Source organism: Geotrypetes seraphini, chromosome 14 (genome assembly GCF_902459505.1).
Source record: "Geotrypetes seraphini chromosome 14, aGeoSer1.1, whole genome shotgun sequence".
In the NCBI taxonomy this organism is placed as follows: domain Eukaryota; kingdom Metazoa; phylum Chordata; class Amphibia; order Gymnophiona; family Dermophiidae; genus Geotrypetes; species Geotrypetes seraphini.
This window is the reverse complement of record NC_047097.1, coordinates 63,054,783-63,126,871: the sequence shown is the minus strand read 5'-3', so window position 1 is coordinate 63,126,871 and position 72,089 is coordinate 63,054,783. Positions and strand designations below refer to the sequence as shown.

Genomic DNA, 72,089 nt, shown 5'->3' with positions numbered 1-72,089 from the left:
TGTTTGAAGGGGAATTGGCAGAAGACAGACAGGAAAGCGGAAAAGAGAAACTGGAACCAACATAATGGAAAAATAAAATATTCAAACAACACAAGTAGAAAAAAATCATTTTAGTTTGAATTTATTAACTGAAATATGTTAGCTTTGGAAATGTGCATAGTGGATGTCTTTTTATTGTGTTCAGTAGAAAAGGAATGCATTTCTATTTTTATTTCTCCATTGTTGCAGTACATGCCAAGGTTCCTAGTTCGATTTTTGTTTCCATATTTTTATATTTTATTTGTGATCCCTTGTTCTGTATTTGGTGAGGGGCTGTTGCTGTGATTGTAATGGCAAGTGGGGAGATTAGAAGGGAGAGGGGGGGAACTTCTTTATTTTAAGCCCTGAGCCCTAGCCCTAAGTCTTGCTGCAGCTGGTGGGGATTCACAAGCCCTACCAGCTCAGACCTGTTCTTGAAAGCAGCCAAAACCCACTCTACTAAGCTTGGTAGATGGCAGCAACATCCTCGAGCCACTGACAACTAAGCATACATAGGCGGCTGAAGGATTTGCTGTTGCTTCCTTGCCAAGCTTGATTGCAGTTCTTGCTATCTTTGGAGGAAGTATTCACCTGAAAGATCTTGGGAAATCTCATGAGCTAAAGTATTTATATTTTGAGTTGGGCAGTGCTGGGGGAAGGGTGGAGAATGAAGGGAGATAACGACAGAGAGAAAATTTGGGGGCAAATTCTATAAACGGTGTCCCAATTGTAGGCAGCGGTAGGCGTCTTACTGCTGTCCAACAGCCAATTGGGATGCACGTTTTTTTTTTTAAACCTGAGCTAGGCTGCCTAAACTATAGGTATTTGTTGCAGGTGCAGGGAGGTGTCTTAGGCTAGGCTTGGGCAAGGTTTCACCCAGATGTGACATTGGGCGAGCTTAAGCATCCCTAGGTGTCTACCTAGGGCTGCAATATGTGCCTGAAATGTAGGTTATTAAAATGCTGGCCTACATTTCAAATAAACGTGACTGCTTAGCTGACTGCAGCAAGGAAATCAACTTGCTGTGATCAGCTGAGCAGCTGCAGCAGGGAACCCCCCATACCCCACTGCAAGTCGAATGGCAGGAGGGATACACACTCCCTCCTATTGCCCACCCCAACCCCCCTCACGACACTGTCTGCGGCAGGAGGAATGCCCAATCCCATCAGCCACCACCCCTGAACCCCCCACCTGACACTGTCCGCAGCAAGAGTAGGAATCCATCCTGCTGGGGAACTTCATAGGGCAGTTCAGGGGTGGTGACAAGAGGGATTGGGCATCCCTTCTGCCACGGTCGGTGGCGGGTGTGGATTCAGGGGTGGCGGCAGAAGGAATTGAGCATTCCTCCTGCCAGGTAAGTTTGTGGGGAAGAGGGTTTTGGGGGTTCCCTGCTGCCATCACACAGCTGACCATGGCAGGGGAATTCCCTTGCCGTGATCAGCTGATGGAAAGGGATCAGGTATGATTCTCTATCCAGCACCTGTGACATGGGTGCCAGTTAGAGAATCGGGCTGGTTAGGTGGGGTTGGGCGTCTGTCCCTTATGGCAGACGCGATTCTGTATTGGACGTAAATGTGCAATTCTCAGCCGTTTTTAAGCAGCTGCAGAAACCGATGTTCTATACAGAATGTCTCCCTTTGTGCCCACCCATCTTGGGCTCAAGCCCACCTAAAATTAGCTATCTGGCTATGCCACTGACACATACATAATTGTTTCTTATCAGAGTGAATGAAGCTACCAAAAAAAAAAAAAAAAGGTAGGTAATACATACCATATCTTAACTAGCTTGCAGGAGCCATATTCCCTTGATCAGGTCAAAGCTGAACAAGTAAGCGAAGACAAAGATGACTCCTGAATATACAAACGAATCATGTATTATATTACAGTGGTGGTGTGAAGGGCAGGACGGAAGATAATACATTATGGATATTTGGAGAAGATTGGCAAAGATCAGAATTATGTCTTATCAGTTCCAAGACAGTCCATATCTCTGTTAAGTCATTTTATGTTTATTTTTAAAGGCTATCATGATTTGGACCAGAAGGAAAACTGATATTAAATATCAAAGGATGGATGAGAACAATCAGACCTTGGTGACAGAATTCATTCTCCTGGGTCTCACGGATGATCCAGAGCTACAGATTCTCCTCTTCCTGTTGTTTGTAGCGATCTATGTTATCACAGTTCTGGGAAATACTGGAATAATAGCATTAACCATGTTGGATGATAAACTTCAGACCCCCATGTACTTTTTTCTTCGTTACCTGTCTTTGTCCGATCTCTGCTACTCCTCAGTTATCACCCCCAGAATGTTGGTCGCCTTCTTGACCAAAAGGAAATCTATCTCCTTCCAGGGATGCAGAGCACAACTCTTTTTCTTCGTTATGTTTGCAGCCACTGGGACATTCCTCCTCTCAGCGATGGCCTATGACCGCTATGTGGCGATATGTAACCCTTTGCTTTATGCTAGTATCATGAGTCCTGGTGTTTGCTATCAACTGTTGGCTGCTGTATATGCAATGAGCTTATCTATTTCAAGTGTAGTCTTAGGATTTATATGTAGTTTAACATTCTGCGGGAAAAATGTCATCGATCATTTTTATTGCGATGTTCCTCCACTTGTAAATCTCTCCTGCTCCAGTACCTTTATTAGTAAAACTGTCTTCTTTCTTGTAGTTCTCTGTTTTGGCATGAACTCCTTCCTAATAACGTTAGCCTCTTATGTATCCATCTTCTCCACCATCCTGAAGATACGCAGTGCAGATGGGAGACGTAAAGCCTTCTCCACCTGCGCCTCCCACCTCACTGCCGTCTCCTTGTTTTATGGATCTGCCCTTTTTGTGTATATGAGACCAGCTTCTGGCTATTCTGAAAGTCAGAATAAAGTGACTTCTGTCTTCTACACAATTGTCATTCCTATGCTGAACCCACTGATCTACAGCCTCAGGAACAAGGACGTCAAAAGAGCTTTCAGAAAAATAATGGAACGGACAACGGTTAACAACATCTCCTATGTGTTCCATCAATAAATCATATCAACACAATTCGTACATCTATATTTTCAGTGACATCTCCCTCCCTATGGAATGATGTACCTTTACATTTAAGGGAAGAAACAGCCTTGACCCATTATAAATCAAAATTAAAGACATTTTTATTCAAAGACGCCTTTGACAAATAATCTTCCTATTAAGGATGCTGTTTTTTGGATGTCATTTTGAAAATGAGCCCCATATGCTATATTGTTATTGTGTTTGGTTATATGAAACTATTTAAAATATTATTAAACTAATGATTATTTTTCTCCTTTCAATAAAGTACAGCAGAAAAGTTGTCCAAATATGAATGATTACCTACTAAAGTGGAGATAGTTCACCTCACAATAATTTCACAATTATTTATCTAAGTAGTTCAGTTATACAACCAAAGCAGTAATTTTTTATATATATAACTGTAAATCTTATCTGAAAAGTTATTTTTCAAAAAATTAAACCTTCATCTGGTTGTAAATTGCAGCTACTCCAAAATATGGCTGCCAGACGAATCTATCGGTGGAGCAATTTTGAGAGAACTACACTGGCTGCCAATAAAGAAAAGAATTCAGTACAAAATGGTGTGCATTGCCCACAAAGTCATTTATGGAGCTAATTCCAAAGGACTTCTCTCGGACATCATTGTTACAAACTCTTTTCGCAACTGTAGATTGATGCAACGTTTTAAACTGACCTTCCCTTCTCCTCTGCGTGTACTCTGAAAGAAATTACATGAATCCACCTTTGCATTCCAAGGGCACAAAATTTGGAATGGCCTCCCACAGCACCTGCATCAACTGGACACATGCTACGACTTCAGGAAAATGTTGAAGACTCATCTCTTCTCTTCGAACCAATAGCTCAAAAAGTATAGACATTCTACCCGTGGAGGGGCATAATCAAAAAAACTGTCTAAGTCCCTTTTTGGCCTAAGTCCTTAAACGTTCCAAGCAGAAGCGGGGAAAGTGTCCATAACCAAAACAAACGTCCTTGATTTGATTATGGCCTCTACTAAACGCCCAGATTACTACTACGTCTACAAGTACACCCCCACGACGTCTACACTTTTTGGCCATAATGAATCAAAAAAACGCCTAAGCCCCAAACGTCCAACAGAAGGGCTTTTAGGCGAAGGAGGAGCCAGTCCTTCGCCTAAAAGCTGGATTCTGTAACCGGTGTCTGTCAAAAACAACACCGATTACAGAATCCCCCCCACAACGATCCAGGCAGGAAGGTGCCCAAGCCCTCCTGCCATGTCGAACCACGACCCCCCCCCCCCCCCCCACTGACAACATCGGGCAAGAGGGAACCCAAGCCCTCTTGCCCCGTCGAACCGTGACCCCCCCGATGGCATTGGGGCAAGAGGGAGCCCAAGCCCTCTTGCCCCGGCGATCGTGTCCCCTCAACTCGATATGGCCAGGAGGGAGCCCAAGCCCTCCTAACCCCCCTCCGACACAACGGGCCAGGAGAGAGCCCAAGCTCTCCTGGCTCCGGCGACCTCCCCCCCGACTGGATTGGGCCAGGAAGGAGCCCAAGCCCTCCTGGCCCCTGCGACCCCCCCAACTGGATTGGGCCAGGAGGGAGCCCAAGCCCCCCTGGCTCCGGTGACCCCCTACCCCCCACCCCCCACTACAATACAGGCAGGAGGGATCCCAGGCCTTCCTGCCCTCTTGACACAACCCCCCTCCCCCAACGACCGTTCCCCCAGAACCCCCGATCGGCCCCCCCCCCCGCTGACCCGCAACCCCCCCCGGCCGACCCCACAACCCTCCACCCCCCTTCCCCGTACCTTTTATTTAAAAAACCAACTAGGATAATGTGTGCATGAATTCAAATTGTTTCCAATTTGTGCCAGTAATTGATTGTTAGTGTGTAGTTATTGGTGTTACATGGTTTCTTATTCAATTAAATTATACACCCAGATTGGGCATGTGCCCAAATTTGCTCATAAAATTATGAGCCCTATATAGAAAATCTAGGGGTCAAGCCAGGGCAGGATTTAGATGAAAAGAGGCCCTAGGCTATTCCACTTATAAGGCCCTTTCACCTCCCATTTTTAAGTTTGTAAATTACATGACAGATAATAAAATACATCATTACTGTGATATATATCAATATGTTAAATGAAATATGTTGTTATTGGGAATAACCTTTATAAAAAATGTGACACGGATAATAAATAAAAAAAAGTCGAGAACACTTATTTGGACATTTATTCTCAGCACCATATATAGTACTTGTAACAATAACTAATCAAACATAACACACAACATTGCCTCTTCCTATGTCCATAGTGCCCCCAGTGCATCCTTCCTCACCTCACCCCCCCCCCCTCCGATGCCCGCCTGCCTCCCATCCCCCTTCCATTGAACACCCCCATGCCATCCTGCCTGCCTTCCATTAACCCCCCACCACCACCCCCCCTCCGATGCCAGCCTGCCTGCCTCCCATCCCCCTTCCACTGAAAACCCCCCCCCCCCGATGCCAGTCTGGGCCGCCCTGTCCTGACGGATCCACGTTTTGCCTCTCTCCCCACGGGGCTGGGCTTTGCCCAGCTGTTTCCGAACTGACGTCTTTCCCTCCCCGATTCTCCTCCCAGGGCGAGAAAAAGAAAGGGAGAAGCCGAGTCGGCGCCCCGTTGCGGCCGGAGCCGGTTCCGATCCCGAAGTGTAGAATTTCTCCTTATTTTCAGTTCAGTGTTTTAGTGTTCACTGTTTTTAGAATAGTGTAATTTTAATTTTGCTAACAATTTGAATGTAGGCCCCTCTTGATCTTGAGGCCCTAGGCTGAAGCCAAGTTAGCCTAAAGGAAAATCCGGCCCTGGGTCAAGCCCTATGCTGCTTGTGAAACTGGGCAAGTCACCTAATCCTTCATTGCCCCAGGTACATTAGATAGATTGTGAGCCCGCCGAGACAGACAGGGAAAATGCTTGAGTACCTGGATATAAACCACTTAGACAACCCCATTGATAGATGTCTAAATCACTTAAATAAATAAAATATGCATACCACAGAAAAGTGGTATATCGAGAATCTAATAAACATAGATATAAATTGACACATTCTGCTTTTCGTACACATAACAAGGAATAAAACTTCTCAACAGCTGTGTTATTATTTTGCTGTCTTAATGCCAGAACTCACTCTTTCCCAGGGGTCCTTCCATATAATATAAAACCATCTGTACAATCCAAGACCAAGACTCATAGAGACAGACGTGAGCAAAGTGTTGAAACTGCAGGTACGTGAGAAATCTTTGAGATCTGACGGAATGCTAATGGTTTCTTGTTTAGAAGAGCAAAGACTAAGGTAGCTTTTCTGAACATATTTTCTTCTACACCATGAAAAAAAAAAAAAGTATCGATCTGTAAGTAGTTAGATGAATATGAGAAATAGAATTAAAGCACACACAAAATTCAAGGTTGTGATCAAAATGAAATGTAAAAATGGGAGGCTGATTTCGTAAAAGGAGCCCTTAAAGAAGGCAAATCAATATAACCCTTGTAGAACCAAATAAGGTGGATCCAAGAAAAGAAAGGAAAAAAAAAAAACAACACTACAAAGGACTTCCCCCTTTCTAAATGATAAGCATTTTATCCATTATAACCATCATAGCTTCAAATACAATTAAATATTTTCAGATAATTCAACTGGATTCTTAGATAAAACATGAAGTTTGCTAGTAGATTGTGATCTCTTTTTATTTTCAAGAAAACTAGAAAATTTTAATGATTCAGAAAAGACATATTTTGGGGATTGATGCATTACCACACATTTACAAGGAAATCTAACCACAGCTTGATAGCAAGAGACCTAGCCTCATGGGCTGCTACGAAAACCTTTTTCTTTCTATCTTGAGTAGATTTACATAAATCAGGAAAGTCAAATGATTTCTACAGAAGTGTATAAGAATTCTCCCCTCCCCCTTTTACTAAGACAGGGCACTGAGTTCTCCGACGGTGTTACGATGCTCATTGGAATTCTTTGTCCACTGAAGCAGTGTAAAAGCATTTAGCGGCTTAAAAAAAGGAGGGGTCTATCTTTATCCTGTTCAAAAACAACTGAGACCAGCAGGGTAGCTCTATCTGTTACTTCTTCCATTGAAGTCTCTAAAATAGTAGTAACATCTAACCAAGCTCCAGAAGCTTCTACGGGTTGATTTTCTTCTCCCTGCTGTGTCTTCATCATCAAATAATAACACTTAGCTATAGCTGGTAATGCCTCTGAGATCTTCACAACATTTATAAAATATTTCATTAGAGTATCTTCAGGATTTTCATATGGTACTGTAGGAAAATTAACAAATCTTAAATTCAGAAGTGTGATCCTATTTTCAATAGACTCCATTCTTCGATGAGACAGCAGCTGATCCTAAACCATGGAACTTGTCAAATTCATCTGTTGTTCTACACACTGTTGATGAGTCACTACCCTCTGAGTTAGAGAACTAATTTATTCTTCCTGCGGGAAAACATTTGAGTCCAATCTAGTTGAAAATGTACTCACTCAGAACGTTTCGCCTCTGAAGATTTCAAATGCACAAGAGCTTCCCAGACTGAATCCAAGGCCTGACGACCCAGAGCTAGACACTACTTATTTTTATTTCTAATTTGTGATCCCTCATTCTGTATTTGGTGAGGGTCTGTTGGTGTGATTGTAATGACTGGTGAGGAGACCAGAAGAGAGAGTGAGAGGGAGTTTTTGTAAGTGATATTGCTGAAGGGCTGACTGGTAAGATTTGCCTCTTTGCGAATGATACCAAAATCTGCAATATAGTAGACACCCCTGATGGTGTGGAAAACATGAAGGGTCTAGCAAAGCTTGAGGAATGGTCTGAAATTTGGCATCTAAGATTAATGCTAAGAAATGCAAAATTATGCATTTGGGCAGCAGAAACCCAAGGGAACAGAACAGTTTAGGGGGTGAAGAACTTTTGGGCACAAAAGAGGAGGGGGACTTGGGTGTGATAGTATATGATGATTTTAAGGAGGCCAAACCGGTTGAAAATGTGACTGCTAAATCTAGAAGGATGCTTGGGTGCATAGGGAGAAGAATAAACAGTAGGAAAAAGGAGGCATTGATGCCCCTGTATAAGATTCTGGTGAGACTTGATTTATAATATTGTGTACAATTCTGGAGACCACACCTTCAAAAACATACAAAAAGGATGAAGTCGATCCAGAGGAAGGCTTTTAAAATGGTTGATGGTCTACGTCAAAATGGTGTATAGGCACAGACTTTGGAGGAAAGGCAGGAGAGGAGTGATATAATAGAGACATTTAAATGCGTATGTAGCATAAATACACCTGAGGTCAGACTCTTTCAATTGAAAGGAAACTCCAGAGAGAGAGAGGGTAACAGGCAACAGGCTCAGGAGTAATCTAAGGAAATACTACAGAAAGTGTGGTAGATGCATGGAATAGTCTCCCAGTAGAGGTGGCAGAGACAGAGACTGTGTCTGAATTGAAGAAAGCATGGGACAGGCACATGGGAACACTTAGGGAGAGAAGGGGATAGTGGATGCTGTGAATGGGCAGACTGGATGGACCATTTGGCCTTTATCTGCTGCCATATTTCTATGTTTCTATATCAGCAGGGGAGGAGGGTCTTTATTCTCTACCCTGAGCCCTAGAATATCTAACACCAATCCTGACCCTTGCTATAACAGGGATTCCAAAGCCTTACCAGCTCAGACCTCTTTTTGAAGCAGCCAAAATACCCTTCCACTAAGTTTTGCAAATGGCGGCAGCATTCATGAGCCACCATCAGCTAAGCATGCTTGGGGTACCAGCATTAGTGGCTGAAGGATTTTCTGCTGCTGCCTGGGGGATCCTCGTGAACTAAAATACGAGGGATCTTTAAAAAGTTTCTGCACTTTTATTTTTTAAACATTGTTTATTAAATATTTTAAAAGCAAATTACATCACTTTTCCACATAATCACCCTCTTACCACTTCTCCCATCCTAACCATTTCAATGAAAATATGAAAGTGTGGAAACTTTTTGAAGAACCCTAATATTTATATTTTGAGTTGGGAAGGACTGGAGGAAGAGAGGAGATTGGGGGGGGGGGGAGGGAGTGGGGTACAGAGAAAATTTTGTGCCCACACACTGAAAACTGGCTGTCTGGCTCTGCCACTAACACACATACACACTGATCTGCATACTTTTTTCTTAGCAGAGCGAATAAAGATCAGCCCAAAAAATTAGGTGATGCATAACATATCTTGACAATCTTTCAGGAGCCATTGATCAGGTCAAACTGAATAAATGATCGAAGACAAAGTGGAATCATGCATTATGTGCAGTGGTGGTGTGAGGGCAAGATGGGACATAATGCATTATGGGTATTTGGAGAAGATTGGCAAAAATCAGAATTATGTCTTTTCATTGTAGAGGGAGTCCATATTTCTGTTAATTCATTTTATGTTTATTTTTAAGGGCTAACATGACATGGACCAGAGGGGAAACTGATATTAAATACCAAAGGATGGATGAGGACAATCAGACCATGGTGACAGAATTCATTCTCCTGGGTCTCACGGATGATCCAGAGCTACAGATTCTCCTCTTCCTGTTGTTTTTAGCAATCTATGTTATCACAGTTCTGGGAAATACTGGAATCATAGCATTAACCATGTTGGACCATAAACTTCAGACCCCAATGTACTTTTTTCTTCGTTTTCTGTCTTTGTCTGATCTCTGCTACTCCTCGGTTATCACCCCCAGAATGTTGGTCGCCTTCTTGACCAAAAGGAAATCTATCTCCATCCAGGGGTGCAGAGCTCAACTCTTTTTCTTTGCTATGTGTGCATCTTCTGGGACATTCCTCCTGTCAGTGATGGCCTATGACCGCTATGTGGCGATATGTAACCCTTTGCTTTATGTTAGTATCATGAGTCCAGGAGTTTGCTATCAACTGTTGACAGCTGTATATTCAGGGGGTTTATTTATTTCAAGTGTAGTCTTAGGATTTATATGTAGTTTAACATTCTGTGGGAAAAATGTCATCGATCATTTTTATTGTGATGTTCCTCCACTTGTAAATCTCTCCTGCTCCAGTACCTTTATTAGTAAAACAGTTTTTTTTCTTGTTGCTCTCTGTTTTGGCATGAACTCCTTTCTAATAACTTTAGCCTCTTATGTATCCATCTTCTCCACTATCCTGAAGATACGCAGTGCAGATGGGAGACGTAAAGCCTTCTCCACCTGTGCCTCCCACCTCACTGCCGTCTCCTTGTTTTATGGGACTGCCCTTTTTGTGTATATGAGACCGGCTTCTGGCTATTCTGAAAGTCAGAATAAAGTGACTTCTGTCTTCTACACAATTGTCATTCCTATGCTGAACCCACTGATCTACAGCCTCAGGAACAAGGACGTCAAAAGAGCTTTCAGGAAAATAATGGAACGGACAACGGTTAACAACATCTCCTATGTGTTCCATCAATAAATCATATCAACACAATACGTACATCTATATTTTCAGGGACATCCCTATGGAATGCCACACCTTTGCATTTAAGGGAAGAAACAGCCGTGACCCATTATAAATCAAAATTAAAGAACATTTTTTATTCAAAGACACCTTTGAAAAATAATCTTCCTATTAAGGATGCCTTGTGAAGATCCCACATTTTTAACCTGATTTTTTTTTCCCCCTACCTCTTAATTTTTACCTTATTTTTAGCTTTTCTCTTCTATAATGTAATTCCTACCTTTCCCTTATTGTACCTGTTTGTGTGTCTGAGTGTTGTTGAAGTCCTTTGAACATTGTATATGTATAACAAATTTTTAAATAAACTTGGAAACTTAGAAACTTAAAACTAATTTCCATTGATCAGGATATGCCATATTGGGAGTCAATGCAGTTATTTCTCTGAAGATTTACTTACTAATTCAGATTTATTGATCACCATCTTTGAAAACATACAAAAATTAATTTATTGCTTACTTTAGGTTGTGACACCAAAATGTCATTTTAGATAGATGAGATTGGAATTAAGACATCCACTATAGGACATACTCAGTTTACTCTGTATTTTATCAAGCACTTTGCTTATTATATTATTTAAAAGCTTTATATACATTGCCCCAGGTACATAAGATAGATTGTGAGCCCACCGGGACAGATAGGGAACAATGCTTGAGTATCTGAAAAAATTCATGAGAACCGTTCTGAGCTCCCCTAGGAGAATGGTATAGAAAATTGAAATTGAAAATTGAATATACATTCTTCATGGGTGGCACCCAATCAAAAAGGTATATAAATAAAACAGAAATAAGCAAGTTCTCTCCTTTTTTCCTTATGTTTCTTGTTAGTATTAACATAAATATTGTCTATATATGTTCTTTTTATGTATCACTTTTTGAAAGTAAATCGCTTAGAAATTATATAAATTTTTAATAAAACTTGGAACTTGGAAACTTGAATTACAATCCCTCCCCCCCCCCCCTTTTTACAAAGCTGCAGTTGCAGCTACTGTGTGGCAAAAGTCCCCCCATACTTTAAATCTCTGTGGGCTTTGTGGCAGTTTCTGCAGTGGCAGCTGTTAGTGTGGTTTTGTAAAGCGGGGCTGGGGGGAGGGAATAAAGAATTGTATGGGGTCAAAAATAACAACAGTGAGAGGTTGATGAAAGTCAGTTCACCTCTACCACGGGTTCGTGAAAGAGGGCCTCAAGCTTCGCCTGGATGTAAACATTAGGATTCTACAAGCAACGAAAAGGGTCCTTTTACTAAGTTGCGCTTGCGGTTTTAGCATGCATTTATCGCGTGCTACATTGCCTTGTTGCGCTAGATGCTAACGCCACCACTGAGCTGGCGTTAGTTCTAGCCGCGTAGCACGGGGTTAGCGCACACTAATATTCCGCGTGCGCTAAAAACGCTACCGCAGCGTAGTAAAAGGAGCCCTAAGTCTTTCTGTAGAAAACCATGGTTTAATTCAAGTCTTTCTGACCAGTGATTTAAATTGATTTCATTTGATTTAAATCAAATCCACCCTGCTTTTATCTATTGATAAAAACAACTGTCAAATGCAAAAAGGCTTTTTGTAAATGCCATTGTTGCAGTCTCAATTATGAATTCAGTAGGATTTTTAAATCAAACGTCTTTCTGACTTATCACCTCACCAATGATTTTTAAGAAATAAAACTTTCCAGCACCTGTTTTATTGGGGTTTTTTGTCCTATCTTAATGTCAGAACTCACCCTCTCCCAGGGGTCCTTACATACAATATAAAACCATCTGTACAATCCAAGGCAAGGCCTCATAGAAACTGACGTGAGCAAAGTGTTTAAACTGCAGGTACGTGAGAGATCTTTGAGATTTAACAAAATGCTAATGGTTTCCTTCTTAGAAGAGCAATGAATAAGGGAACTTTTCTGAGCGTATTTTCTTCTACACCACAAAAGAAAAAGTATTGATCTGTAAGTAGTTACATGTATATGACAAATGGAATCGAGCACACATGAAATATAGCGTTGTAATCAAATTAACATTTAAAAATAGGAGGCTGCCTTGATCAGCCTGTTTTCAGATTCCTGGGAATATTATATTACCTCTCTAGCACTTTATGGTTTCATCTCACCTTGAGTATTTTATGCAATTCTGGTCACTGCATCTCAAAGAGAAAGGCGTTAAAACCTCTTCTGCTTTGGGAGACTTCACTTTTAGTGATTTTTTTTTCCTCATAGGAAAGTAATTCGTTATAGTAGATTGAAGATAGAAGGGAATGGTAAGGCGGCAAAGGAGTGAGATGGGGGAATGGGAGAGCGAGGGGATGGAAGATGGAAATTTGACAGATATCTGAAAAGTAAAAAGAAGGGAAGGGAAAAAGCTTCAAGATTCAAGTTTAATTAAAAAAAGAAGGGAAAAAGAAGGGAAAAAGAAGGGAAAAAGCTTCAAGATTCAAGTTTAATTAAAAAAAAAAAAAGCAAAAGCAAAACAAAGTAGGTTTAAAACAAAACAGAATTATCAGTGAGCCAGACAAATACAAACGAAGAAGAAAGACTTGCTACAGGAGGGAGGGAGGAGATACCAGTTACATTCGTTTCCTATAAAAAAAACCAAGAGGGTGAGACACAGTAGGAAGGGAGAATGGGCTAAGTGTTGAAATGGAGATGAATGGAATTGTGTAGGGAAAGCATCTTTAAACAAAAATGCTGTATGATTCGATTTTAATTTTGCCAGGCAGTCTTGTTGTCTTAGGTAATGCGGAAGGATGTTCCATGAGCTTGACTGAAAGATAGTTTTCCGGGTTGTGCCATAAAATATATGAAGAATCGAAGGGACTGAAATGCGCATAGTGGATGTGTTTTTATTGTGTTCAGTAGAAAAGGATTGCATTTCTATTTTTATTTCTCCAATGTTGCAGTACATGCCAAAGTTCCTAGTTCAGTTTTTGTCTACATATTTCTATTCCTAATTTGTGATCCCTTGTTCTTTATTTGGTGAGCGACTGTTGCTGTGATAGTAATTGCAAGTGGAGAGATTGGAAGGGAAAGAGAATTTGGGGGGGGGGACTTCTTTATTTTATGCCCTGAGCCCTAGCATGTATAACAGTAGCCCTGACCTTTGCTACAGCCCTACCAGCTCAGACCTATTCTTGAAGGCGACAAAACTCCCTTACTACATTTGCATATGCTGACGACATCCATCTTCTCCATCCCATTAACCTCACTAACATTACTGACATCCAAGAAATCAACACAAAACTTGATAAAATCAGTGACTGACTCTGAATAAACAGACTATCTCTTAACATATCCAAATCCCAAGGTCTACTTTTCCCAGTCAAAAGCAATGAAACTCTAAAATGACAAATATGCATCGACTCTTGTCCAATTCAAATTGAACCCAAAATAAAACTGCTAGGAGTTATCCTAGATAAGGATCTTACATATCATGACCAAATCACTCTCTGATCAAAAAATGCTTCTACAAACTTCAACTCATTCGCTCTATTACCTTTGTGCTCGATATTGCCTCTATTCATACCCTAATTCACTCCTTGATTATCTCCCACCTCGACTATTGCAATTCATTATATCATCGGATCATATAAAAGAAAACGCGTCGAATTCAACTCATCCAGAATACCGCCATCAAATTTATCCATAAAGCTAAAAAATATGACCATGCCACTCTTTTTCTCCGGGAAGCACATTGGTTACCAGTCTCACATCGTACCACAAATAAAATACTCATGCTCGTCTTCAAAATTAAACTCTCCTGCACGCCAGCTTTTTTTGATAAACACATCATTCCATACTCATCTTCTAGGGCCCTCAAATCAGCCAACCAGAACTTATTGACCGTCCCTTCTATCAAGGAACTTTACTTTTCCAGAAACACAATCTTCTCCGTCACTGCCCCTATCCTCTGGAATGCCATGCCATCTCACCCTCGCTAAGAAACCTCTCTTAACAAATTCAAAACTAAACTCAAAACCTTCTTGTTTCAAGGCGCATAAGAAATCATAAGATAAAATCCTTTCCTCTAACCACAAGGCACTTTTAAAGAGAACCGCTTCTCAGAAGCAACACCTCTTCCCCTGTTGTACTTTCCCATCCCCACGTACCACCTTGTATTTTATTTTTTATTTCAAAATGTAATTATTACTCTTCCCTACCCAAGTTCCTTTCGTACCTGTTCATGTCAATGTTTACATCATAACCCTGCCTTCTCACCCCCCTCCCTTTTATTTTCAAATTACACTTTTTAGTATTGTAAACCAATCAGATATGTGCTGATGGTCGGTATATCAAATTGTAAGTAAACTTGGAAACCTGGATGTTGTTTTAAAATCTGTGGGTTGTTTATATTAGTTTTTTGTTGAATATTTTGTTTTATTTTATTCGTGGACTCCTGAAGCAGGCTATAGTGGCCGAAACACATACTTATTGAGTCTTAATCACAATAAAGAAATTGAGCATCACAGGTCATCTTGTCTGTCTTTCTTGTGTCTCTACCATGTGAAAGTAGGATGTTCTGTTTTGGTGTGACATTGTGAGAGCTTAAGCAGGCATCCACTAGGGCTGCAATAGGTGCCTGAAATCATGTAGGTCATTAAAATAATGGGCTACATTTCAAATAGACACGGCTGCTAAGATGATCGAGACAAGGAAATTGCCCTGCTGTGAACAGCTGAGCAGCCGTGGCAGAGAACTCCTGAACCCCACCGCAAGTTGATCAGCAGGATCCCTCCTGCTTCCACCCCTGGAACAGCCCCCAACACTGTCTGCAGCAGAAGGGATGCTCTCCTGCTGCCATCCCTGAATGCCCCTTCAAAGTCCCTCAGCAGGAGGGATGCCCACTCCCTTCTGCCAGAAACTCCAAAACAACCCTACCCATCCACAATCGGTCTATCGCAGGTGTGTGTGTGTGGGGGTGGGGTGTTTTGTGGTTCTGGCAGGAGGAAGTGGGCATCCTTCCTAATAGGGGACTTCAAAGGGCGGTTCGGGAGGTGGAGGTAGGAGGGATTGGGCACCCCTGCTGTGGACAGTGTCAGATGGGGGTTCAAAAGGTGGCAGCAGAGGAATTGGGCATCACTCCTGCTGGCTGTGTTTGCTGAGGGGGTTCGGGGGTTCCCTGCCACAGCCTATCGGTTGATCACAGGAGGGGGATTCCCTTACCGCGATCAGCTGATGGAAAGGGATCAGGCGAAATTCTCTAACTGGTGCCTGTGACATGGGCACCAGTTAGAAAATTGGGTGGTTTAAGTGAGGCTTTAGGACAGATGGATTCAGCATGGTATGCCAGTATGTAATTATCAGTCGCTTCTTAGGCAACTGCAGAAACTGACGACCTATACAGAATATTCCCCCTTTGTGCCTACATATCTTGGGATCAAGCCCACCCAAAATTAGCTATCTGGCTTTGCCACTGATACAAACACACACACAAACATTCACATGCACACTGATTTTCTACATAATTGTTTCTTTCAGAGTTAATAAAGATCAGCAAAAAAAAAAAAAAAAAGGTTGGTAATACATAACATATCTTGACAAGCTTCTAGGGGACATATTTCCTTGATCACGTCAAACAGAATATGTATGCAAAGACAAACATGATTCCTGACTATACAAGTAAATCGTGCATTATATTACAGAAGTAGTGTGAAGGACAGGATGGGATTTAATGCATTATAGGTATTTTGAGAAGATTGGCAAAGAATAGAATTATGGAATTATGTCTTGTTATTGTAGAGAGAGTCCATATTTCCGTTAAGTTATTTTATGTTTATTTTTTAGGGCTAACATGACAAGGACCAGAGGGGAAACTGATATTAAATACCAAAGGATGGATGAGGACAATCAGACCTTGGTGACAGAATTCATTCTCCTGGGTCTCACGGATGATCCAGAGCTACAGATTCTCCTCTTCCTGTTGTTTTTAGCGATCTATGTTATCACAATTCTGGGAAATACTGGAATCATAGCATTAACCATGTTGGATCATAAACTTCAGACCCCCATGTACTTTTTTCTTCGTTACCTGTCTTGGTCCGATCTCTGCTACTCCTCAGTTATCACCCCCAGAATGTTGGTCGCCTTCTTGACCAAAAGGAAATCTATCTCCGTCCAGGGGTGCAGAGCACAACTCTTTTTCTTCGTTATGTTTGTATGCTCTGAGACCTTTTTCTTGTCAGTGATGGCCTATGACCGTTATGTGGCGATATGTAACCCTTTGCTTTATGCTAGTATCATGAGTCCTGGTGTTTGCTATCAACTGTTGGCTGCTGTATATGCAATGAGCTTATTTATTTCAAGTGTTGTCTTAGGAATTCTATGTAGTTTAACATTCTGTGGACCAAATGTCATCGATCATTTTTACTGCGACATTCCTCCACTTGTGAGTCTCTCCTGCTCCAGTACCTTTATTAGTAAAACTGTTGTTTTTCTTGTTGCTCTCTGTTTTGGCATGAACTCTTTCCTAATAATTTTAGCCTCTTATGTATCCATCTTCTCCACCATCCTGAAGATCAGCAGTGCAGACGGGAGACGTAAAGCCTTCTCCACCTGCGCCTCCCACCTCACTGTCGTCTCCTTGTTTTATGGGACTGCCATTTTTATGTATATGAGACCACCTTCTGGCTATTCTGAAAGTCAGAATAAAGTGACTTCTGTCTTTTACACAATCGTCATTCCTATGCTGAACCCACTGATCTACAGCCTCAGGAACAAGGATGTCAAAAGAGCTTTCAGAAAAATAATGGAACGGAGAATGGTTAAAACTAATTCACATTGATCAGGATACATCTGTCTATGTAGTTATTTTTCTGGAGATCAATTTACTAATTCAGATTTATTGACCACCATCTTTCAAAAGAGTTGTGATATACCAAAAATATGATATACTAGCTGATGCCCCGGCGTTGCACGGGTATTTAATTATAGCAATAACACTGTAAATGGATTCAAATAAAGATACTTTATAGTGGTGAATGAAAGTATATTTTTACAGCTTAATAAAAAGTACAATATTCAAATTATAAAGTGAAATATTTGACAAAATGAATACAATACAACTAACGCAAAACGTGATTATAAACAACAATTTTAGTGTCACCTCCTGGAGCAAGAACATATAAATTCTTGGGTGAACCCACCATTGAGCAAGCAAAATAGAGTTGTGGGCCGTGAGACCCCCAGAACATATCACCCCAGGTAGTGAGGGATCTGCATACCAAGTTTCGTCCAAATCGGTCAAGCCGTTTTTGAATTACTGTGAGAATGGCAGCTTTTCACATTTTTTCCATTGATATGAATGGGTGAAATCTGATTTTCTGTTTGTAGCTCCGCCCACATGTGCAGGTGGGCCGCAAGACCCCCAGAACATATCACCCCAGGTAGTGAGGGATCTGCATACCAAGTTTCGTCCAAATTGGTCACAGTGAGAATGGCAGCTTTTCACATTTTTTCCATTGACATGAATGGGTGAAATCTGATTTTCTGTTTGTAGCTCCGCCCACGTGTGCAGGAGGGCCGCGAGACCCCCAGAACATATCAACCCAGGTAGTGAGGGATCTGCATACCAAGTTTCGTTCAAATCGGTCAAGCCGGTTTTGAATTACTGTGAGAATGGCAGCTTTTTACATTTTTTCCATTGATATGAATGGGTGAAATCTGATTTTGTTTGTAGCTCCGCCCACATGTGCAGGTGGGCCGCGAGACCCCCAGAACATATCACCCCAGGTAGTGAGGGATCTGCATACCAAGTTTCGTCCAAATTGGTCACAGTGAGAATGGCAGCTTTTTACATTTTTTCCATTGACATGAATGGGTGAAATCTGATTTTCTGTTTGTAGCTCCACCCACGTGTGCAGGGGGGCCGGGAGATACCCAGAACATATCACCCCAGGTAGTGAGGGATCTGCATACCAAGTTTCGTTCAAATCGGTCAAGCCGTTTTTGAATTACTGTGAGAATGGCAGCGTTTTACATTTTTTCCATTGACATGAATGGTTGAAATCTGATTTTATGTTTGTAGCTCCGCCCACGTGTGCAGGTGGGCCGCAAGACCCCCAGAACATAATATCCCAGGTAGTGAGGGATCTGCATACCAAGTTTCGTTCAAATCGGTCGAGCCGTTTTTGCGTGATCGCGGCACATACACACACACATACATACACACATACATACCTCCGATTTTATATATATAGATAAAAAATTAATTTCCTGCTTCTAACGGCAGGCTGTGACCCCAAAAAGTCATTTTAGATAGTTGAGATTGGAATTAAGACATCCACTTTGGAACATACTCTGTTTACGCTGTATTTTATTAAGCACTCTACTTATTTTATTTAAAAGCTTTATATACCTTCTTCATGGGTAGAACCAAGAAATAAAGTGGAATTACAAAGCTATTGAGGTTAGTATGAAGTCAGAAATAACAACAGTGAGAAGTTGATCAAAGCATTAAGATGACAATAGAAGTTCCAAAATTCTCCCATGGTGGCATGTGACATCAGAGCTGGCTTCAATTGTGGATTGACCTGATCCCAGATGTTCAAGGTAGTTACTTAGCCAGTTAGTGGAATTAAATTGTTGCTAACTGGCTAAGTAGGTGCTCTACCCATGCTTTGTCCATGTCCTGCCCCCTATTCTAATCATTTAGGAGATGGCTGGTTAGTGACAATATTCAGTGGCAGTAGTGGCTAATCAGATGCCAGGTTGCTCAGTGGGGTTTAACTGGGTAGGATTTTCTCATGACTAGTTAAAGCCTTTTGCATATCAGGTAATATGAGTTTTATATCGCTCCTAAAGGCTAGTGAAGTGAATTCTTATTTCAAGGTTAAAGGCAGTGAATTTCACTGTTCTGAAGGATCCTCCAAGACTCTTTTTTTAATGACATCTTTATCTGAAAATATCATGAAAGACAGTTTGAACAGGTATGCACATGTATTTGCCAGGACATCGAACACACACAGCGGAAGCGGCCATTTTGAATATGCTGTATGAGGGGCCGCTGAAAGGTTCTCAGCCCAACCAAAAAGAGAACGATGTGGAGCCATGAAACTTACAAGTTATCCCACACTTTTCCTTTTCAATGAAGCAAATGAATCTAGCAAATGGGCACAAGTGTGGGGAAACCAAGCCATTGTGACATCACTGATGAGGCTGGCTCTTAGGGCTATAAAACTAACTAACTAACTAATACATTTGTACCCTCCCATTTTCTTCACTTCCACTCTTGCCAAGTTTAAAAAGAAATGTAATGTTTGTTTGTTGCTCTAATTCAATCTCCGACATTCTTGCGATGGCTCACAAAAACATACAATAGTGAATGACATTTTTTCAGTTATGGCACCCACATTGTGGAACTCATTACCAAATTACATAACAATAGAAAAAGACTTACAAACAGTTAAAAGATTCTTAAAAACTTTTTTATTTCAAGATGCATTTGAACACATGATATAACACGCCTAATTTTTATACATTTTATTATAAATACTGGACTTTTTCCCCCTCACCCCGTATTGTGTTTTCCCATTCATGTAAATTTCAATAGATAAAAATGATGTAACTTTTCCCTTCTTTCCTACCCAATCATGTTATTCTTTGAATTTAAATGTATTGTGTTGACTGTTTCTTAAAATTTTGATTATGTTTTGTATTGTCTGTAATATGTCTAACCTGTCAAAATTATATGTTAAACCACTATCTGTGGCTTTTAGAGTGTACATCGCCTAGATATTACGATAGGCGATTCATAAAATGCTAATAAACTTGAAACTTGAACGCCACACAGGAAGACATCGCCACATGTCGACCGAAGACAGCTGTGAGACACTGATAGACCAAGTTTATGAAACCTTACCGCGATGTTTGTACAGTGCTGCCAACGTAAGCGCACGGTGGCAAGTTCATGAACTTAATTGTCAGACTTTGAAAGACTCCATATGGAAAGCTCTTCCTTGCAGGTCGCACAGGCTCTACCCATTAAAAGCAGGTCATAAAAATTGCCTCCATAGGGCACATGTATAATAATTCCTTTTTCAGAGTGGGTGACTATTTGTGCTTGAGAATGTATGCGCTTGTGGGGCTTGGTTGTATTTGATAAAGGCACGCTGCACCCTATCTTGCCTTTATAAAATAGATTTAAAATACGTCTTCCCCTAAATTCTATATATGGCACTTAGGGCTCCTTTTATCGAGGTACGCTGTGGGGGTTAGCACATCGGACATTTCATCACGCGCTAACCCCCGCGGCAAGCCAAAATACTACGCCCCATCAATGGAGGCGTTAGAGGCTAGCACGGCAGGTATTCCGTGCGTTAAACCCCTACCGCACCTTAATAAAAGGAGCCCTTAGAGTTGTGTGGATTAATTTGGACACATACTCAATTTGCGCAGGCAAATTTAATGAAATAGCAAGCGATTTAGAGCTGATAACCCACTTCTTAACAAGCAATTATTAGCATTCATTGGTTTTAAAGTCATGGATCCTTCACTAACGTTACACGTGACACCATAGAGCAGCCATGGAAACGGGAGGGTCACGGGCAGATTTGGGGGTCAGTGGCGGTGTCCATTTATGCTCTGATTCTTCCCTTTCTCCTGAAAGAATGGCATGGGAGTGGTTTCCCGTGGTTATTGGTGGGAATGGGAATGGTGAAGAATCCTGTCACCGTGTTGCTCAAGCCCACACAGCTCCTTGTGACCATGGGCAAGTCACTTAATCCTCCATTGCTCAAGGTACATTAGATAGATTATGAGCCCGTCGAGACAGATAGGCAAAATGCTTGAGTACCTGAATGTAAACCACTTAGATAAACCCATTGATAGATGGTGTATAAATCACTTAAATAAATAAGATATGCATACCACAGAAAAGTAGTATATCAAGAATCTAATAAACATAGTGTAAATTTACAAATTGGACTTTCCTTATACATAATAAGTAATAAAACTTTTCAAGACATGTGTTGTTTTCTTTCCTGTCTTAATGCGAGAACTCACTCTCTCCCATGGGTCCTTCCATACAATATAAAACCATCTGTACAATCCAAGACAAAGGCTCGTAGAGACAGACCTGAGGAAAGTGTTGAAACTGCAGGTACGTGAGAGATCTTTGAGATGGTTTCCATCTTAGAAGAGCAAAGAATAAGGTGGCTTTTCTGAGCGTGTTGTCTTCCATAGCACGAAAGAAAAAGCATTGATCTGTTAGCTACATATATATGGACAAATGGGATCAATCGCACACAAAATTCACGGTTGTGATCAAAATAAAATTTAAAGTCATGTTATGTTTATTTTTAAGGGCTAACATGACAAGGACCAGAGGGGAAACAAATATTAAATGCCAAAGGATGGTTGAGGACAATCAGACCTTGGTGACAGAATTCATTCTCCTGGGTCTCACGGATGATCCAGAGCTACAGATTCTCCTCTTCCTGTTGTTTTTAGCGATCTATGTTATCACAGTTCTGGGAAATACTGGAATCATAGCATTAACCATGTTGGATCATAAACTTCAGACCCCAATGTACTTTTTTCTTCGTTACCTGTCTTGGTCCGATCTCTGCTACTCCTCGGTTATCACCCCCAGAACATTGGTCGCCTTCCTGACCAAAAGGAAATCTATCTCCGTCCAGGGGTGCAGAGTACAACTCTTTTTCTTCGTTATGTTTGCATCCTCTGAGACATTTCTTTTGTCTGTGATGGCCTATGACCGTTATGTGGCGATATGTAACCCTTTGCTTTATGCTACTATCATGAGTCCAGGTGTTTGCTATGAGCTTATAGCTGCTGTATATGCAGGGGGTTTATTTTCTTCCACTGTAATCTTAGGATTTATATGTAGTTTATCATTCTGTAGGTCAAATGTCATCGATCATTTTTACTGCGACATTCCTCCACTTGTAAGTCTCTCCTGCTCCAGTACCTTTATTAGTAAAACTGTCTTTTTTCTTTTAGTTCTCTGTTTTGGCATGAACTCCTTCCTAATAACGTTAGCCTCTTATGTATCCATCTTCTCCACCATCCTGAAGATACACAGTGCAGACGGGAGACGTAAAGCCTTCTCCACCTGCGCCTCCCACTTCACTGCCGTCTCCTTGTTTTATGGGTCTGCCCTTTTTGTGTATATGAGACCAGCTTCTGGCTATTCTGAAAGTCAGAATAAAGTGACTTCTGTCTTCTACACAATTGTCATTCCTATGCTGAACCCACTGATCTACAGCCTCAGGAACAAGGATGTCAAAAGAGCTTTCAGGAAAATAATGGAACGGACAACGGTTAAAACTAATTCACATTGATTGGGAGTATACTAGATTGGGACTCATTCTATAAAATCTTAGGTGCCTGAGATGTTGGCCTTTAAAACTATCACCTATCATTTCAGGCATCTACATTTTTATATAAAGGCCACTAGCTGCAATTCCATAAATGGTGCCTAATTGTGACTGAAGAATTCCTCGCTTTGGGATATGAGCAGACAAAAAAAAAAAGGCAAGGTGGATGGCCTAATAACCAAAATAAGTCTTTATTAGAAACAGTAGGTCCCAACAAGGGTCCCAGTTTCGACGTTTGAAACGCCTTCCTCAGGGGACACTCGGTACTGCGTTTCATATGAGATTTGGGGGCGTTCTGCGGTTTCTCTCACAGCTCCCACAGAACAGCCGTGCGCCCCATGAAGCTACCAACGCTACAATGGCTGTTCTGTACGAGCTGTGAGAGACCACGGAGCACCCCCCGACTCTGGGAAACGCAGTACCGAGTGTCCCCTGAAGAAGGTGACCTACTGTTTCTAATAAAGACTTCTTTTGGTTGATAAGTATCTATGTGTACTTACACTAGTATTTACTTTGATTTATTAAGCATTTATTTATACTAAAAAAAAAAAAATGAAAAATTAAATTTACTATTACTGGTGCAATTCTGAGTTCACCAATTTTTGAAGAGGAAAAAACACCTTTGACCTTGACAGCTGTTCTTTTTCAAAAGAGTTGTAGGTGATATACCAAACACAGAATATATATATATATATATTTTTTTTAAGTAATTTCCTGCTCAATAACAACAGGCTGTGACCCCAGAAAGCCATTTTAGATAGATGAGATTGGAATTAAGGCGTCTGCTTTGGGACATGATCAATTTACTTTGTATATTTTAAAGCACTCTTGCTAAAGTGATTATGTAAAAGCTTTATATACTTTCTTCATGGGTAGAACCCAATCGAGATGGTGTTCAGATCAAAGAAAATAAATAAAGTGAGATTGCAAAGGTATTAAGGTTAGTATGAGGTCAGAAATAGCAACAGCGAGAGGTTGATCGAAGTCAGTTAAATGGCTCAGTGTAAATCAGCATTAGGATGAGAACAGAGGGTCCAATATTCTCCCACGGTGGCATGTGACGTCAGAGCTGGTTTCAGCTGTGGGCTGACCTAATCCCAAATATTCAATGCAGTTACTTAGCCAATTAACGGACTGAAATTGCTGCTAACTGGCTAAGTATTTATTTATTTAACAAATTTCTCAACCGCCTATTACACGGCGGCTTATAAAAACCAACACTGATAAAATCTAATCATGTAGGAGATGGTTAGTTAGTGGAGATTTTCAGTGGCACTAGTGGCTAATCAGATGCCAGGTTGCTCAGTGGGGTTTAACTGGGTAGGATCCTCTCATGACTAGTTAAAACCTTATAAAAAATGTATAGGAGAAATGCTACTTAGTAATGAATTCACCAACGTTATATATTGTCAAAAAATATGAATTCAATAATATATGATCTAATCAAAATTAATAAAAATAAACAATAAAATATTATTATTAAGAGTGCTCAGTGTGATATCTTATTCAAAACCAGCAGGTTTGTAGAATGAAGATGGATGACTTCTACATCATTGCACTCACCTGCCTACCAACCTTATTAGCTCTTATTGAAACTGGACTAACCTAATCAGCAAAACAGTGATTGAAAAAATATCAAGTCCTTAGCTGAATTCTGATGATGTTGATTTCCAAATAAAAGGAAATATTGGATTTTTATTCACTTCACGTTGAGGAGTTTTGGACATTTGGTTATTCTGTTTCAAGATTAGCAGTTTTTCTCGTTTTTGATAATTCACTATTATGCTATTGCTTCAAAACCAGCTATACAACCAGGAAGTAATTCAGCATGAGATCACCAGCATCTGCTATACCTAAGAACATGTATATTCCTTTTTTCATCTTGCGAGAATTGTTCAATTGATCCTGGACTTTATACCTTTTATTTGGAAATCAACATCATCAGAATTCAGCTAAGGACTTGATATTTTTTCAATCACTGTTTTGCTGATTAGGTTAGTCCAGTTTCAATAAGAGCTAATAAGGTTGGTAGGCAGGTGAGTGCAATGATGTAGAAGTCATCCATCTTCATTCTACAAACCTGCTGGTTTTGAATAAGATATCACACTGAGCACTCTTAATAATAATATTTTATTGTTTATTTTTATTAATTTTGACTCATATATTATTGAGTTCATATTTTTTGACAATAGTTAAAACCTTTTGCATATCAGGTAATATGGGTTTTTTATCGCTCCTAAAGGCTAGTGAAGTGAATTCTCATTTCAAGGCAGTGGATTTTACTGTTCTGAAGGAGCCTCCAAGACTCATTACCTGAAAATATAAATAGGATGTGAAATAGAGATCATAGAAGACAGTTTGCAGGCGTATGCACATGTATTTTGACAGCACATTGAACACACGTAGCAGAAGCGGCCATTTTCAATATGCTGTATGAGGGCCTGTTGAAAAATTCTCAGCCCAACCAAAAAGAGAATGATATGGAGCCGTGAAACTTACAAGTTATTCCACACTTTCCTTGACCCTTTTCGTTTCAATGAGGCAAATGCATCTAGTATATGGGCACAAGTATGGGGAAACCAAACCATTGTGACATCACTGATGAGGATGGCTCTTAGGCATTGGGGGGATGAGGCATTATGACATCACAATACTAGGGGCTGGGCGGCAGAAAAGTTCTCAGCCCAACCAAGAAGAGAATGATGTGGAGCCATGAAACTTACAAGTTATTCCACACTTTCCTTGACCCTTTTCGTTTCAATGAGGCAAATGTATCTAGCCAATGGACACAAGTATAGGGAAACAAAGCCATTGTGACATCACCAATGAGGTTGGCTCGTAGGCATTGGTGGAATGAGGCATTATGACATCACAATAGGATGGGCCACTGAAAAGTTCTCAGCCCAACCAAGAAGAGAATGATGTGGAGCCATGAAACTTACAAGTTATTACGCACTTTTCTTGACACGTTTCATTTCAAAAAGTCATTTTAGATAAACAAGATTGGAATTCATAAATTCACGTTAGGACATACTCAGTTTACTCTGTATTTTATTAAGCACTCTGCTTATTTTGTTATTTAAAAGCTTTTTATACCTTCTTCATGGGTTGAACCCAATCAAGATGGTGTACAGATTTGATTAATTTTTGCAATGATTTCATCCCTCTCTTCATCAGTGACGCTTTCCCTCCCCTCAGAAAACGTTTATTCTCCTGGAGAGGATGGGCTATAAACTTGGACTAACATGTCCTCGATTTCACTTCCACTCTTGCCAAGTTTAACAAGAAATTTAGGGCTCCTTTTACGAAGGCGTGTTAGCGATTTAATGTGCGTAATAGCGCATCCTAAACCGCTGGCCGCGCTAGCTACTACCGCCTCCTCTTGAGCAGACGGTAGTTTTTCAGCTAGCGTGGGGGTTAGCGCGTGATTAAAAGTTGCGTGCGCTAAAGCCGCTAACGCGGCTTAGTAAAAGGAGCCCTTAATGTGTGTTCGTTGCTCTAATTCAATCTCCGACATTCTCACGATGACGCACAAAAACATACCATAATGAACGCTGCTCAGGAAGACACCGCCACACGTCGGCACGAGCAAAGCTGTGAGACACTGGTGCACCAATCTTATGAAACCTTACCGCGATGTTTGTACAGTGCTGCCAACGTAAGCGCACGGTGGCAAGTTCATGAACTTAATTGTCAGACTTTGAATGACTCCATATGAAAGCTCTTTCTTGCAGGTAGCACAAGCTCTACCCATTAAAAACAGGTCATAAAATTGCCTCCATAGGGCACATGTATAATAATTTCTTTTTCAGAGTGGGTGACTATTTGTGCTTGAGAATGTATGTGCCTGTGGGGCTTGGTTGTATTTGATAAAGGCACACTGCACCCTATCTCCATCTTTGAGACTATTGGTTCAGTCACTGATCCTATCCACCTTAGACTACTGCAATATCATCTATGTGGGTACACCCAAAAAAACCTTGAGAAAATTAAGGATAGTGCAAAACACGGCCGTCCGACTAATATTCAGACTAAAGAAAAGTGACCACATTAGCCCCTACTATAAACTGCTGCATTGGTTGCCAATTGAGGCATGTACTTTATTCAAGTTTTTCTGCTTTTGCTGTAAACTGGTGTGGGGAATGGCCCCAATTTACCTATTATCTCACTTCGAACTTTACACCCCCCACAAGGACAACCAGAAATCGCAACCTCTTTTCCTACCTGAAGATCATAGGTTGCAAATACAGAATATTTCTGGATAGAACTTTTAAGTTTCAAGCTGCCAGACAGCAAACCTGGCTAGGCAACTTCACCGACAAAGCCAGGCAGACCTATGGCGCCTTTCGGAAAGAAATCAAGAACGCTCTATTCAATAGATTTATTTCCCAGCCAGATAACCCCCCCCCCATCCTAAAACCTTTCTCTTTATGCTGATACTACACTTCTTCACAAATGTATTCTGTTCTTCTCTTGACTATTCAGTGTTTTCCTCCCCACCTGTTTTCTGTAACTCGCTGACCATCCAGCCCCTTTGATGTAAAATGCTTAAGATTATAAAGTAACCTATTTGTAACCTGTAAACACTGATTACCCAGTGACTTCCTACCTGTTCTCACCTTGTAATTCGCTGATTGTACAGCTCTCTTTCACTGTAAACCGCCTACAAGTCGCAAGATTATGGCGGTATAGAAAAAAATAAAGTTATTATTAAAGTTATTTATCTTGCTTTTATAAAATAGGTTTAAAATAGGTCATCCCTCAAATTCCATATATGGCACTTACCACCTCTTTTACTAAGGTGCGCTATGCTTTTTAGCCCGCGGTAAATATTAGCATTGCGCCAAATGCTAATGCATGCATGGACGCGTTAGCGGTTAGCGCGCGTGTTGATTTAGGGTGCGGTAAACACGTTCTACAACGCTTAGCACACCTTTGTAAAAGAGGGCCTTAGAGTTGTGCGCATTAATTTGGACACATGCCCAATTTGCGCAGGCAAACTTAATTAAATGACAGGCCCATTGGCGCTGATAACTGACTTCTCAATAAGCAATTAGCTTTAATTGGTTTTAAAGTTATGGAGGTAAATTTAGGCACAGGATCCATGCCTATATTTACACATGACACCAAAGAGCAGGCACGGAAATGGGAGGGTCCTGGTCAGATTGGGGGGTGTTCCTCAAAGCTCCATGCGTAATTCTAGAATAAGGAGCATCCACGCCCCACATTTCTGTTGGTGCAAACAGATGCACCTGAGTCCCTAGGCGCTATTCTATAAACTGCCCCTAACTTTAAGAACGGTTTTTATACTGCGCAATGATTTTTGGGAACCAACATTTATAGGAGCCTCATATAGAATTCAGCCCTATGTGCCTTTTTCAACTTTACCACCGTTGGGGGTATGGTGTAATATAAACCTCCCCTGAATGTCTTCTATACCAAAGATGTTTATACAATAAATTCTCCAGGCCCTCAGAGGTGCCACCAGAAGCTCAATAAACTTTCATGGCAACTGGCTTTATGCCCCCTATCGTCATCGGGTCACTGGTGTTATTTGTATAAGATGTGCTATGCTTATCTTTTTTTATATATGTTTTCAATAAATAGTTGTAAATAAAGTGCTTAACTTAACTTGGGTGGTTTAGCCAAGAGGGACAGAGTACGCCAACATGTTTCACCTTGTTCAGGTTTCCTCAGGGCACAATCCCTACGACAAGAAACTAGCTTTAATATTTAATAGTTTATAAAATCGCATGACATCATTGACAAATGCCAATAGCTTACCTCAGGACTATATGCTCTTCACGACGAGGCCACCCGAAATGTGATCTAAGATGGCCGCGGCGTGTACTGTAGCTCATTAAATATTCTACAACCCAGCTGAGACTGACGTCATTGGGCCAACCCGGAAGTGCGGAAATAACCACAGTCCCGGAGAAACACCCTGCTGGAAAAGCTTAGTATTGATATGAACACTCCTATAAATTTTGGTAGTTTAAAGCAATATAATAAAGACGTAGGGGTACAGTGAGACCTCACCAGAGGGATTGCCATTCAAGTTCAAGGTTAAGACCGTGAGGTGCTACTGTATTAAGTTGGTAAATCCACCTCTGTTCTAGAAAGTTTAACTTCGCTTCCAAGTTACCCTCAGCTCCCTGACTGTCAATAGTATCTATAATGCGCCACCTAATTTGATCGGTGGTGTGCTTCTTGGCCAGCCAATGCATAGAAAATATAGAACATGCCTTTATATGCATCCCGCCCAGTATCTTCCCATTCCCTGCAGAACAGATCCCTTTCGTATGAACGTAGGCATTTCATTATGTCCTTTCCAATACAGATGTACTGTATATTGTCCCTCTTTTTTGAGAAATAGAAAATATTAGCCCTCCAAATGCAATTTCTAATTTCCTACTTATAAAATTACCCCCTTTGGGACTAGGTTCAGTACATGGTATCCAAATTTTGGTGCTTAAAAAAAGCACTAAGGCTGATCATGTGTCAGTCATGCATAACAATTGGACTCGCACCATGCAAACCAATAACTCAATTAAACACTTTAATAAAACTACTAACACTTGTTGGCAGAAAATGTGGCCGCAGCTTTATTAATTCATTTAAACAAATAACATTGTACATCAACTTTTATCCCTCTCTTCCTTGGCGGCCTTCCAGTTTCTTTTCCCAACAGCTAGTCGGTCACGACCTAGCTGCTCTGCCCCAACTCCCCATATCTTAAATTCAATTCTAATAAACCCATTTGCAAGACCTGCGGTGTCGCCCGGCCTCACATCTGTCTGTGGCAATGCCGCACACAGTCTACAACATTATAATATCATTACTTATTTTCCCACATCCCTGGCCGCCAGAAAGGATTCCACTTCCCCTTTCCGCCCAGCTGCGACCCCCCCCCCCCCCACCACCCACACTTTTGCTAAGGCACCGGTAGGCACTTTAATTCTAGTGTTGCTTGCTGTTGCAAACGGCATTTCTGATTTAACTTATGCACCAGTAGGGCATCTATCGAAGCCTAAGTATAGGTGTCGTTTCTAGAATTTCCCTCTAAGCGCTTTTCTATATCACTCTGAGTTGGGTGCCATTTACAGAACAGCACCTGGCACCAGGATCTTGTACCCACTTTTGGCCATAAGGATCTGTACCAACTCACACCTGGTGTAATTCCTTGTGCGTAAATTAGAAGCGGATGTGTCACATTCTAGAACACTGTATAAAAATTCTAGAAATGCTCCTGACCTGTCCATAACCCTCCCATGGCCACACCCCATTTCCAGATGGATGCTTAAAAATTTACGGGGATCCAAGATGGCCGCTGTATCTCTGCTGCAGTGAGGACGCCGCCGAGACTCAAATTTTACCTGTAACAATTATGCCAAAGAGACGGGGTAAGAGCGCTGGTAGTGCCTCCCGGCGATCAATAGCCCCTTCGGTAACGATTGATGATCTTCTTCAGCGCCTACAACAAGATCAGGAAGCGTCGGGAGCCAGCCCGCTTGGGACACCGCCGGGGAGTAGCGCGGTGGTGAAAACCTCAGGGCTTGATGTTACCCTTAGCCCCGACGTCAGGATGCCACCCCTTCAACCGATGCTGCAGGCAGTTAGCTCTCCACGGGACCAGAATGCACCCGAAGAGGTAGCTCTCTCGCCTCCAGAGGCCAGTGTAATGGAAAGCTTACCGACTGATACAACTCAGAGTGACATGCTCTCTCTGCCAGGACCTGCGACCGGGACAACTGAGGTCAGGGGAGAACAAGACTTCATTGAGGTAAATCCAATCTCAGAACAGTCTCATACTTCACAAGTACACCTTTTTTCCCCTACTAAACCCCCAGAAGTCACACTTGAAGCTTTGTGGGATTTGGTAGTGAATTTAGGAAATTCCTTAAATCCTCAAATTAAAAATTTGGACAAAGAATTGAAAGAACAGAAAGGAGAAATAAAATTGATAAAACAAGATATATCTCAGCTAAAAACAGAGACACAAAATACAAGTAAAGAGCTAATATGGCTAAAACGTAATCAAGAGTTGTTGGTTAAAGATAATATAATTCTTAGGAGGAAATTGGAAGCGTTGGAGAATAATGGTCGAGCTAACAACTTGAAATAAACTTGAGATAAACTTTCCTAAGATATTATCAACCTCTCCTCGAGAAATGGTGAAACGTTACTTTATGGAAATATTGGAAATCCCTGAAAGCTCTTTACCTCCTCTTACAAGAGTATATTATCTCCCTGCCAAATCCCAACCCAAAGAAGAAGAAAAAGTTGAGGAATCCCGGGATAGACCATTGGACATTTCCACAATACTGGAACAATTGGATAGAGAATTGGCTGTTCCAGCCACTCTCTTGCTGCCTGTGGCCTTGGCTCCAGACAAGGATTGGATACTAAAACTTTTCTTTAAAAATAGATCCAAGGACTTCCTGGGATATCATATTCAGATATTTCCTGATGTCTCTAGAGAGACTCAAAAGAGAAGGAGAGAATTCTTAATTTTGAAACCTGGAGTGACTCAAATAAACATCTTACACTGACCACGAGTTAAGATAAGTTGTTTATAAACTGATTTAACTTATTTAGCTACTAACATATTTAAAACATATTTAAAATGATATAAAGATAACAGAATTAAGTCACTATACTATACTATAAAATAAGATTGATCCAGGGAAGATTTTGCACATCAAGCTTAGCGTGGTGATAAAAGTTTGAATGTGGAGTGGTGCATCTGAGGATCAATATAACACTCATAGAGAGGTGGATTCAGAGATTGGAATCTGTCTGAATTATAATTAGTTTTGGGTTTGAATGTTATATTACTACTATAGTGCCTGTTACTGATTGGTTTTTTCCTGTCATAATGCGAGAACTCACTCTCTCCCAAGGGTCCTTCCATACAATATAAAACCATCTGTACAATCCAAGACAAAGACTCATAGAGACAGACCTGATAAAAGTGTTGAAACTGCAGGTACGTGAGAGATCTTTGAGATGGTTTCCATCTTAGAAGAGTAAAGAATAAGGTAGCTTTCTGAGCATGTTTTCTTCCACACCATGAAAGAAAAAGTATTGATCTGTTAATTACATGTATGTGACAAATGGAATCAATCGCACACAAAATTCAAGGTTGTGATCAAAATAAAATGTAAAAATAGGAGGCTGATTTGAACAGCCTGTTTTCAGATTCCTGGGAATACTATACTGTCTCTTTATCACGTCAAGGTGTGATTTCACCTTGAGTATTACAAGCATTCAAAAAAGATATGGTGGAAATGTGCAAGAAGGGAAACCAAAATGATTAAAAGGATGGAAGGACACTCAAATGAGAAAAGACTACAGAGGTTAGTGCTATTCAGGTTGGAGAAGAAATGGCTGAGGGGGATATGATAGAGGTCTATAAAATCCTGAATGGAGTAGAACAGGTAAACGTTAAATGATTGTTGGTTCTTTCAAACAGCATAAAGACTATGGGACACTCCATAAACTGTTATTCGGGTAGCATGGAATCGTACCAAATACTTGTGACCTGGATTGGCCAATGTTGGATCTTTGGTCTGTCCCAGCAAGGAAACTCTTATGTTCTTATGTATAATTTCATAAAGTAGGAAGAGGCCAATAATGATTCCACAGGTAGCATAGATCCTAATTATCAATAAAAATATTCCATTCCTCCCCTGTAAGAGATTTTATATTGCAGTGGGAGACTTCGCATATACTGAATCTTTCCTCATAGGATAGTGATTAGTAATATGGTAATGGGAATAGATTGAAGATGAAAGGGAATGGAAAGACGGGGAAGGAGTGATATGGGGAATGAGAGAACTAGTGGGTGAAAGAAGGAAATGGAAATTTGATAGGTCTCTGAAAAGTAAAAAGAAGGAAAGGGATTACAAAGAGAGAGAGAATTGAGTAGACAGATGAAGAAAAGAGAAAAAAAGCATTTATTTCAGATGGCCATGTAGTGAAGGAATGGAACGAGAGAGGAGAAAAGACAAATGGACAGCAGCCACTTGAAGGAGAATTAGCAGAAGACCAACAGGAAAGTAGAAAAGAGAAACTGGAGCAAATATGATAGAAAACTGAAACGGACATGATGGAAAAATAAAATGTCCAAACAAAGCATTTTCGTTTGAATTTATTATATGAAAGATGTTACCTTGGGAAATGTGCACAGTAGATGTCTTTTTATTGTTTACAGTAGAAAAGAAAATACAATCCATAGAAACTAGAAAAGCAATACCTCTCCCCACGTCAAATATACTTAAACAGGAAAACAAGTGGGGGAGGGACTGTTCACAGCAGTCTTAGAAATAAATTCAATTTATTGGAATTAAAACATATCTCATGTGCGAATACAAAGTATACTGTGTAAATGCAGAGCCTTCAGATAATTCAACTGGCAGAACCATCTCTCGTGGCTTGGGAGGGGAGATCTATCTTTATCCTGTTCAAAAACAAATGAAACCAGCAGGATATCTCTATCTATTACTTCTTCTATTGAGGTCTCTAAAATAGTAGTAACATCTAACCCAGCTCCATTACCTTCTACAAGTTGATCTTTTTTTCCCTGCTGTGTCTTCATCATCAAATAATAACAGTTAGCTATAGGTGGTAATGCCTCTAATGAGAGCTTCAAAACATTTATAAAATATTTCTTTAGAGTATCTCTAGGATTTTCATATGGTATTCTAGGAAAATTAAATCTTAAATTCAAAAGTCTAGTCCTATTTTCAATAGATTTCATTCTCTAATGAGACACTAGCCAATCTCAAACCATGGAACTTGTCAAATTAATCTATTGTTCTACACGCTGCTCAAGAGTTGCTACCCTCTGAGTTAGCCCAGATGGAATCCAAGGCCAGATGATCCAAGGTTAGCGACTACATATTTTTATTTCTAAATTGTGATCCATTGTTTTGTATTTGGTGAGGAATTGTTGGTGTTACTGTAATAACAAGTGGGGAGACTTGAAGGGAGAGGGAGAGGAAGAGGAAATTTTTGTAAGTGATATTGCTGAAGGGCTGACTGGTATGAGACAAAGACTGTGTCTGAATTCAAGAAAGCTTGGGACAGGAACTTGGGATCACTTATGAAGAGGAGGGGATAGTGGTTGTTGTGGATGGGCAGACTGGAGGGACCATTTGACCTTTATCAGCTGTCACATTTCTATGTTTCTATATTTTGGGAGGAGGGGTCTTTATTTTCTGATCTGAGCCCTAGAATGTTTAAAACTAATCCTGACCCTTGCTGTAACCGGTAGGGATTACGACGCCCTACTAGCTCAGACCTCTTTTAAAGGCAGCCAACATACCTTTCTACTAAGCTTTGCAAATGGCGGCAGCATTCATGAGCCAGCATCAATTAAGCAGGCTTGGGGTGCCAGCATTAGTGGCTGAACGATTTTCTGCTGCTGCCTGCCAAGCTTGATAAAAGGGAGTTCTGGCCATCTTTGGAGGAAGTCTTCACCTGCAAAATCTTGGGGATCCTCATGAACTAAAATGCAAGGGATCTTGAATGAGTTTCCGCACTTTTATTTTTTTAAACACTTTTTATTAAATATTTCAAAGGCAAATTATATCACTTTTCCATTTAATCACCCTGTTTTGCAATGCATTTTTCCCATGAGATTGTATGACATGCCCTCTTACCACATCTCCTGCCTCAACCATTTCCTGTGAAAAATATGAAAGTGTGAAAATTTTTTGAAGAACCCTTGTATTTATATTTTGAGTTGGGAAGTGCTGGGGAAAAGAAGAGAATGGGGGGGGGGGGGGAGAGAGGGAGTGTGGAAGAGAGAAAATTTTGTGCCCACACACTGGGCTCAAGCCCACTCAAAACTGGCTGTCTGGCTATGCCTCTGACACACACACACATACACATTGATCTTAAGAACATAAGAAAAGCCTTACTGGGTCAGACCAATGGTCCATCAAGCCCAGTAGCCTGCTCTCACGGTGGCCAATCCAGATCACTAGTACCTAGCCAAAACCTAAGGAGTTGTAACATTCCATACTACCGATCCAGAGCAAGCAGATGCTTCCCCCATAACAGACTATGGACTGTTCCTCTAAGAAACTGTCCAAACTTTTCTTAAAACCAGCTAGGCTATCCGCTCTAACCTCTGGCAATGTGCATCACTTTGCATTTGTCCACATTAAATTTCATCTGCCTCTTTGATGCCCAGTCTTCCAGTTTCCTAAGCTCTGACTGCACTTTTCACAATCCGCATGCATTTTAACAACTTTAAACAGTTTAGTGTGATCTGCAAATTTAATAACCTCACTCGTTGTTCCAATTTCTTATCAGAGAGAATTAAGATCAGGACGAAAAAGAAAAGGTAGGTGATACATAACAGATCTTAACTAGCTTCCAGGAGCCATATTTCCTTGATTGGGTCAAAACTAAATAAGTATGCAAAGACAAAGATGATTCCTGAATATATTATACAAGTGACTTGCACAGTATATTACAGTGGTGGTATGAAGGGCAGGATGGGAGATGATGCATTATGGGTATTTGGAGAAGATTGGCAAAGAACAGAATTATGTCTTGTCATTACCAAGGGAGTCCATATTTCCGTTAAGTCATTTTATGTTTATTTTTAAAGGCTATCATGACATGGACCAGAAGGAAAACTGATATTAAATGCCAAAGGATGGATGAGGACAATCGGACCTTGGTGACAGAATTCATTCTCCTGGGTCTCACGGATGATCCAGAGCTACAGATTCTCCTCTTCCTGTTGTTTGTAGCGATCTATGTTATCACAGTTCTGGGAAATACTGGAATCATAGCATTAACCATGTTGGATCATAAACTTCAGACCCCCATGTACTTTTTTCTTCGTTACCTGTCTTTGTCCGATCTCTGCTACTCCGCAGTTATCACCCCCAGAATGTTGGTCGCCTTCTTGACCAAAAGGAAATCTATCTCCTTCCAGGGGTGCAGAGTACAACTCTTTTTTTTTGTCATGCTTGCATGCTCTGAGACATTTCTCTTGTCTGTGATGGCTTATGACCGTTATGTGGCGATATGTAACCCTTTGCTTTATACTAGTATCATGAGTCCAGTTGTTTGCTATCAACTGTTGGCTGCTGTATATGCAGGGGGTTTATTTTCTTCCACTATAATCTTAGGATGTATATGTAGTTTAACATTCTGTGGGCCAAATGTCATCGATCATTTTTATTGCGACATTCCTCCACTTGTGAGTCTCTCCTGCTCCAGTACCTTTATTAGTAAAACTGTTGTTTTTCTTGTTGCTCTCTGTTTTGGCATGACCTCCTTCCTAATAACGTTAGCCTCTTATGTATCCATCTTCTCCACCATCCTGAAGATATGCAGTACAGATGGGAAACGTAAAGCCTTCTCCACCTGCGCCTCCCACCTCACTGCCGTCTCCTTGTTTTATGGGAATGGCCTTTTTGTGTATATGAGACCAGCTTCTGGCTATTCTGAAAGTCAGAATAAAGTGACTTCTGTCTTCTACACAATTGTCATTCCTATGCTGAACCCACTGATCTACAGCCTCAGGAACAAAGATGTCAAAAGAGCTTTCAGGAAAATAATGGAACGGACAACGGTTAAAACTAATTCACATTGATCGGGAGTATACTAGATTGGGACCCATTGTATTAAATCTTAGGTGCCTGAGATGTTGGCCTTTAAAACTATCGCCTATCATTTCAGGCATCTACATTTTTATATAAAGGCCACTAGCTGCAATTCCAAAAATGGTGCCTAATTGTGACTGAAGACCAAAAAAAAAGGCAAGGTGGATGTCTTAACAACCAAAATAAGTCTTTATTAGAAACAGTAGGTCCCAACAAGGGTCCCAGTTTCGACGTTTGAAACGCCTTCCTCAGGGGACACTCGGTACTTCGTTTCTTGTGAGAGTTTGGGGCGTTCCGCGGTTTCTCTCACAGCTCCCACAGAACAGCTGTGCGCCCCATGCAGCTACCAACGCTACAATGGCTGTTCTGTGCGAGCCGTGAGAGAGACCGCGGAGCACCCCCCGACTCTCACAGGAAACGCAGTACCGAGTGTCCCCTGAAGAAGGCGTTTGGTAATGCTGAAACTAGGATCCTTGTTGGGACCTACTGTTTCTAATAAAGACTTATTTTGGTTGTTAAGACATCCACCTTGCCTTTTTTTGTGTTGTCTTTGCCTAAGTGTGACTGACACGTGACCAGCACCTTTTTTTTGTTGGGTGCCAGCTGATTTAGGCATTGTTTATAGAATTAGCCCCTTAGTGACCTAGCTCAGAGATAAGATAACTGCAGTGCAGCTGGCAACAGCATATAAATGATAAAAAGATTAATGATAGAATGTGGGTAGGGTTGAGGGGTTGAGGGGTTGAGGGGCTGTAAACTCCTCACTGTGACACACCGAATGGAAGTGTGGAGGACAGGGGGAGCAGACGTTGGAAGGAAGTGGGGAGGAGAAAGAAAAAAGGCCACATGCAGGATTGAGGGAAGAGGATAGAGTTAGAAATAAAGATAGACAGACAGGGGGCCAGGGAAAGACACAGACAGAAAGAATGACAGCGTCCAAGGAGAGAGAGACAAATTAAAAAGAACAATGGGCTAGATTCACTAAGCAAACCGATCGTGTAGCAATCGGTTTGCAACCCGATTTCCCTTTGACCCAATTCACAAACCTGTGTCCCGATCATCCTCTGGTCTGCGCATGCAAATGAGGGGGAATGGCATTCAAACGATGGCAGGCAGCGATTCACTAACAAAAAACCTGCAACACTGATTGGGCTGGCCGATCACAAACAAGCGACGGCCGAGGACCAGTCTCTCAGGTCCTTTCTGACAGCTCTGCCTTCTGCCGCCCTGCTCTCTGCCCTATGTTTCTGCTTTCTGCTCCGAACTCCTGCAGCCCCAATCTCCTGCCTGCCCTGATCTCCTGCAGCCCCAACTCTCCCACCTTTCCCCGCAGTGCAAGCCCGTGGTTTTAACCCACGGGCTTAAAGCAGGTTAAAACCACGGGCTTGGGAAGAAAAAAAAAAAGCAAAATTTCCTGCTCTACCGAGCAGAGAGTGCCAGCACATGCGCAGACCATCTAGAGATGGTCTGCTCATGCTCAAGGATCGCTGTTCAGCGATCCGATTTAGTCTGTTGGGGGCGTGATTCCGATCATCCTCATTTGCATGAGGGCGATTCGTGAATCAGCTCCCCGGACATGGATTGTATCCCTCATGGATCGGATCCGATCTGTGCCCTTAGTGAATCTAGCCCAATGTTTCACTGTATAAAGCAGAAAGACAGGGTATAAGAAAGAATGAATTTCCAAGCAAACTAGGGATCAAATACAGACAGCTGCTAAACTAGTATTTACTCTGATTTATTAAGCATTTATTTATACAAAAAAAAAAAGAAAGAAAAATTAAATTTACTATTATTGGTGAAATTCTGAGTTCACCAGTTTTTTGAAGAGGAAAAAACACCTTTGACCTTCACAGCTGCTCTTTTTCAAAACAGTTGTAGGTGATATACCAAACAGAGAATATATATATATTTAAAAAAGTAATTTCCTGTTCACTAACAACAGGCTGTGACCCCAGAAAGCCATTTTAGATAGATGAGAATGGAATCAAGGCATCCGCTTTGGGACATGATCAATTTACTTTGTATGTTTTAAAACACTCTTGCTAAAGTTGTTATTTAAAAGCTTTATATACCTTCTTCATGGGTAGAACCCAATCGAGATGGTGTTCAGATCAAAGAAAATAAATAAAGTGAGATTACAAAGGTATGAGGTCAGAAATAACAAAAGCGAGAGGTTGATCGAAGTCAGCTAAATGGTTCAGTGTAAATCAGCATTAGGATGAGAACAGAGGGTCCAATGTTCTCCCACGGTGGCATGTGATGTCAGAGCTGGTTTCAGCTGTGGGCTGACCTAATCCCAGATATTCAATGCAGTTACTTAGCCAGTTAGCGGACTGAAATTACTGCTAACTGGCTATGGGGCTCATAATCAAAAGAGAAAAATGTCCAAAAACTGGCCTAAGTCGGCACTTGGACGAACATTTCCCAAATACGTCCAAGTGCCAATACCAAAAATGGGTTTTGGACGTATTTCTAAACGACCTAGGCCTTCATAGTGCCAGTGAAAGACCATAGCTAAACAGGGCGTTTCAGAAGGAGTGTCGAGGGTGGGAGTTGGGTGGGATGTGGGCCGGCTTAGACATATAACCAAAAGTTATACAGGCTGGGATCAACAGAACTTGGACATTGTGACTTAGACCATGTAAAACATGGTCTAAGTCACAAAAACCCACCTAAAGTCACCAGATAAGCACTGCAAACACATAAAACAGACCCCCCACACACTACCCCAGTGATCACCAACTCCCCCCCCACCCTCATAAAAATATTAATCACACTTTTAAAATTCAGCCTCCAGACCATCATCACCTGGCCGTCTGGTATAGGAAAGCCTAATCGTCCAGCACAGAGATGGCTTAAGTCATCTTGGGGGTGGGTTAGGGACCCATAGAGAGGAGGACCCATGCCCATAAGCCCCTGTAATCACTGCATTGATACTTAAACATGTGCACTCCCCTATACACCCTCAAAACACTTTTTTACTGGCATATAAGTTGGTCCTGCAGCCATAAGGGCTATTAGGGTGGTAGGTAAATGGGTCTAGGGGATTCTGGAGGTGGTTTGGAGGCTCACCGTGACCTATAAGGGAACTGTAGTGAGGAGAAGACATGGCACCCTTTTTGTGAAGTTCACAGCAGTGCCCTGTAAGGTACCCCACTATTTAGGTGCCATGTCTGGGTGTGCAGTCCATTACTTTATAGACCCCTCCCACGTCCAACAAGGCTTGTTCTAGGCATTTTGGACTTGGACGAAAAGTTGGATGTAAATGTGGTATAAAGATGGACGCTTTAGCGACTTGGACGATCAAATCGGCAGGACATATAATTAGACGATTTTCTAAAGAAAAAAAATTTAGGACGTATTTTTCGAAAATGTGTCCTAGGCTGTTTTTTACTTTGGACAACTTGCGACTTACACGAAAACGGACTTAGACGTCCCTTTCGATTAGGCCCCTCCATGTATTTATTTATTTAACAAATGTCTCAACTGCTTATTACAAGGTGGCTTACAAATAGCAACATTCATAAAATAACTAAAAACAATACAAACTCAAAATTCTACCCATGCCCTGCCCCTAATCTAATTATTTTTTTTTTATTCAAGTTTATAACATTATTACATATACATAATAATAAAGTAAGAATAATACATAAATAAAATTAAGACATTATTACAACCAAAAGGCTATCACAAAATTCCTCTAGTCCTCATAACTGTGGGAGAGCAAATACTATATATCATAACAAAAGTCAAATAAACATGATCATATAGACCAAACATATTAGTGTTTAGAAATTCAAACTCCAAATAATTAATTATGTGGTAGCAGAAGAAATACTAATAGATTCTTGATGTTGCAAAAATTGTTCTAACTGAGTTGAGTCCCAATAAACATAATCATTCTCCTTAAATTTAATCAAGCATTTACAGGGAAATTTTAAATAAAATGTGGCTCCTAAAGCCAACACCCTAGGTTTCAAAGCCAAAAAGGATTTTCTTCTCAATTGCGTTGCTTGGGCCACATCTGGAAAAATCAGTACATTATCTCCACAGAATTTAGTCTGCTTATTTTGAAAATAAGCTTTCATTATCAAGGATTTATCTATCTCTCTCGTACAAGTTATAAGGAGTGTAGATCTAGTCTGAATCATATCCTGTGAATCTTCTAAAAAACCAGTTAAATCAAAATCAATTTGTTCCAACTGATCTATACCTGATTCTGTGGGAACTTTTTTCCTCTGTGAAATATAATACAAATTTGTCAAAGGCAAATTTTCTACGTCCGTCATCCCCAAAACTTCCTTAAAGTAATGTAATGTAATGTAATGTAATTTATTTCTTATATACCGCTATATCCGTTAGGTTCTAAGCGGTTTACAGAAAATATACATTAAGATTAGAAATAAGAAAGGTACTTGAAAAATTCCCTTACTGTCCCGAAGGCTCACAATCTAACTAAAGTACCTAGAGGGTAATAGTATTAAAGTATTTCTTAACCAATATTTCTGGAGATAATAAATGAGTTTTGGGGAAATTAACTAGACGTAGATTTTTTGCTCTATGTAAGTTCTCCATTTTCTCAAATTTCATATGAGTGATATGAAAATTCTTAACTGCTGTTGAAGAAACTGCCTGTAATGTAACCACTTGAGACTCAGTTGTTCTAATCGATTTTTCCATAATTTTTAAATTTGAATCAACATTTGCAAACTTTTCAATCACCTCTTGCGAAAATTTTACATTTTGTGTTGCCACAGATTTTAATAACCCCTCCATACGAGTGTTAATTTGCCAAAGATCTTTTAAAGTAACTTCCTGAGGTTCAGTCGGAGGCTCTGTGGCAAACAAAGCCTCATCTTGAAAAGATAAGGCTTTGGGCATCACCCCATAAACCAATGAAGGTGATCCCACCTGCCCAGGGGGTTCTTCCGACTGACTACTGGAGCCAATCTTGGGCTCCAAGACATCAGGATTATTCGGTGGAGGGGGAGGAGTTCTACCTGGGGGGCTAAGAGATGCCCCTGATAGCGAATCCGCTCCTTGGCTGTGACCTAAGGCACTGGATGGAATAAAGTGCCGATCTATGGGACCTAATAATATCGGTGTGGACACCTTTGCTTTACCTTTCCTTTTCTCCATAATAGTAAAAGTTTAATACATACAATTCCTCCCATTCCTCCCAGTGTCTCCAAGGGGCTCCCAAGGGGCAAACGTGCCCCTTAGGGCATGCCTCTTTGGCCACGCCCTGTGGCCGCGCCTTGCGGCCGCGCGCCACAGTCGCGGCGTCCTTTTAACCCCGGAGGAAGGACCCGCGTGATGTCAGTGCGTCTGTCTCCGCAGGTGCCCGGTAGGAAATGACTCCTGATTCTCCAGCTTCAGAATAACAAAGAAGCGCTACAGTCCAGGGCACATACAAAGTCCACCAAGATGATAACACCAAAACAGTTTGCCTCTCCGGTCTCCTGCAGTCACGGCGTCCTTTTAACCCCGGAGGAAGGACCCGCGTGACGTCAGTGCGTCTGTCTCCGCGGGTGCCCGGTAGGAAACGACTCCTGACTCTCCAGCTTCAGAATAACAAAGAAGCGCTGCAGTCCAGGGCACATACAAAGTCCACCAAGATGATAACACCAAAACAGTTTGCCTCTCCCCTAATCTAATTATTTAGGAGATGGCACTAGTGGGTAATCAGATGCCAGGTTGCTCAGTGGGGTTTAACTGGACAGGATCCTCTCATGACTGGCTAGAACCTTTATGCAGTATATAGGGTGGAATTGTACTAATTAGAATGATGTCCACACCGAAAATTGTCCTTTAATTCATCTGATGGTCCAAATAAATTTATTCATCCAATAACTCAATGACTCGACATGTACATGTTTCGGCCAGAGAGACCTGCTTCAGGAGTCTTTAGAGTCTTCAAAATAATGTCAGAAGAAGTGATGAACAAGTATCTTGTAAATGTGAGAGCTTATGCAGCAGTGCCGCGACGTCTTTGTGGAGAAGGCAATGTTCAAGATATAGGCTTTATTTAAAAATACAGTTTCATAATCCACATAAAAATATCTATTTTTTGGAGCACCAGGGTCAACCTTTTTGTTTGAATTAATTTAGGCACCAGTAGGGCACCTACCGAAGTCTAAATATAGGTGTCGTTTCTAGAATTTCCCTCTAAGCGCTTTTCTATATCACTCTGAGTTGGGTGCCATTTACAGAACAGCACCTGGCGCCAGGATCTTGTACCCACTTTTGGCCATAAGGATCTGTACCAACTCATACCTGGTGTAATTCCTTGTGCCTAAATTAGAAGCGGATATGTCACATTCTAGAACACTGTATGAAAATTCTAGAAATGCTCCTGACCTGCCCATAACCCTTCCATGGCCACACCCCATTTCCAGATGTATACTTAAAAATTTACATGGGCATCTTTATTTAAAAAAAAAAAACGACTAAGACGATGCATTGATTCAAATTGTTGCCAATTGGTGCCAGTAATTGATTTAGTGCCCAATTATTGGTGCTACATGGTTTGTTATTCAATTAAATTACACACTCAGATTGGGCACGTACCCAAATTTGCGCATGCAATTATGAGCACCATATATAGAATTTTGGGGTTCAAGCTAGAGAATGACACGGTGACAGACTTCATCACCGTCCCCGCGGATAACCGTGGGAAGCCATCTCACGTCATTCATTTGTGTCTATCTCAACCTCAGTCATTCTAAACCAGCATTCTCTCCTTAAAGAATGACACGGGGGTGGTTTCCCACAGGTATTGGTGGGGATGGGAACGGTGATGAATCCTGTCACCGTGTCATTCTCTAGTTCAAGCCCCACGCTGCTCCTTCTGACCCTGGGCAAGTCACTTAATCCTCCCCCGCCCCAGGTACATTAGATAGATTGTGAGCCTGCCAAGCCAGATATCAAAAATGCTTGAGAACCTGAATGTAAACCACTTAGACAACCCCATTGATAGATGGTGTATAAATAATTTGAATAAATAAAATATGCATACTACAGAAAAGTAGTATATCAAGAATCTAATAAATATAAATGTACATATTGGGCTTTCCTTATACATAATTAGAAATAAAACTTTTCAACTCATGTTCAACTCATGTTTCAACTCAACTATGGAGCAAGACCTGCGTACTTTAGAAAGTTGGTCCTTGATCTGGCAGTTGGGCTTCAACGCCAAGAAATGTAAGGTCATGCATCTCGGCAACGGAAATCCTTGCAGAACTTACACCCTGAATGGAGAAACTTTAGCCAGGACTACGGCAGAACGAGACTTAGGAGTAATCATCAGTGCTGACATGAAAGCAGCCACTCAAGTGGAGAAGGCTTCATCTAAAGCACGGCAAATGATAGGTTGTATCAAGAGAAGCTTCATCAACAGGAAACCTGAAGTCATGATGCCACTGTACAGAGCCATGGTGAGACCGCATCTGGAATACTGTGTTCAATTCTGGAGGCCACATTACCGTAAGGATGTGCTCAGAGTTGAATCGGTTCAGCGGATGGCCACCAGGATGGTCTCGGGGCTAAAGGGTCTCCCGTACGAAGAAAGACTGAGCAAATTGCAGCTCTACACTCTCGAGGAGCGTAGGGAGAGGGGAGACATGATTGAGACATTTAAGTACATCACGGGACGGGTAGAGGTGGAAGATGATATCTTTCTTCTCAGGGGACCCTCGACCACAAGAGGACATCCGCTCAAGCTCAGGGGAGGGAAGTTTCGTGGAGACACCAGGAAATACTTCTTCACGGAGAGAGTGATTGAGCATTGGAACGAGCTTCCAGTGCAGGTGGTCGAGGCACGCAGCATCTCAGACTTCAAGAATAAATGGGATACCTATGTGGGATCCCTACGAGGTCATGCCAAGGGATAGGGTCACTAGGACTGAATGAGCGGGTCAGTAGAGTGACAGTATAATTACAATTATTCTTTAGGGGGTCAGTAGACTTAAGAGGGTGGGTAAATAGTGTGGGCAGACTTGATGGGCTATGGCCCTTATCTGCCGTCATCTTTCTATGTTTCTATGTTTCTATGTGTTGTTTTTCCTGTCTCAATGCCAGATGTAACTCTCTCCCAAGGGTCCTTCAATACAATATAAAACGATCTGTACAATCCAAGACAAAGGCTCGTAGAGACAGACCTGAGAAAAGTGTTGAAACTGCAGGTACATGAGAGATCTTTGAGATGGTTTCCATCTTAGAAGAGCAAAGAATAAGGTAGCTTTTCTGAGCGTGTTGTCTTCCATAGCACGAAAGAAAAAGCATTGATCTGTTAGCTACATATATATGACAAATGGAATCAATCGCACCAAAATTCAAGGTTGTGATAAAAAAAAAAAAAAAAGTAAAAGTAGGAGGCTGACTAGAACAGCCTGTTTTCAGATTCCTGGGAATACTATACAGGACTTTATTTTTATCACTTCATGGTGTGATCTCACCTTGAGTATTTTATGTGATTCTGGTCATTGCATATCAAAAAAGATATGGTGGAAAGGTGAAAGAAGGGCAACCAAAATGATTAAAAGGACACTCAAATGAGGAAAGACTACAAAGGTTAGTGTTCTTCAGAATGGAGAAGAAATGGCTGAGGGTGTAGAACAGGTAAATGTGATTTGATTGTTGGGTTTTTAAAAAATTACAAAGACTAAAGGACATTCCATAAACTGTTATTTAGGTAGCTACCTGGATTGGCAACTCCCATGTTCTTCTATATAATCTTATAAAGTAGGAAGAGGCCAATAATAATTCTACAGGTAGCATAGATCCTATTAATAAATATAAATATTCCATTCCTCTCCTGTAAGAGATTTTATAGTGCAGTAGGAAACTGAATCTTTCCTCATAGGATAGTGATTAGTAATATGTTAATGGAGAATAGATTGAAGATGGAAGCGAATGGGAAGGAGTGATATGGGAATGAGAGAGCGAGTGGGTGAAAGAAGGAGATGAAAATTTGATCGGTACCTGAAAAGTAAAAAGAAGGAAAGAGGTTACAAAGAGGGAGAGAATTGAGGAGACAGATGAAGAAAAGAAAAGAAAGAGCGCGAATATCAAATGACCATGTCGTGAGGGAATGGAACGAGAGAGGAGAAAAGACAAATGGACTGCAGCCACTTGAAGGAGAATTAGCAGAAGATCAACAGGAAAGTAGAAAAGAGAAACTAGAACAAACATGATGGAAATCTGGAACGGACATGATGGAAAAATAAAATGTCCAAACAATAAAGGTAGAAAAAGCATTTTCGTTTGAATTTATTAACTGAAATATGTTACCTTGGGAAATGTGCACAATGGATGTCTTTTTATTGTTTACAGTAGAAAAGAAAATACAATCCATAGAAACAAGAAAAGTGACCCCCCCACGTCAAATATACCTAAGCAGGAAAACAAGTGGGGAAGGGACTGTACACAGCAGCCTTAGAAACAAATTCAATTTATTGGAATTAAAACATATATAATGTGTGAATACAAAGTATATTGTGTAAATACAGAGCCTTCAGATAATTCAACTGGCAGAATCATCTCTCATGGCTTAGGGGGGGTCTATCTTTATCCTGTTCAAAAAGAAATGAAACATGCAGGATAGCTCTATCTATTACTTCTTATATTGAGCTCTCTAAAATAGTAGTAACATCTAACCCAGCTCCGTTGATCTTTTTCTCCCTGCTGTGTCTTCGTCATCAAATAATAATAATAATTTTATTCTTATATACCGCCAAAACCATGAAATTTCGAGGCGGTTTACAACAAGAAGCGCTGGACAATCAGCGAAGAGGTTACAATTCAAAGTTGTCAATACAATCTTACATAATGGAAGAAAAGGAAAGCTATATAGTTCTTAAGGTTCTCAAAGTCATCAATGCAATCTTACATAATGGGAGAAGTGGAAAGCTATATAGATCTTAAGGTTACTGGTTGAATTAGCAGAGGTATAAAAATTCTTAGTTTACAAATCGATTGAACAAACTTGTTTTTACCAATTTTCTAAAATTGAGGTAGGTTGAGGAGTGCGTGATGATGTTAGTCAGCCAATCGTTCCATTTGCCTGCCTGGAAGGCAAGAGTTCTGTCCAGGAATCTTTTGTAGTGGCAGGCCTTTATTGTTGTATAGGTGAACAGATGTGTTCTTCATGTGGGCCTAATAGAACTTGCCAGGTTAAATTGGGAAACTTGATAAGTGGGGGCCAGACCAAATATTGATTTATAACACAGACAAGAGAACTTGAACAGAATTTGAGCCTCCAGGGGCAGCCAATGGAGTTTTTGATAATAGGGGCTTATGTGTTCCCATTTCTTCAGCCCAAAGATCAGTCAAACTGCCGAATTTTGAATGACTCAGTCTTAGAATGGTTTTTTTGAAGGATACCAAGCAGATGATGTTGCAATAATCGAGCATGCTCAAGATGGAAGACTGAACCAGTAAGCGGAAAGATGTTGCATCAAAGTATTTTCTGATGGTTCTGAGTTTCCTTAGTAACGAGAAGCATTTTTTAACCAATAAATCTGTGTGAGCATTTAGAGTAAGTTGGCGGTCCAGAGTCACTCCCAGAATTTTTATGGAGTGGTCAATATGGAAGACCTGACCATTCAATGAGATCGATGAGTCTTTGATTTTGTCATTAGGACTTGCCAGGAAAAATTTAATTTTATCTGTGTTAAGCTTCAATTTGAACTCAGTCATCCATAGTTCAATTTGCTTTAGAATGGATGATAGATGAATCTTTGTCTCGGAGGTCAGGGTAGTAAGGGGAATAACTATAGTGATATCATCAGCATAGATATAAAATTTAACTTTTAAGCTTTGTAGTAAGTTAGCTATAGGTGGTAATGCCTCTGTTTTGCAATACCATGACATTGTATGATATGCCCTCTTACCACTTCTCCTGCCTCAACCATTTTCTGAAAAATATGAAAGTATGGAAACTTTTTGAAGAACCCTCATATTTATATTTTGAGTAGGGAAGTACTGGGGGAAGAGAGAAGACTGGGGTGATTCATGGCATATCTTGACAAGCTTTCAGGAGCCATATTCCCTTGATCAAGTAAAAACTGAATAAATAATTGAAGACAACGACGATTCCTGAATATATGTACAAGTGAATTGTGCATTATGTTGCAGTGGTGGTGTGAAAGGCAGGATGTGAGATAATGCATTATGGGTATTTGGAGAAGATTGGCAAAAGATCAGATTTATGTCTTTTCATTGTAGAGGGAGTCCATATTTCTGTCAAGTCATTCTATGTTTATTTTTAAGGGCTAAAATGGCAAGGACTAGAGGGGAAACTGATTTTAAATACCAAAGGATGGATGAGGACAATCGGACAATCGGACAATCGGGCAATCGGACCTTGGTGAGTGAATTCATTCTCTTGGGTCTCACGGATATTCCAGAGCTACAGATTCTCCTCTTCCTGTTGTTTTTAGCGATCTATGTTATCACAGTTCTGGGAAATACTGGAATCATAGCATTAACCATGTTGGACCATAAACTTCAGATTCCCATGTACTTTTTTCTTCGTTACCTGTCTTTGTCTGATCTCTGCAGCTCCTCGGTTATAACCCCTAGAATGTTGGTCGCCTTCCTGACCAAAACGAAATCTATTTCCTTCCAGGGGTGCATAGCACAACTTTTTTTCTTCCTTATGTTTGCAGCCTCTGAGACTTTTCTCTTGTCTGTGATGGCCTATGACCGTTATGTAGCTATATGTAACCCTTTGCTTTATACTAGTATCATGAATCCAGGTGTTTGCTATCATCTGTTAGCTGCTGTATTTGCATGGGGTTTATTTTCTTCCACTGTAATCTCAGGATTTATATGTAGTTTAACATTCTGTGGACCAAATGTCATCGATCATTTTTACTGCGACATTCCTCCACTTGTGAGTCTCTCCTGCTCCAGTACCTTTATTAGTACAACAGTCTTTTTTCTTGTTGCTCTCTGTTTTGGCATGAACTCTTTCCTAATAATTTTAGCCTCTTATGTATCCATCTTCTCCACCATCCTGAAGATGCGCAGTGCAGACGGGAGACGTAAAGCCTTCTCCACCTGCGCCTCCCACCTCACTGCCGTCTCCTTGTTTTATGGGACTGCCTTTTTTGTGTATATGAGACCAGCTTCTGGCTATTCTGAAAGTCAGAATAAAGTGACTTCTGTCTTTTACTCAATCGTTATTCCTATGCTGAACCCACTGATCTACAGCCTCAGGAACAAGGACGTCAAAAGAGCTTTCAGGAAAATAATGGAACGGAGAATGGTTAAAACTAATTCCCAATGATCAGGAGTTGGTTGCATGGGCTGAGAACTTTTTGGTGTTGGTACCTCTATGTGCAGTGGGGTCATTTTATGAACATTATACTGTAGGTTTATAGTGTGCATTTAATCCAATTAAGTAGTGAAGCTGCAATTATTTGAGGGGGAGGGATCTGGAGATGAAGTAAAAACACAGGGAACTAAGGACAGTTAATTCCTTAATCTCTTTTATAAAGGCTTGGCCCAAATGAACATAAGAATATAAGAATTGTCGTACTGGGACAGACCGAAGATCCATCAAGCATTGTATCCTGTTTCCAACAGTGGCCAACCCAAGTCCCAAGTACCTGGCAGAAACCCATAAAGTAGCAACATTCTAGAGTTGAGATTGTGATGTCATAATGCCTCATTCCACCAATGCCTAAGAGCCACTCATAAGTGATGTCACAATGGCTTGATTGTTCTATTCCTGGCTCACATAAGAATTGTCATACTGGAGGTCCATCAAGCCCAGTATCCTGTTTCCAACAGTGGCCAACCCAAGTCCCAAGTACCTGGCAGAAACCCATAAAGTAGCAACATTCTAGAGTTGAGATTGTGATGTCATAATGCCTCATTCCACCAATGCCTAAGAGCCACTCATAAGTGATGTCACAATGGCTTGATTGTTCTATTCCTGGCTCACATAAGAATTGTCATACTGGAGGTCCATCAAGCCCAGTATCCTGTTTCCAACAGTGGCCAACCCAAGTCCCAAGTACCTGGCAGAAACCCATAAAGTAGCAACATTCTAGAGTTGAGATTGTGATGTCATAATGCCTCATTCCACCAAAGCCTAAGAGCCACTCATAAGTGATGTCACAATGGCTTGATTGTTCTATACCTGGCTCACATAAGAATTGTCATACTGGAGGTCCATCAAGCCCAGTCTCCTGTTTCCAACAGTGGCCAACCCAAGTCCCAAGTACCTAGCTAGATCCTAAATAGTAAAACAGATTTTATGCTGCTTATCCTAGACACTTTAAAAAAAATCTGTGCCTGTAAAATCGGAATGGTGATTTGTGTCTGAATGTTCCCATTTTAATATGTGGAATGCATAAATCAAATTTTGGCCCTTGCTAACCTTCTTGAAATCTCTGTAGTCCTGGCTTTCTGAAGTTGAGTTTTCCATGTGTAGCTTATCCCGACATACAGGGCTCCTTTTACTATGCTGCATTGAGCTGGCGTTAGTTCTAGCCGCATAGCGAGGGTTTAGCTATCGAAGCTTAGTAAAAGGAGCCCAAAGAGTTACTTTTAAAATGACCCCCGAAGTATAATATTTCAACACAGAGCTTGAATATTTGAAATCTAATGTTTTCATCAGAGAGCAGAAACCTATAAAATCTCACTAAAACCAAAGCATTTATTTTATTTAGCTAAAGTCACTAGAACAAGTCAATATTGCCATCATCCATTTGTCATAAACTGATGATTATGTGACAGGTGACATCAATATTGTGTTTCTGTGTTTTACAATAGTTTATCTATTAGAAGATGCTTTTAATAATAATAATAATAACTTTATTTTGTATACTGCCATACCCAGGGAGTTCTAGGCGGTTCACATCAATTAATTAAGGTTAAAAACAATGAAGCCATTGGAGTTAACAGGTTTGTGTATCTTAGAATATACTGTGTGTAAATATTTAAGTAGTTTTTGCATATTAAATAGCACTTTGAAAGAATTTACACAATTAGCATTGGGTATCAACAATATAAATCCTTATGTTTCAAATATTTTATTGGTGAACATAGTATGAACATACAATAGAATAAATTAATTTCTAGACCGCATTACCAAATAGTTCTATACGATTTACAAACGATTAATAATAAACACGAAGGATGGAGAATTTAGTTGCCAATGAATTTATTGAAAAGATGGGTTTTCAGTTGGGTTCTAAATTGAAGATAAGAGTGGAACGTTAGGAACAAGTTCTTAAAATCTCTATCATACATGACAAACTTACATAAAAAGATCAGCAAAACCAGCAGAACAGTATAAGCAAACATCTGAAAATCCAGGAGACGTATCTCATTGCTATTTTATATCTAATCAACCGCCTTTTCCAAATCCTAACCTTTCCACACACCCCCCATTCCAGATCCCAAAGCATTTCAGATTATTTAGCAAGAAGAGAAAGAGGACTGCCAGTAAATAACAGCTATTATACTAAACCAGGGGTAGGGAACTCCGGTCTTCGAGAGCCGTATTCCAGTCGGGTTTTCAGGATTTCCCCAATGAATATGCATTGAAAACAGTGCATGTAAATAGATCTCATGCATATTCATTGGGGAAATCCTGAAAACTCGACTGGAATACGGCTCTTGAGGAACGGAGTTCCCTACCCCTGTACTAAACAGTCAATATATCCAGGGAGCTTTGACTCTTATATATCCCCAGGACAGTAACAGCCAGTCCAACGACACTGATGATCAAGTTTACCAAAAGAAAAATACTCTACCCTTACCCTTCCTAACCCATCCTCCCACTACCCTGTAACCTAAAATTGAAAAGTAGTATGGATCATATACCTATAGATCAGTGGTCTCAAACTCGCGGCCTGGGGGCCACATGAGGCCCACCAGGTACTATTTTGAGGCCCTCAGTATGTTTATCATAATCACAAAAGTAAAATAAAACAGTTTCTTGATCACATGTCTCTTTAGCTATAAATGACAATATTATTATTAAGACTTAGCCAAAAGGAAAGATTTATAAACTATAAAGAGTTTTACCTCATGCAGAATTGTCATTTCTGTAATAAGACATTAACTATTTTTTCTGAGGCCGTCCATGTACCTACAAATCCAAAATGTGGCCCTGCAAAGGGTTTGAGTTTGAGACCACTGCTATAGATTGAAGTAGCCTAGAACAATTGTCCTGTTATATGAGACGGGAAATTCTGTATGGCTTATTGTATGAATTTCCCCAGATGTTTGATGCTTGGCCAAAAGTTGTGTGGTTCAGATTCAAAGACATGGAGGGGCTTTTTCAATAGTGTGTCTGAGTCCGACTTTGTCAGACTACTAGCACTATAATAATCAATGATCCCGCACAATTGTGCACAATTGTGCAGAGGCGGGGAATTCTGCACAAATTCTGTGCTGCACAGTTACAAAAAAAATTCCACGAGGAATAATATTTCATATATCTAAACTACAGCACAGAACAACAGGGAGAAAAATTGAATCACCTTTGTTGCTTGTTCTTTGCCTCACTTATGGAGCTGCCAGGACCTGTGAGGATTGTTTCCCATAGGTGTTTCACATAATTTTAAAAAAACAAACAAACCCCTCCTATATAATTATAACACCAAGACAGTGGCATCGGAAGAGAGAGACTTTTATTCACAGGTATGGGAAATATCTTTAGGCTTTGAAATATTTTTAATAGTTTGTATTTTTTAGCAGTCAGGAATAATCTAGTACTATTTATTTATGTGCTCACATTCAGCTCAATTTATCAAAAAATGCTCGTATACATAGTTAATTCTCTAATACGCAGGACACGCCTTCAAAACCTGAGGTTTTTTGTGTTGGGCCTTAAAATATTTTGTGATAAGAAAACTTCATGTGTTTCTTAGATCCACTGGGCTCTTACCATCACTAAAATGAACTACCTGGTCACTGTCAGGACTTAATTTAAGAACATAAGAATTGTCATACTGGGACAGACTGAAGGTCCATCCAACAGTGGCCAACACAGGGCCCAAGTACCAGGCAGAAACCCAAAGAGTAGCAACATTCTAGAGCTGAGATTGTGATGTCAAAATGCCTCATTCCACCAATGACTAAGAGCTAACCTGAGCAGTGATGTCACAATGGCTTGATTGTCCTATACCTGGTTCACACAAGAACATAAGAATAGCTATACTGGGACAATCCGAAGGTCTATCAGTGGCCAACCCAGGTCCCAATTTCTGGGGGAACAGCTTGGAATGCTGGTCCACCACTTCTTTTTAGGCTCCAGAAGCAGCAGGGATGTCCTGCTTCAGCCCCTCACTTCCAAGAGGACTGCAGGAAGAGGAGTGGAGAGAAGGAACCTGGAGTTCAGCAGAGACCAACCATCCCCTCTTCTCCTGTGACTCCTAACCTTGGCCCGCCTGTCCTGTCTCCCGCCTCCACCAGTTCCACTTTCTTTTTATCTACAAATGAAGCCCTGGTCATGATTAAATATAAAAAGGCAGAATTATCACAGATTCACGCACTAGAAATTTGGTAACCTTCCCCCACCTCTCCATTCTACTGCCCGGAGGAAATCTTTAGGAGTTCGTGCCTCCTTTGTCAGTTTTAATCTGGTATCTGAATGTTTGAAGCCCTGTACTCCATTTAGATCCACTGGTGCAGCATGAAATACTATATATATAGATAAAAATGCTGCTTTCTTTTGGCTGATAGAACCTTGTGAAATGTGGAAGAGTGTCTTGAAATAGAATTAGGAATTGGTTCTAAATATCACCCTTTATACCAATTTAGCATTACTGTAGTACTATCAGACGCCCACAGCACTCGACATTGAACATATTACTAAGGAGATCATTTCTGGGAGAAAGGTGTGTTTACTTTAATACAAATAATGTCATTACTTGGACAGTTGGGATTGCAGAAGTGGCAGGGTGGGTGGGAGCTCCGAGGGATAGCACAGGAGGGAGCTGGAGTGGGGCATTGTGGCAGCACAGAGAACAATGGCACGGGGGTCACGTGAGAAAGATGATGCGGTGATTGTGACTTGTAGAAGGGGGAGAGCAAGCGTCTGTACTAGACTGGATAATGCAGTCAGCACCAGAGTACACGTCTCCCTCCGTATTCGCGATTTCAGCAATCGCGGTTTCGATTATTCGTGGTTTTTAGCTGGCAGGCTGGCTCCCCCCCCTCCCCCCCAAATTACAGCTTGCATAGAGAAATAGCTGATTCCAAGCGTTTACAGAGAAAATCGCTGATTCCCAGCACTTTCGTCACCGTGTTTTGTCTCTCCTTCAGGAACAGGCCAGGTCTCCCACCATGTTATTTGTGGTTTCACCATATTCATCTAATCTAATCTAATCCTTAGGTTTGTATACCGCATCATCTCCACGTTCGTAGAGCTCGACGCGGTTTACAGTAGGAGAAATAGGAAGGAACTACAACAGAGGGTTAGAGGTAGAAGTGTGAAGACAATTTAGATTCATGATGGTTTTTAATAGACATATGAAAAAGTTATTTACAGTTTTTCTGTATTTGTGGCTCTGTTAATCCCCTATCACAGCGAATGCGGAGGGAGAGGTGTATATCCACATAGCAGCAATGCGCAGTCCACTACCTGGATAATGTATCCAAATAATGGGGGGGGGGGGGTTCTGTCCTAAGTATGTTAACTGGAGATCAGATTGTCAGTATTTAGATCAGTTCCAACACCATCCCCAAATTCTATAAATGGAGCCTAAAGTTAGGGACCCAATTGTGTATCCAGTTATAGAACCAGGCCAGTTAGATACATAACTTAATCAATTGATGTGAAATGTATTGTAACATCATTACCAAAGCAGCTATATTGTAACACCTTTATAGAAGCTCATAAATGAAAGCTTATGTATTGTATGTAACTCCACTACTGAAGCTCAGGTATTGAAGCATCATTATAGAAGCTCATAAACTGTACCTCAGGTATTGTTTCACCATTGCTGAAGCTAATGTAAACTTCTCAGAATTGACTACCCAATCATTAGCAGCAGTACAAAAGCTTTCAATAAACTACATAAGTACCAATTAACAAGCACCGATTGGCTCCTATTCTGTAAACTGAGTACTAATTTCTCCTGCACATAGCTACAAAGGAGGCATGGCCATTATAGGGGCATGAGTAGTTCAGAGGCATTCCTAAGGGCTAGGCACGATGTTATATAGAATAATAACATTTCCCTGCCTAAGTTGGGCACCAGTATTACATCAGGTTTCAGCAGGCATAAATGTAATGCCCAAAGGTAAGTACATAAGAACATAAGAGTTGCAGCTGCTGGGTCAGTCCAGTGGTCCATTGTGCCCAGAGGTCCGCTCCCACGGTGGCCCTTAGGTCAAAGACCAGTGCCCTAATTGAGTCTAGCCTTACCTGCGTATGTTCTGGTTGAGCAGGAACTTGTCTAACCTTGTCTTGAATCCCTGAAGAGCGTTCCAGATTTCTACCACGCTTCCTTACGTTGAAACTCTTAGCTCCGTGTACAATGGCAGCCAAGAAAGCCAATGGAATGTTGGGAATTATCAGGAAAGTATTGGAAAACAAAGACGAGAACGTTGTGATGCCTTGATATCACTCCATGGTGTGGCCTGCGCTTCGAATACTGTGTGCAATTCAGGTCTCCGCATCTCAAAAAAGAGATATAGTGGAATTTGAAAAGGTACAGAAACGGGTGATAAAAATGATAAAAGGGACAGGATGATTCCCCTGTGAAGAAAGGCTGGAGTAGCTGATGCTCTTCAGCTTAGAGACGAGACGGCTTCAAGGAGATATTTGAATCACCTTAAATGGATAATAATAAATATAATATATATAATAAAATTACTGGAGCTGTCTGTTAGCTGGGTGGAAGAGTCCTGTGACCCGTGTCCCCTCCTGAAGAAGACAATTGTGAAACCTAGATTGGGGGGGTCAGAGAGAGTATGACAGCAATTTAGAATTTAAGAATGTACCCAGAGAAGTTGCAGAGCTGAATTTTTTCCATGCAATACAGATAAGTAACAATCTTCTTATCTATGTAGAGTTCTTAAGTGTAATTAGAAGCAGGTGGCAGAGACAGTGAACATGCTACGATGGTCTCATTTGCAAGTGGCTCCATGAAAAATCACTAGCGTTCAGGTTGTGGGTCTGAGCGTTCACTTAATAGCACTTTTTAAAGCCAGTTTGATAGTGTAATTTTATTTTATATATTCTATTTATTATCTATTTAAGGTGATCAGTGATAGAGCTATAGAAACATAGAAACAAGATGGCAGATAAAGACCAAATGGCCCATCTGCAGCATCCACTATCTCCTCCTCTCCCTATTGGCTAAGGCTCTTAACATTTGCATTTCCTCTTCCTATAGGCTCACGGCTCTTTACATCTGCATTGTGAGGTCATAGAGCTGCCCATCTGCAGGAACCATTATATCTTCCTCTTTCTAAGAGATCCCACCCGCCTATCGCATGGTTTCTTGAATTCAGACAGTCTCTGTCTCCACCACCTCTTCCGGGAGAATGTTCCATGCATCTACCACCCTTTCTGTAAAAAATGTATTTCTTTAGATTACTCCTGAGCCTATCCACTCTTAATTTCATCCTATGAACTCTCATTCCAGAGCTTCCTTTCAAATGAAAGAGACTCGACTCATGGGCATTTAAGTCACATAGGTATTTAAATATCTCTATCACATCTCTCTTCTCCCAGAGTGATTTTGTAGGGGTAGGTTTGTGGTAGAGCTTGGGTGGGGGCAGAGTTTGGGACCTCTAAAGAAAAAGGCATTCCACTGCCTCTGCCTAAGATTACTAGCTAGATTTCTTAAGAAATGTTGCTACTGATAAACAAAGATTTGGCAGAAAGTATAAAAACTGTTACAATCACCTTTTCATTACAGTTGCAATTTGACCTTTTTTTTGTCATTTTTTAAATGATAAACGTTGAGGAGTTGATGAATTTTCCACCATTTGAAAGGGAATGCATCATATCAAAGGTCTCTAAAGTACCTTATATTGAAATAATGTTCGTGTTTTCTGTTTAAGATGAGACCACAGGAAGAAACGATATTAAATACCAAAGAATGGAAGAGAGTAATCGGACTTCGGTGACCGAATTCATTCTCCTGGGTCTCACAGACGATCGAGAGCTGCAGATTCTCCTCTTCCTCTTGTTTTTAACGATCTATGTCATTACCCTGCTGGGGAACACTGCAATAATTATACTAACCAGGCTGGATCCGACGCTTCAGACGCCCATGTACTTTTTTCTGAGCAACTTGTCATTCTCCGATCTCTGCTATTCCTCGGCTATCACGCCCAGAATGTTAGTCGATTTCCTGTCAAAGAAGAAAGCCATCTCTTTCCTTGGCTGCACCGCACAAATGTATTTCTTTGCTGTCTTTACGTGCACAGAAGTTATGCTGCTCTCGGTGATGGCGTATGATCGTTACATAGCGATATGCAACCCTCTGCTTTATACGACTATCATGAACCCGAGTCTTTGCTACAAGATGGTAGCAAGTGTATTTCTAGGAGGAGTCCTCATTGCGATTGTACACCCAGCCTGTATGTTCAGTTTATCCTTCTGCGGACCCAACGTAATCGATCATTTTTATTGTGATATTCCTCCATTGTTAAATCTCTCCTGCTCCAGGACCTTCATTAGCAAAACCGTCATATTTGTTTTGGTTCTCTCTTTTGGAATGAGCTCCTTCGTAATAACCCTCTCCTCTTACGCTTCCATCTTCTCCACCATCCTCAAAATGCACAGCGCGGAAGGGAGACATAAAGCCTTCTCCACGTGCGCCTCCCACCTCGCTGCCGTCTCCCTCTTTTATGGGACGGTGCTTTTTATGTACATGAGACCAGCGTCTGGCTATTCTATAAGTCAGAATAAAGTTGCATCGGTGTTTTATACCGTTGTGATTCCTATGTTGAACCCCCTGATCTACAGCCTCCGAAACAAAGATGTCAAAAGTGCTTTAAGAAAACTAATTCAGGGTATGATACTGGGCCGCCGCCATCGCTCTATTAAGTTAAACGCCGGCATTAGCTTTTAATTTAAGATATATTCAGCGCACCATGGATTGGATTCGGAAAATGTTTCAAGTTTCAAGTTTTGTTAAAATTGTGATTCAATCGCAATATCATAATTCAAAGTGATGTAGTTTTAAAAAAGGGGAAACCAACATGTTTTAAATACCTCTAAGATAGAACAAGCTCCGATCCCGTATAGGGAGGAGCGAGGCCAAATCGGCCGAAGCCGGAGCGAGAAGATGGGGGGGAGGGGGAAGGGAGGAGGATAGGGAAACGCCAATCAGCGAGGGAAGCCGGGGGGAGGGGGGATTAGGAGAAGAGGGGGAAGCGGAAGGGAGGTCGCCCCTTTTCCCGACGGCGATCCAGGGAGATCGACGCGACTTGAACAGCAGCCCATCTCCAGTGTTTTTTTCGCCTTACCTAGTTGCACATCCCATCTCCAGCATCGTCGGCTGAGCGGCGCGACTAACTTTATCAAGTCGCCCTCCACGTGTGCTGAAAGCCAGGCCCGTCGAGATACCAAATTTCCTCCTCTCTGTGCAAAAAAAAAAAAAAAAAATCCGGTAGGTGAGCGAGGAGCTCGTGGCCTCTAAACTACTTGTAGTCGCCACTCCGTTCCTTCGATCCCTCACGCCGGGAGGGGGCGGCGGCCGCGAATGATCAAGTTCGGCACCACGTGGCCCGGCGCCGGCCTCTAGTACCCATGCCTGCCGCGGCACCACGTGGCCCGGCGCAGGCTTCTATTCCCCATGCCTGCCGCTTGGGATCCTCTGTTTTAATACCTCTAAGATATTCACATTAATGAACTTACACACAAAGAAAGCAGGAGGAACTACAATGAATATCAATGAATATAGAAAAGAAAGACAAAGAATGTCAAAACATAAAGGGGTTGTTTTTTTTTTTTAATTATTTATTTCATTGAGAGTGAGATAGCCTCATATAAGTCAGGTCCCAAAAGCCTCTTTATATAACCAACATTTTAGCATTCTTTTGAACCTAATAACTGGTTTTCTCTTCCTTAAGATGAGCTGGCAACGCGTTCCATATTTGTGGTGCTCTAACCGAGCAGATTGCATCTCATCATTTATTTATAATTCTTAGGGACGGGATGAAAAGAAGGTTTTTGTCTTCAGATCTATAAAGAGGGTGTGCCTTTGCCTTTTATAGAATTACGAGTGCTTAGCACCAATTCCTGCACCTAAGTATAGGTGAAAGCCTGTTGAAACCTGTTGTAAATGTTAGGCACACTGAGGCCGTATCCTATAATTTTGTGTGCAACTTTTCAGAATACCCCTGCCACATCCACGGCTACGCCGCCTTATGAGTTACACACTAGTAACATTAGTCACTTGCCTTATAGAATATGGTGCACAAATTGTAATGAGAGCCAGAGAATGAGGGTAAACGATTGTTACCGGTTTCAGAGATTACAACGCTGGGTGTAAGATGTGACTTGGATTTAAGCTTTAAATATCATGTTTATGTTATTTTGTGAACGTTGTGTCAACTAGAGCAAGTATTGTCTAAGGACAATTTGAGTACGTTGATTCGTGCATTCATCACAAGTCATTTGCACTCTTGTAACACTTTGATGTTTGGTTCCAGCAAAGCCAATGTGCATTGTTTACAGCTAATGCTAGAAAACAGGGCAGGCAGTCTGCAAAATCCAAAATGGTGGTCACAACAGCAGCTCGGCCAAGAATCATTTATGGTAGTGCAGACATAAAAAGCATTTATAGAATCCCAACACAGGCCGTGTTTCACCCACGCTAAAGGCTGCATCAAGGGTTAGTAGAACCAAGTGGTATATACAAGCTGCATCCCCAACAAGGTCAAAGCAAGCTAAAATCAAAAGATGGCAGCACTCATCAGTGGTTGCTGCAGAGATAGTCTGTTGAGTAGTGCCATCTTTTGATTTTATGAGGGTCGTTTCATAAATAATGCACACTATATATTTTTTTTTTAATTGACATGTTTGTATTTCTTTACAATACTTCAATATAGTCTCCCTGCTTTGCAATGACTGCGTCCCAACGTCCAGGAAGCTTCATTATTCCATCCAAGACAGTGTTTTTGTTCTGTTGCCGAATGGCTCAGGTACCGGCGGTAAAAAAACTCTTCCAGAGATGCAAAACGATATCCACGCATAGGTTGTTTCAACTTTGGAAAAAGGTCGAAGTCTGGTGGACTCATGTCTGGACTGTAGGGAGCATGAGGTAACAACCTCCCAGCCGTATTCATATAGTTTTTCAATGATGACATTCCCTATGTGCAGACGAGCATTGTCGTGAAGAATGAGTGGCCCAGCCAAGAGCAACTGAAGTCGGGTTTTGTGCAGTTTTCTGCGCGGTTTTTGCAAAAAATCACTGCTCTGACACTTCTTCCACATGGAACTTTGTCTGTGATGATGATGTCTTCATGATCATAAGCAAAAATCATCATTTGTTTGACTTTTGATTGAGCTCGTCGAAATTTTTTGGGCCATGGGAAAGATGGAGCTCTCCACTCGTCATTGAAAAACTACGCGAATACGGCTGGGAGGTATTACCTCATATTCCCTAGAGTCCAGACATGAGTCCATCAGACTTCGACCTTTTTCCAAAGTTGAAACAACCTATGCATGGACATCATTTTGCATCTCTAGAAGAGCTTTTTCCGCCGGTACCCGAGCCATTCGGCAACTGAACAAAAACGGTGTCTTGGATGGAATAATGAAGCTTCCCTGACATTGGGACTCGGTCATTGCAAAGCAAGGAGACTACAACAGGAACTCACGGCAGCCATTTTGATGATGGCTCTGCACGGAGCACGAGAGTAGGATGATCAATCTTGCCCCGTGTCGCCGCTAGACCACCAGGTAAAGTCTGCGGAAGGTCTAGGATGCAGCGTTTCTTTAAAAAAAAAAAAAATCACGAATAACCAAATCCGCGGGTACTGAAACTGCGGATTCAGAGGGGATACTTGTATATGAGGGCAGTTTGTATATGAGGGCAGTTTTCAGTAATGTCATTTCCCCCAGGCAAATGCCTACTTGTACATATACCGTAAATGCCTCTGAAAACGACCTTCAAACGGTCACCATTGCACCTTCTACCTCTGAAAGGTCTTGAAGGTCCAGATATTTCTGTAAATTTTCCTGAAGCATAACGTGTATTTTCAGTGCTTAACCTTCATGCTAAAATGCACTTTAGGGACTTACAAGATAAAATCTCAATTATAATGATCGTTTTGTTGCTGCTACCTCTGTGAGCAAAACAATTTCGATATGGTTATTGAGAGCTAGTCCTTTATAAACATCAAACAAAACAATCTTTATAATTCAGATTGTATCATGCAAATCTCCAAAGTGCAAAACACATCATTAGCTCTGTTTATGATTTGGCTGGAAGGATTAAGTTGAAGTTTCATCTGAGGCAATATCCCTCAGGTAATTCAATAAGATAAACGGCAGCTGTGGTAGCCAAGATAAGAATTCAGAAGACTCGTAGATTATTCAGTAAGGTAAGTTCTCAATATTATGAAACATAAATAGAGTGGTCTCTCTTAAACTGGGCAATGAACACAGCTTACTTTGCTTTATATTATTGGCTCGATATACAACTTTTCGTCGATGGAAACTAAACGGATCTACAATAAACAAAGTAAGTTTGAAGAAAAAATAGAAACGACAAAGCTGCAACAATGGTGGTGGATTTTTCAAGATTTAGGGCTCCTTTTTTCTAAGGCGCGCTAATCGATATAGCGCGTGCTAAATGCTAAGGCGCCCATTATATTCTATGTTTTCTTGTGTTTCTTAAATGGCTTTTCCCCCCCCCCCCACAAACTCAAACTAGGGGGGCTTTTTACTAAGGCGCGCTAACCAAGTTAGCGCATGCTAAATTGATCAGCGCAGGCTAAATTGGTTAGCGTGCGTTAAATCGATTAGCGCGCCTTAGTAAAAGAACCCCCCTAGTTTGAGTTGGGAGGGGAAACCATTTGAGAACCACAAGAAAACAATTAGAATCTTACCATTACGAAGATTAAATCCAGATTTTCATCAGTCATTTTTAATTGTCTCTGTATTGATGTAGATGATACCTTGATTCTTTTGGATAAAATATTTATTTCCACAAAATCATGTGGTCGGAGAGATGATTCTGTGTTAGTAAATGTTGAAATTACCATGCGATTAAGAGAACGGTCAGTAGTTTGAAATGAAGAGCAGTCTCTTATCAGCTTTCCATAGAAGAGGCAGATTCCGGCCTTCTTCCAAAGATTTAGAACAGTTCCCTCAACAGACGACTTAAAATTATGGAGAGAATACATATGGCGCAAGCACATCTAAGAACTTTCCAACTAGTGGTGATAAAATAGTGAAAAGGTGGAGGGTTGAGGGTCATTTTCAATAGTGCCTGTAAGTCCGACTTTGGACATCTTAGAATTGCATCCAAACACTGGGTGAAGAAAATGGCCACTTTCGAAAAAGCCAAACGTCTATCTTTTTTTTTTTTTCCCCAAAAATGACCCGCTAGATATCTTGCTATGTGTTAATATCCTGTGCTAAAATGCATTAAGCCCAAAAATGAACACACTTTAGTAAAAGACCCCCTCCCCCAGTCCTCCGTAGATCATACCGTACATTGACCTAAAATACTAGCACCACCAGTAACATACCAACCTGGATGTCCTTATTCTGAGGGATCTTAGCACTTTAGAAGTTAAGTCGGGATGCAGCGGAGAAATACTGAAGGGGGGACTTGTTCTTGATAAAGCCGTTGGTGAAACATGTCAGAGCTGACAGGCCCCTACCCACGATTTAGGAGCAAAAAAGCTTGTTACTATAAGCTAAGTACAAAGATTTGAATAGTTGACTTTGAAGGAATTTGAATGAACTTTTTTTAAAAAAATGAATATGTATTTCACTATTTTTCAGCACTTTATGCACAATTACAAAAAACAAGTCTTTTTTTAAAATTCTTTATTCATTTTTAAACGTACAATAAGTGCATCAATATAATATAAAAAATAGATCATAAATATATCACTTAATATTCATCAAGAGTACACATAAAATGCTATTAACCCCCACCTTCCCCAACCCTTCCTATTATATAATCAAATACAATGTACAATATACATTAATAAAATAATAAAATTATCCCGCCTCCCCCTCATAATTGAACCTGTAAATCAAGGGAAAATAATAATTTAATCAATGCAATATTTTGTTAATGGCTCCCACACATCTTGAAATTTTCTAAAACACCCTCGCTGTATTGCAATATATCTTTCCATTTTATATATATGACATAGGGAATTCCACCAAAAATTATAATTTAGTCTACTCCAGTTTTTCCAATTGTATGTAATTTGTTGAATGGCAACCCCGGTCATTGTAGGTAATAATTTGTTATTATTTGAAGAAATTTGAGGTTTTGCTCTCATTGCCATCCCAAACAGCACAGTATCATATGATAATGCCACTGGGTTGTCTAATAAACAATTAATTTGGTCCCAAATTGATTTCCAAAAGGTCATAATAAATGGACAATAGAACAATAAATGCTCTAAAGTCCCTGCTTCGAGATGACAATGACTATTAGACTTAGAGCTATCCAATTTGAATGAACTTTTTTTTAAAAATGAATATGTATTGCACTATTTTTCAGCACTTTATGCACAATTACAAAAAACAAGTCTGATGAGGATGAACCTGCCACAAAGAAAGCCTCAACCAGGAATCAATTGGCTGGTGGATGGCGCATTCTGAAGACATAACAACTTTCTGATAAAACTTGTATGCAGTAAGGGCTCCTTTTTCTAAGCTGCGCTAGCGGTTTTGGAGCACGCTATATTGCCCCGCGTGCTAGACGCTAATGCCACCAATGGGCTGGCGTTAGTTTTTGGCGCATAGCGCAGGGGTTAGCGCACGCGGCAATGTAGCGCGCTATAAACGCTAGCGCTCCTTAGTAAGAGGAGCCCTAAGTATTGGTTAAAGTTTAAATGCTGTTTTTTTATGTGGATATGGTTAAAGCCTATAAACAGCTATTATAAACATTTGGCAATCAATTTGTACTTATTCTGAGTGAGCCATCCTTTTTAAAATGCCGTTCTATGCTTTTATCTTAACTTTCCTTTTTCATTTTCTCGTTTAAATTTTATATATTGATTGTAAACTATGTAGATCAGTGTTTTTCAACCTTTTTAAACCTATGGACCGGCAGAAATAAAAGAATTATTCCGTGGACCGGCGGTTTAAGAACACTGGGCTAAGTCGTGGGCCAGACCCCGCCCATCTCTACCCAACCTCCACCCCAGACCCCGCCCCCATAATAGTTCTAATTGTAACACTATTTTTTCCATTCATTTTTCACAGATGCACAATATAATCTTATTAACAACACATAATGGTTAACCACAAAATTAAACTACACAAAGCACCCTGACAGCAGATGTAAATTCTCCAAATTGGCATAATTCAATCACTAAATTCAAAAATAAAATCATTCCCCCCTTACCTTCTGGCCTGACTTACCTTCTGGCCTGCTCCCGCCTAGCCATTTTATGCCGCCCCGCTATTATCTTCAGGCCGGCACCTTCTTCCTCACTGATGCAGTGCAGAAAGCTGCGGGCAGCGGCTCCTTGCGTGTCCCGTGCCTCATCTGGAAGCCTTCCCTCTGACGTTGCAAAAAATGACAAACAAAGTTGGATGTCTTTAGGATGGACGTCCTTGTGGCTAAGACTTCTAAGTAGGTGATTAAAAAAAATAAAAATAAAAAAATTGGACATCTAGCAGTTTTGCCAGTTTTGAAAATAACCATTTCTCTGCCTTCAATTTTGGACATCTTGTTGGAAATACCCAAAGTCAGACCTAGACATCCTATCAAAAATGGCCTTCCATATCATTTAGGGGTTGATATTGAAAGCCAAGTATATGGCAGGTAGCCCAGGTCAACTATATAAATGGCTTTTATTTTTTTTTTTTGCAAAATTTAGATCTGGAAAATGGATAATATTTAGTTATATAAACTAAACTGAATTAAAACAACCTTATATACCAGGTCTTCAACCAAAGGAAGCTCAACGCGGTTAACAATAAATTAAAAAAAAAAAAATAAAGTAAACTGAAATACAAGAGAGTTAGTTTTCAAAATGTTTAGTGAATAAAAAAGTTTTTAGAAGTTTACGGAAGAGTTGGAAGGAACTGGGACACCTCAAAATTAGGGGAAGTTCATTCCATAATTGGGGAAATTTAAATGCCAGAGAGCTGCTAAAATTCTTGAATTCCTTTCCTAGAAGGAAGAGAAAGTTTAAATCGATGAATGCCTCTCGCATACGAAAATCTATAAACATTCCATAGCAGAGGAACAAGAGGAGCAAAGATACCATGCAAAATCTTAAAAATAATACATACACACTTAAACTGAATTCTAAAATAAACCAGGAGCCAATGGAGAGAGAAAAGCAAAGGAATCACATGGTCGAATTTGCTCTTTCCGTAGATCAACTTTGCGGCGGTATTCTGAATCATTGCAAGAAAGTTCTTGGTTCAGCTCTTCTTTGTGTTCTTTGGTTTTGCTACATAAAGAGATTTCTCCTTCCTTTGTGGTTTTTATATACACATTTTTGGGCACCATATATAGAATTTGGGGTTGTAGAATTTTTTTTTTTTTTTTGCTATTATTACTGTGTCTTTCTGATGATATTATCTTAGGGCCTTTTTTAATAAGCTACACTAGAGGTATTTTAGCACGAGCTGGCGTGGTAAATTCTCTGATGCTCATGGATTCCTATGTTGAACTGAAAGAAAAAATCACTCCGTGGACCTATTCAAAGTATTATATGGATGATATAACAAAGTTCACAGGCTTGCTCAGAATCATGGAGGGGAAAACTGGGGCGAACCCCAGGAAAAACCACCTCACAGCCCAATCGTCGCATGGAAAGTAAACTAGACGTTATATCATTTCATATGTGTTTTTTACGTTGTGAAAAAACTACGGTCTACTGAGCTTATAGTCAAAGAACTTAGGCAAACTTAACTTGCAGCTTGCGAGTTCCGACATGCATGTTTCGGTCCTGCCTCAGGGAACACACAGGAAAAGTTAGAAAGAAACGCTCATGCGATACGAGATTCCAACAAAGGACTGTTGTCTCACATAGAGAAGCGCATATAGCGCAGTTTGACTGCTTTGAAAGGATTCCTATGAGCACATAAGCACATAAGCAATGCCTCTGCTGGGTCGGACCAGAGGTCCATCACACCCAACAGTTCGCTCATGCGGTGGCCCATCAGGTCTAGGACCAGTATAGTAATCCTCTATCTATACCCCTCTATCCCCTTTTTCTTCAGGAAATCATCTAATCCTTTCTTGAACCCCAATACCGTATTCTGACCTATCACACCCTCCGGAAGGACATTCCAGGTGTCCACCACCCTTTAGATAAAGAAGAACTTCCTAGCATTGGTCCTGAATCTGTCCCCTCTCAATTTTTCCAAATGCCCTCTCGTTCTTGTAGCTTTCGAAAGTTTGAAGAACCTGTCCCTCTCCACTTTCTCTATGCCCTTCATGATCTTGTAAATCTCTATCATGTCTCCTCTAAGCCTCCGCTTTTCCAAGGAAAAGAGCCCCAGTCTCTCCATCTTTTAGCATATGAAAGGTTTTCCATATCTTTTATCAATCTCATCACTCTTTTCTGTACCCTCTCGAGTATCGCCATATCCTTTTTAAGGTATGGCGACCAATATTGGACGCAGGAGCATTGGAGCACTTATCTCACTGTCCTGTTTGAAAGCTGCTCACTTTAATAATACTATTGGAGAGGTTTATTTTAAATATTCATTGTATTGTTTTTTTAAAACTGTGTATGTATTTTGTGAATCTCTTAAGTTTAAGCGGGGTATAAGTTTTTAAATAAATAAAAACCTCTAGTGCAGCTTGATAAAAGGGGGGGTTAACAAGCTTTACATTCATTATTATTATTATTATCATTACTGTCCTTTATAGGCTTCTACTGTGTATCTACTGCATATATCTATATTGCTCAAGGAATTACATTGGCTTCCAGTGTATCTTAGAATTAAATTTAAGTGTTTTTGTGTTGCATTTAAAATTCTCTTTGGCATTTTTATTACTTTGGTTCCTTTAGATTGGAATGTACACAGATCTCATCTCGCTAGGAGTTCAAATAAATTAAAACTTACATTTCCTTCCCTTGGGGTAAAAATAGAACTTTCAACAGATTCAACCACTCTTATTTTCAAACAGAGTTCTGGAATGAGTTACCGCTTTCACTTAGAAGTCTAGGCCCCTTCGTTTTATTTCGGAAAGCTCTGAAAACTTTTTTGTTAACTAAATACATTGGAAACTAAACCATTCTAGATTACATTCTTCTTCCATATTTATGTACTATACTTACATTATTGTGAACCGAGTCGAGCATCTTTTTGGTTGAAGACCCGGTCTATAAAATTAAGGTTTAGTTGGGGGGGGTTTTAAATTGATATATACAGATAAATAAACTCCTAACCTTTTTTCAGGTAAATCTATGAGAAGACATGGATGAGTCAGATCCTGGAAATCAAAGCAGAGTGACAGAATTCATCATTGTAGGATTAGAGATGCCCTTGAATCAGCAATTTCTATACTTCCTTCTTTTTCTAATCATCTACATAACGTCAATAATGGCGAATGCTACTATAGTGCTTCTGTTTATCCTGGACCATCACCTTCACACGCCAATGTATGCTCTCTTGGCTAATTTGTCTTCCTTAGAGATTGTGTATATCTCTGTTACTGTGCCCAAAATGCTGGGCAACTTCTTCAGCAGGACTCAAACCATATCATATATGGGTTGTTTGATACAAGCCTCTATGTTTACCTTCTTGGGAGCTACAGAATTTTTTCTTCTTGGGTTGATGTCTCTAGATCGTTATGTTGCCATCTGTATCCCACTGCATTATTCTTCAATAATGAGAAATCAAGTCTGCATCCAACTGGTCGTTGGTGCTTGGACAGGAGGGTTTGTGACTACTTTTATCCCGATGGCTTTCATAATTAGACTTCCCTTTTGTGGTGCCAATGTCATCGATCACTTTTTCTGTGAAGTTTTTCCACTTCTAAAACTCTCATGCTCTTCCGTTCACCTTCAGGAGATTCTGGACGTTATTTTTTCCTCCATAGTAATCCTGACCTCCTTCCTTATGACCATGGTGTCCTACTTTTTAATCATTCTAACCATACTGAAAATCCCATCCGCCAAGGGAAAGCTCAAGGCTTTCTCCACATGTGCCTCTCACCTTATTGTGGTTATAATTTACTATACTACCATATTAAGTATGTGCCTAAAGCAGACAGGAAACGAGTCCAGTGTGAACAAAGTGACAGCTGTACTTTATGCAGTCATAGTTCCCACTTTAAATCCTTTCATCTATAGCCTAAGAAACAAGGAGATCAAAGAAGCCCTAAGAAAGTTGGTGCACAGGGCTAGAACTATTTTCTGATTATATTAATTCAACTCCATGATTCCAATCTAAATTGCTCAAATTTAAAAGGGGATAAGGGAAGTTATCGTGTTATGGTAAAAGTCAAGATGTAAGACAAAAAAAGAAGATCCAACAGATCTGCAGTGAAGAACGATAAACCAAGGACAAAGAAAAGGACTCCAGACAGGTGTACAAGATGCAGGCAACATTTATTATGAAAAAATTAACAAATTGTGGCGTACAAATAAACCACTTATAGCAATATGGGACCCGACACAGTCCGTGTTTCGATCAACACTGTCTTCATCAGGGGTCCTAGTAAAGAAAATGTAATCTCAATCATTATATGAGCTGAAGACATTGAATGGTTAGATGGTGAAGAAATAATGATGGTGAAAGTGTGTGAATAAGTGTTCAGCTGTACATGATAGAAATTAATAAAAACTTTAAAAACAATAAATAATAAAACCATAAATATCATATCATTGAACTCAGGATGAAACAATCACCACTTATTCAAACACCCAAGATCGGATAAGACAAGATATGACCACAAAGATATGATATGATCACGAAGGCAAGCCTAGTTATAGCTAGAGACTGTTTTAGTTCTCATCTTGTATCTTTTTGCTGAATATGAAGTTTTATGTCATTCATTTGGTTACTGAGCTTTTTCCTGGAAATACAGTCTCATGTTATTTATTTATCTGTATCATTCACTGCATATTATGTTCATTATTTGCCAATTGCACATCAAAGGCCAGCAGACCTTCATTTTCTCTTTTTACGACCTCTCTATTGCTTTTCATAATTTAGTTTTCAACTTGTGTCTCTAGCTTGGGCTAGGGTTGGTTGGTTGTCTCCATTGGTTTGTATTATCTACAAAATCTTTTGGTTTATTGGATACCTTTTCCTATTTTTTATGAGTCTTAAGTGAGCATGCTTTTATTATGTCTATCAACCTGGTTTTTCCCGCACTTTTTCAATTCCAGCAAAGCGTGGACACATCTCTTGTTTTTTTCCATTGAAATGTACGTTCTTTGTAGTTTTGTAACACTTGAAAAAAATTTTCAAATTAAACATCTTCACAATTCATATGATCTGCATAATTCATATGATCCACGCTAGCAACACGTTTCACATATATACATCTATACATACAGATTTACATGGATGGTTTATAATAAGTCATAACAAATAATGTTCATGTCATCGAATCAATTATATGTACACGTACACTATATAATATAATAAAACTAAGTATAATAATCTTTGTCCTTGGTTTAAAAGTCAAGACCTACCACAAGAGCCTCCAACCTACAATATCACAGTTCCACAGGTCAGTGGTGTAGCCAGACAGCCAATTTTGGGTGGGCCTCAGCCCAAATTGGATGGGCACCATATTTTCTATGTCCCTGCCACCACTCTTCATCCTTCCCCAGCATCTTGAAACTCAAAATATAAATACTTTATTTAATGAGGATCTGCAAGCTCTGTTAGCTGAATACTTCCTCTGACGGTGACCAGAACTCCTTTTTACCAAGTTTGGAAGGTAGCAACAATTTCCCTGAGCCACCTATGTTGCATAGCTGTTGGTGGCTCAAAGATGGTGCTGAGCACTGCAGAGCTTGGAAGAAAGGAATGTTGGCTGCCTTTCGAGGAGGTCCTCAGCTGGCGATGCCTTGAGATCCTCACCAGCTACAGCACGGGTCAGGGTTGATATTAGACATGCTGGGGCCCAGGTCAGAAAATAATGGAGGTGGCTCTCCTGATCACCTATCTTCCCTGTCTCCCCTCCAATATTCCCATTTGCCATTACTATTATAGCCATAGGCCTTTACCAAATACAAAACAAGGGATCCCAGAAATTGAACTGGGAAGCCCAAGAAGTTAAACTTATATACTACAGCACTAGAGAAATAAAAATACACACTGCTCCTTGTGACCCTGGGCAAATCACTTAATCCCCCCCCCCCCCCCCCCCATTGCCCCAGAGAGATTGTGAGCCCACTGGGACAGACAGGGAAAAATGCTTGAGTACCTGAATAAATTCATGTAAACCATTCTGAGCTCCCCTGGGAGAATGGTATAGAAAATTGAGTGAATAAATAAATAGTGTTAAAAGTTTCAGCCTTCGATAACCAGAGCTGGCATTATGATGTCATAATGCCTCATTCCACCAATGCCTAAAAGTTAATCTTATCAGTGATGTAATTGTCCTATACTTGGCTCACCTTTATTACATTTTGATTTCTAGAGTGGTGCAGTGGTTAAAGCTACGGCCTCAACAGCATGACCCTGGGCAAGTCACTTAATCCCCCCCCCCCCCCCCCCCATCATACCAGGTACATTAGATAGAGTGTGAGCCCACCGGGACAGACAGGGGAAAATGCTTGAGTACTTGAATAAATTCATGTAAACCTGTCTGAGCTCCTCTGGGAGAACAGTATAAAAAATTAAATAAATAAATTATCCTAAAATAATAACATGTTTTTTTTTTTCTACCTGTGTGGTCTGGTCATTTCATTGTTGATTCCAGTCTCTGGTTTCTACCTTCCTCTTTCCTCTCTTAACTCCCTTGCCAGACTCTCCTGTCCATTTGTCATTTTTCTCTCTCGTCCTGTCTCCTTCACTTCCTCCATTACATGTCCAGCATTGATCTTTTCCTTTCAGTTTCTTCCATTTCTTTTTCTGTATCTCAGTACAGATTTCATTATTACTACCCACACTGTTCCCTCTAAGCTGAGTTGGAGTCCTCCATCTAAGGATCTGCCTGGGGGGGGAGGGGGGATTACGGTTTTATAATCACATTTTCAATAGTCAAGATTTGCAGAATTCCAGGGAACTTGCCTGTCCCTAGTGATAGAAAGCAGGAGATGAATGGATGTGACAATCTAAATAGGGATTCTATTTAAATTCTAAGCATTAGACCTGGATATAGTGGAATAAACTTTATTGTCTGCAATTTTTACATATTATTTTTCTTACGGCTCTTTTGACCTCCTTGTTCTTGATGCTGTAGATCAGAGGATTCAACTTGGGTATTGCAACTGTGTAAAACACAGATGCCACTTTATTATGACTTACAGAAAATCCTATGTTCAGGCGCATATACATAAAAAATATTGTCCCATAGAACAAGGAGATGGCAGCGAGATGAGATGCGCACGTGGAAAAGGCTTTGCGCCTCCCCTCTGTGCTGCGCATCTTCAAGATCGCAGAGAAGATGGACGCATAAGAGGTTAGCGTTAATGAAAAGGTGCTAAATCCAAAAGCGACAACTAAAATAAAAAAGACAGTTTTACTGATGAAGGTCCTGGAGCAGGAAAGACTAAATAATGGCATGAAATCACAATAAAAATGATCGATCGCATTTGGCCCACAGAAGAACAAACTAAATACGCAACCTGCATGTACACATGAGATGAGAAAGCCTCCTGCAAATACACCCGCCACCAGCTGATAGCAAAGAGCTGGATTCATGATGTTTGTATAGTGCAGAGGGTTGCATATCGCCACGCAACGATCATACGCCATCACTGAAAGCAGGAACGACTCTGTGGATGTAAACACAGCGAAGAAATAGAGTTGTGTTGCACACCCAATGAAGGATATGGTCTTCTTCTCAGACAGGAAGTCAACAAGCATCCTAGGAGTGATAACTGTGGAATAACAGAGATCGGAGAAAGCTGCACAGAAAAAAGTACACAGGAGTTTGAAGGTTAGGATCCAGCAGGGTGAGTATGATTATTCCAGCGTTCCCTAGCAGGGTGATAGCATAGATCACTAAAAACAACAGGAAGAGAAGCATCTGCAGCTCTGGATCATCCGTAAGACCCAAGAGAATGAATTCGGTCACTGAAGTCCAATTCTTCTCTTCCATCATTCATTGTTGTTTCTCCCTGTAAATGAGGGGGAGGGGGAAAAAAGTAATCAGCGTTGAGAGCCCCATTTCACATCGAATGTTGAGATTGGAATTCAGAGTTCCAGGTCAAGATGCATTGTTCAATTTTGCAAAAAGCTTTGCTAAACATGGAGTCTTTCATAAAATACGTAGAAGTATGTGGAAGAGCACGCATCCATTTGCTGGCCAATACACCAAG

The 72,089-nt window shown here is 40.6% G+C and overlaps 6 protein-coding genes and 1 pseudogene across 7 annotated transcripts; 6 read left to right on the top strand and 1 right to left on the bottom strand.

The window, feature by feature from the left end:
- Positions 1 to 2,078: 2,078 nt before the first annotated feature.
- LOC117348131 (olfactory receptor 151-like) lies at positions 2,079 to 3,047 on the top strand. Its single transcript, XM_033919834.1, has one exon. It carries the CDS (start codon positions 2,088 to 2,090, stop codon positions 3,045 to 3,047), a length of 960 nt encoding a protein of 319 aa, XP_033775725.1. The 5' UTR covers positions 2,079 to 2,087.
- Positions 3,048 to 9,530: 6,483 nt separating this feature from the next.
- LOC117348130 (olfactory receptor 1030-like) lies at positions 9,531 to 10,499 on the top strand. Its single transcript, XM_033919833.1, has one exon. The coding sequence runs from the start codon at positions 9,540 to 9,542 to the stop codon at positions 10,497 to 10,499; it is 960 nt and encodes a 319-aa protein (XP_033775724.1). The 5' UTR covers positions 9,531 to 9,539.
- A 5,841-nt stretch (positions 10,500 to 16,340) lies between these two features.
- Positions 16,341 to 22,812, top strand: LOC117348308 (olfactory receptor 151-like). Of its 2 annotated transcripts, XM_033920277.1 has the most exons (2): positions 16,350 to 16,932; positions 21,839 to 22,812. In XM_033920277.1, the coding sequence occupies exons 1-2, from the start codon at positions 16,350 to 16,352 to the stop codon at positions 22,810 to 22,812; spliced, it is 1,557 nt and encodes a 518-aa protein (XP_033776168.1). The 2 variants fall into 2 exon arrangements, with proteins under 2 accessions (XP_033776169.1, XP_033776168.1); XM_033920278.1 differs by lacking the exon at positions 21,839 to 22,812 and having other exon boundaries at positions 16,341 to 17,297.
- A 12,709-nt stretch (positions 22,813 to 35,521) lies between these two features.
- Positions 35,522 to 36,469, top strand: LOC117348620 (olfactory receptor 1440-like). Its single transcript, XM_033920945.1, has one exon. It carries the CDS (start codon positions 35,522 to 35,524, stop codon positions 36,467 to 36,469), a length of 948 nt encoding a protein of 315 aa, XP_033776836.1.
- Positions 36,470 to 47,829: 11,360 nt separating this feature from the next.
- Positions 47,830 to 48,777, top strand: LOC117348129 (olfactory receptor 1030-like). The gene has a single exon (XM_033919832.1). The coding sequence runs from the start codon at positions 47,977 to 47,979 to the stop codon at positions 48,775 to 48,777; it is 801 nt and encodes a 266-aa protein (XP_033775723.1). The 5' UTR covers positions 47,830 to 47,976.
- Positions 48,778 to 53,749: 4,972 nt separating this feature from the next.
- LOC117348128 (olfactory receptor 5F1-like) lies at positions 53,750 to 57,541 on the top strand. The gene is made up of 2 exons (XM_033919831.1): positions 53,750 to 53,778; positions 56,554 to 57,541. The coding sequence occupies exon 2, from the start codon at positions 56,564 to 56,566 to the stop codon at positions 57,539 to 57,541; it is 978 nt and encodes a 325-aa protein (XP_033775722.1). The 5' UTR covers positions 53,750 to 53,778; positions 56,554 to 56,563.
- A 13,397-nt stretch (positions 57,542 to 70,938) lies between these two features.
- Positions 70,939 to 71,869, bottom strand: LOC117348127 (annotated as a pseudogene).
- Between the last annotated feature and the right edge of the window lie 220 nt (positions 71,870 to 72,089).

Bases quoted from the DNA above. Each gene is read 5' to 3' on its own strand.
- LOC117348620 (XM_033920945.1), top strand. From the start codon at position 35,522: ATGGATGAGGACAATCGGACCTTGGTGACAGAATTCATTCTCCTGGGT.
- LOC117348128 (XM_033919831.1), top strand. From the start codon at position 56,564: ATGGAAGAGAGTAATCGGACTTCGGTGACCGAATTCATTCTCCTGGGT.
- LOC117348129 (XM_033919832.1), top strand. From the start codon at position 47,977: ATGTTGGACCATAAACTTCAGATTCCCATGTACTTTTTTCTTCGTTAC.
- LOC117348130 (XM_033919833.1), top strand. From the start codon at position 9,540: ATGGATGAGGACAATCAGACCATGGTGACAGAATTCATTCTCCTGGGT.
- LOC117348308 (XM_033920277.1), top strand. From the start codon at position 16,350: ATGGATGAGGACAATCAGACCTTGGTGACAGAATTCATTCTCCTGGGT. The intron at 16,933-21,838 runs GTAAAACTGTTG...CAAGGACCAGAG, and splicing joins CTGCTCCAGTACCTTTATTA to GGGAAACAAATATTAAATGC.
- LOC117348131 (XM_033919834.1), top strand. From the start codon at position 2,088: ATGGATGAGAACAATCAGACCTTGGTGACAGAATTCATTCTCCTGGGT.